This window comes from Haemorhous mexicanus, chromosome 5 (assembly GCF_027477595.1).
Source record: "Haemorhous mexicanus isolate bHaeMex1 chromosome 5, bHaeMex1.pri, whole genome shotgun sequence".
Taxonomy (NCBI): Eukaryota; Metazoa; Chordata; class Aves; order Passeriformes; family Fringillidae; genus Haemorhous; species Haemorhous mexicanus.
The window spans coordinates 13,015,623-13,087,711 of NC_082345.1; the positions used below are offsets into that span (position 1 = coordinate 13,015,623).

At 40.9% G+C, this 72,089-nt stretch overlaps 1 long non-coding RNA gene across 1 annotated transcript; it reads left to right on the forward strand.

Annotated features, from left to right (window-relative positions):
* The first annotated feature begins 17,827 nt into the window (after positions 1 to 17,827).
* LOC132328076 (uncharacterized) lies at positions 17,828 to 31,290 on the forward strand. The gene is made up of 3 exons (XR_009486677.1): positions 17,828 to 17,988; positions 28,069 to 28,272; positions 31,015 to 31,290. It is a non-coding gene; the product is annotated as an uncharacterized LOC132328076 (long non-coding RNA).
* The last annotated feature ends 40,799 nt before the right edge of the window (positions 31,291 to 72,089 follow it).

The following is a 72,089-nucleotide window of genomic DNA, read 5'->3' on the forward strand; positions in this document are numbered from 1 at the left end:
TTATTTAGGTATCCCATGTAATTTTAGCCACAAACTGAAGCTAATATTCCCTCAAAGAAAAAATGCTTCCCAATTTGAAGGCTCCTTGTTATCTAAGAGGAACAGAAACTTTCCTCAGAACACCAATAAAGATGGAAATACCACTCTACCCATCTATATTTCCTCTTTCTCTTTTTTTTCCCCAGTATGGGCTGTGCACTAAATGTTCACATTTCTGTGCATGGGTGACCAGGGTATTCACTACAGTGGTTCTCTGAGAATTAATATTGAGTCTGGCAGTATGGAGAACAAGGCAGACTGACTAAAAGCACCAACACACAGGCAATTCTGAGTTCAGAAATACACTTTACCTCCTTCTGTTTCCAGCTCCCTGGTTTTTTGTGAGAGAATTTCTCCTGCATAGTGCACACTGTGTTCTTCTTTCCTGTCTCCTCCCTGTGGAGTCAGGTCACCATTATCATTTCAGTCTCCCTGAAGCTTTTTATGACTTCTGTTATCACTAAATGAAATATTTGCTCTCTGCACTCTTGTCACGTCTTGCAAGGAAGCACTGAGGCTGGAATTTAGCAGCCCTGTAGAGGAAGTGTAATTCCCAGACAATGTTCTACAAATTGACAAATTCCCTGTGCTTTTATAGTGTGTTACCCTCAGTAGTTGTTGTCTTTCCCCACTTTATTTGTTTCTTACCTGAGTGCATATAGGGTTACCTCCATGGGCTGCCTGGGGCAGACAACTTTAAAAGATTTTTTTTTATGTTTGCGCCATCAAATATTTCCATCCCTTTTGCCCAGCAAACACTAGGAGACTTGCATTGATTACATTTTTGTGTCTTTGAGAACAATCAAGGTGCTTCATGCTGATTGACCCCATATGTTCTAGATGTTGCAGTCTCCTGTCTACATTGCAGATAAATTATGCAAACAGCAAAAGGATATGAACTAAGGCCTACTTAAAAGAGTAGGAAATAAATGAGGAAGTTGATGATTTTCATGAAATCTGTGTAGATCGCAACCTATTTTAAGACTGAAGAATCCTGCCTTTGAAAGGGTCCTCTTCATGAAGGGAGGAGTTTTACTTAAGATCCTAAAAATAAAACAATATAAAGAAAAGATCCTTGTGTAATTACCAGAATCATTACCAAATCATTTCATTACCAAAATGAAATTATCACATCCTTTTAGGTGTGCTCCTTTCAGGTGTGCTGTAAAACAATTTAGTGTCTGAAGGCTTAGCTATAGTATCTTCCTCTTCCCTGTGCAAAGACGGCAATTTTGTGTTAGAGACATTAACAGCTCTCCCAAAGCCTTCATTTCTATCAACAGTAGACAGGGAGTGATTATGAAATGCTTCACATGAGTTTTTCTTTTTATGCTGAGACACTCATGAGGCCTGTAGACATTCTGAAGTATTAAAATAAAGCATCTCTCTCTATTGGAATACAATCCCAATATTGCCGGGCGGAACGTGCCTGGGCTCGTCCTGCCCTGCTCTGGACCAAAGGCGGTGGCTGTGGTGTTTCACCTCAGAGACACCTTTGGCTGGCTGGAAGTTGCAGTTAGGCACTTGGAATAAGTCCAGGCATGCTAGAAACTCAGTTTACCTCTAGTGGAAAAGGTTCAGGGGACGGTGAAAAGGAAAGGGAGCAGATTCCACCAGAGGGTTAAGTCCAGAGTTTTATTTCCAGGGTCACAGAGCTCTGAATCTTGGTAACAGCTCCAACAGAATCCCGACCGCATGGTCTCCATGACTTTTAAGCCCACAGGGAGGGGGGAGGGAGAGGATAGGTGAGCCACCAACCAGGTGGGAGGGGGAGGGTCTCAGGGGACAAAGACACCTGGACAGGCCAGTGACCCCAGGTCTGAGAAGCATCTTTTGAACTTCTGCCAATCACACGACGCCCTTGCTGTACGTGGAGCTTGACGAACATCACTTCGGAAAGGGGGCAAGGGGGAGAGGAAGGAAGAGGTTGGCACACCTGAAAGGAACTGGGACTGGATATGGCTTCACACCGCAACATATCTCCATTAAGGGATTAACAACAATCTGCTCTCTGTTTTATAAACATTTTATTTTCTACAAGAGAGACAAATATCCATGCATTGAAGCTACAGGAGTACAGTGCTGTGGAAAGAAATTGCTGCAATGGAATGAGATTCTTCATTAATTGAAACTGATTAGTAGATGGTTATCATTTTGCCAACCCATGCCAGCAGTCTCCCTACAGAGATGTGGACAGTTAAAACACAACTTCTCCCTCTGCTTCTCTACTTTGTTAGGGATAAGCTCTATGCTTGTTTCCCTCACTTCTCACTCATCCTCCTTTCTCTTTTTGTCCCCTGCTCATTTCCTATCCCATGCTCATTTCTCTCACCTCATGCCCTTTCTTTCTTATTTTGTGTTTTGCATAAAGTATGCATTTCACCTTGTTCTTCTGAGATTAATTTTTGTTCATAGTTTCCAAGGATCTCTGTGGTGTCCTAGACCATCTCACCACCATCAAACTGAATGCCTTTGTGATTATAAAATTATAAAAATAAAAAAAATGATAAAAAAATAAGGATCTCTGAAGACTATAAAAGGAGCTAGTGAATGTGGACAGGTTTTTTTTCCTAGTTAGTTATCCCATGTTTGTATTTTTCCTCGTCAAACAGGTGATTACTCTGGAAATGTCTAATTCGATTGCTGTATGAGAACAAAGTACAAAAAAAATTGTTTTCTGACAGGATAAAACATTTGAAATAAAAAAAAAGTTTGGTAAAAAAGGGAAAACACAAACCCAAAGAGCAATAAAATGAAAAGGGATGTCCTGCTGGAGTTATGTTCTACTTGCTTAGGTCAGGGGTTATTTAAGCACAAGTAGCTTTGTGTTTCTTTTACAAATTACAAAGGATTTGGATCATGGTTGGTATTTCCAGCAGCAGGTGCTGACAATTTTGGACACAAATCACAACATCCAAGTATGCTTCATGTCACAGGCAAAGGAAGGAAAAACTAAACTAAGCTACAGATTTGAAAAAAATTAGTGAATTATTTTCTCAAATTTCGTATTCTCAGTCTTTTTCACAAAATGACTGTTGATCAACAGGTTCATGGCAAGCTTTTGAAAAATACATTATTCTGCAGCTCTCAAATATAGTACATTTGTGAACTGAAGAGTGGTAATGTTCACTAAATGTAACCAATATAAACTTTATTCATTTAAATTTATTAATGGATTCTAGACCCTTAAGGGACTGTCCAAAATTGCTTTATCTTTTATTCCCTGTATTTCTTGACATTTACTTTGCAATGGGAGTGAAAAAAATAATTTCTTTTTAATGCACAACCAATGTTCTGGTTTTTTCTAATCCTTTCAATTTTTCCCTGTAGTCTAAACCAAGTTACTTTCTGGCCCTTCACTTCAGCACCTTGTTTTTAAAGGGTGGTAAGGAGACTTCTTTTAGTCATCTTTTTTCCTGTCTTGTCTATTTCAGTTTAAAGTAATTGAAGGCCATAATTCTCTTTTTCTTTCCAAAATGTTGCTTAGTCCAGGGATGCCTGATCCTAGCTGGTGTCACAAAAAGGTGTTGCAGGACAAACAACCCACAATCTCACAACTTTTGTTAATAATTCCGTATAATTTATAATGTGCCTATCTTGGATGCTTTTTTTTTTCCTGATGGAATTCAGAGTTCTTAAATGTTCAGAAAGCAATTTCTCTGGAGAAAGCTGTGGAAGGTTCTGTTGGGAAAGGCAGTGTTAATCTATTTTTGTTAGCTCAGTTTTCTGCCTTTAGGACTCAGCATATGCAAAAGCACCTATTGAATCCTCTATAGTGGATATCTACTAATCAATAGGCAATTTTGCTCTTGCTGAGTCCAAATGGAAAATGATGCAGCAGAAAAAATTGCTAGGCTAAAACTTGAAGTCCTTAGTTGTTCTCACTTTTATTTAATCACATCTCTAAATAAGCCAGAGGAACTGCAGGATTTGTTGTAAATGTTTAAAATGTTGACAACCACATTTCACCAACAATCTGCATATTTGGCCTTTAGTATGAGACTTCAACAGACATTAAAAAAAAAAAAAAACCTTTTCCTTGGTGCAGCCTGAATATTTCTGAAGTAGATAATTCTCATTATATTACAAAAAAAATAAGGAGTAAAGAACATGCAGAGGGATGATGCAGGTCAAAGTAATTCTCCTCTGAGCAGCCAAGGATTTAGAAGAAAAGGGTTAAGCATTGCTGCTCATCTTTCTACCCACTTCATAAAATCTCAGACTAAAAAGTTGTAAATCCTTACTTTTCATGAGCTTCCTTTAGTTCCTCTGGGACTTAGAAAGGCTTTTTCAAACAGGAAGATTTTGAAAACCTTTTTGTTGGAGACTGAGTAGACAATATGAAATTTTATTTGTGTTCCTTTGCAGAGAAGCTTTATGAGGAAAACAATTCTTCAGTGCTTAGAAGTTCTATATCCCACTGTTTCTTCATGTGTTTCAGAAAACTTCTGTTCTAACTCTTCAATTAGGGAAGTCCTGATCTTCCTTCAGAGAGGAATAAAGAGGATTTCAAATATTTCTTCTTTTTTATGGTCCCACTACCATCTGCCATCTTGTCCCTCCAAATGTGAGACATACAGGATTAGTGAAGCTTTATTGTACCAGGCAAAATATGAGAGGATAAGAGGAAAGAAAGTTTGAGTGAGACATGAAGATGATGAGTTTCTACCAAGCCTGAGACATCTCTGACTCCAGTGGCAGACAATGACTTAAGGCCATTAAAATGAGTTGGCTAAAAGCATTATCACAGCAGCTTGATTCCCAACAGATGTGAACAATTTCTGCACAGTTCCTGAGATCCAGACAGAGAACATGTGCATTCCCTCATTTCTGTTTGCTCCTTACCGAATGAGTGCATTTTGAATAGAGTAGGAGTGGGCATTTTGAGCTGGTCCATTCCAGTCCTGAGGAGAATGGAAAACCAGCAGCTCTCCAGTGTGTATCTCCACTGGATACAGATCATCTTCCATATCTCCAGTGACTCTTTCCAGAGCAATATATCTTTTGAGCACCTTCCCAGTCCCTGCCTCAGGTACCAGTCCATGGTACCTTTCAAGAATATGTGACCTTATGAAAAGCCTGCTTTTCAAACATGAGGACATAATTAAAGCCTCTGAATTTTGTATTTGTATGTTCAAACCTGGCACCAAAGCCGTTAGCAGCTGCACATGTAAATAAAAAGAACAGTTGGGATTTTAGCACAACACCTGTCTCTGGCAAAGGTATCTTTGGATAGGAGAATTATTACAGATAAGCAGAGAGTGTGTTTGTGATTTGGTTCTGGCTCATCTCTTTCCATCTGTCTCTAATACAAAAGTAAAAATCTCTTCTGTAATTTTTGAGTGTGGAAGTTGCTGTTGTTTATGTGTTAAAAGTCATAATGACCCTGGCAACTACACTCAGAAACTCAACTCCATGGGCTGAATTTAAAATGTTTTTTTTCAGTTTAGGATTCATCATATTAGGGAAATACCTTGTTTAAGGAAAGTCTGCCAGCATTGAAAGTCTCTATCCCATCAGCAGTTAACTTTCCTATTTGATGACTTTTTACACTATATACAGTCCAACCAGGGCAAGACAATGAAGCCTTAAAAAATCTAAATTATTCCTCCAAGCACGTGTTGTTCATCACTGTTTATGTCTGGGGTATTTAGAGCTGAAATCTCTCTTCCTCCTCTGTCAGTCTTCCCCTTTCAAGTTTTCCTCCATTCTAAGCTTAAGCCATGTTTCCAGTCACCACATCAGACCAGGCTGTGGTATGGATTTGGTCTGCATCAGAACACACAGTCAGGCTTGTACCCAAACACTGACAAAAGCAGAACCTGACTTTCTGCTCCTATGTCAGCTGTGGGAAGAAAGACAAGGCTTAACTGGGCACAGTCTGTTCATATAGGGTAGACCTGTTCTTTACAAACAGGAAAACAGGAGTCTTTATGGGATATACATATATATCTCTTTGGGCTGTTTTGTTTGGGGTTTTTTGGGTGTTATTTTAAATACAAATCCATTCAATGACCTGGTTTTCATATAAACACACAACTGTGTTGGTACAACTGTGACATGAAGGCAAGGACAGCTGGGAATGCCCAGTGCTGGGATACCTTCTCATGTCTCTGGAGTATGGGTTTATGACCTCGGTTTTTGTCACTTTTAAAAATGACAAAGAAGGAGCTTTCTCTGGCTAGATTCCCTCCCCACTTTAATTTTTTCCTTCTTCTTCCACAGCTGTTTGTCTGTCTGTATTTCAGGACACTGACAAACTCCTTAGTTTCTGCTGTTGAGTGGGGTAATTAACACAGGTGTGTTAAATGTGCAGGTGGAACCTTACAGACCACAGTAATTACATTTACATGATAAATGTATTACTTATGCTTTTATATTCCCATACAACATGAGCATTTTTGTATCAACTTCTGTTTCAGGGTAACAATACACAGTGCAGTCAAGGTGGAAATTAATGCATAGCAATTTATAAGTTTGTGCCTGCAATTTCCATGAGGATTGGTGGGTAAGGGAGAGAAATCTGAAATTGGTACAGGCAGTATTAGTAACTAAAGCTAAAGCATGTCCTGAATAATTGTCTCATTGCATTTCTCCAAGTTCATAGGCTAGACTATATGACTATAGCTGACTGAATATATCTGGTAAAGTGAGGAAATACAGAAAATAATTTCCAGGCTTAGCCTAAAAAATCTTATAATTTTTGACACACCAGAAAAGTTATGTGTCAGAGGTAATTTTCTGATGATTTGGCTGCTAATGGGTTCATTATGGCTTAACTTAGAGCTGAAGTGACCTGCTTCTCTGAGTAAAATAAAAAAGGAAAAAAAGGGGGAAAAAAAGCCATATACAAAGAAATGTGATAAAGTTGATAAAGGAAGGGATTTAGAGAAGAGTGAAGTGGCCTTTAAACAGAACCCAAGTATTTTAAATCATCTGTGAGTCAGGATGACACACTATCTTTATATAAATAGCAATTTTTTTCTCTCTTGCTCATTACTGTCTGCCATTACCCCCATGGTATGAAATCTCATGCATCCCTGCAGTTCCCAGAGAAGGAAAAACCTGCTTTCAGCTGCACACTGCCATTTCCAAAGGTCTTGAGGAAAAGATACTGCTGGTAGGAGATGAACTGGAAGTTTGCTGACCACTGTCCAGGCCTGTCTGGATCTCAATTTGTCCATGAGCCACTAAGTAAATGGCTGTTTCCCTGTTTCTCTGAAGTATCAATGCATTAGTGCAGTCTGCTCAGGATCCAAGCCAGTAAAATAACAGAGTTAGGAGTACCCACACACTCATCATTTTAAGGGAATTCTGCCTCCTGCCTTGCTCTTCTCATTAGAAAGAAGACAAATCATATTTTCTTCTTTTTTTTTTAATTCCTTTTGGTTTTTTCCCTCCTATTTATATTCCCTCATCCTTCCTTCTGGAAACCTTCCCAGAGCAGCATTCCCCCCCTTACCTGCTTTTCTCTGGGAAGCACCTTGCTGCCAGCTGGCTTCCCAGGGGAATTGAGGCAGCCAGATTGATTGCAACAAGGCAACTCAAGCCCTTCTCTTGTCTGGGCTGGGAGTGAACAGGAGCAATAAACCCTTTCTCATCAGCTCATTATGTCACCAACACATCTGAAACTTTCTGTAAAAAATGTATAATTTAGTCAGTGCAAGCATCTTGCTTGTCAAAAGACCAGAAAATTATATTTGGCAATTAAGACACCAATTAATAGAACGGTGTCTGTGGCAGGTACTTAGGGGTCCTGTGTGACTATGTCCCCAACCTACAAGCTTTCATTCACCTATCCTCAAACAATGCCTCACAGTGCACTAAAAAAAGACTCCAAAATTGGTTATAATTTATTTATTGTCTTTTTTTTTTGCTATTGGGATGGAAAAGCTGAATATGTGAGGAAAATCTGAGTAGACAGGTAATTTTACTAACTTGCCTCAATGGAGCATGCAAGTTTTGCCCTTACCCTCTTCTATCCTGTGTGTTGCACACCTCCTGCTTTGCCTCTGGGGTGATGAACTTTGCCTGTTCAGGCTTTGCCTACAGCTTGCCTCATGCTCAGATTGCAAATAACTTCTGTAGTTCTCTTCCTGGACAGGAAAAGGTGCATAAATAGGAATGAATATCTATGTATTGGCTTCCTAATGCAGTATAACCCAAGGGAAAACGTCTGCTCTTCACTTGCTAAATTGGCTTCTCTTTGACTCCTTTATTCCTTCCATAAAATGAGAGGTGCTTGCCTTCTTTTTCTGAGACAAATTCCTTCTTTACGTGGTCTTAGATAGTTTGATGTTTTCCTGGATCATTTTTCCATGCTGCTTTTAAAAATATCTGTATTGTGCAGTCATGCTCAAAACAGCATTGAGGAATTATAGTTCCAATGCTTCTGAACCTTCAGTCAAGCTGCTTCTTGCTTCCATTGATGAAAACTCTAATCTGAAACTTGTGCAAACTCTGTCATAATTCCTGCCAGCCCCCCCCCCAGGCAAGTGCTGCTTCATACTACATGTAAACCTATTTGGATAGGCTGTCCTAAACCTATTTACTTCAAGTCTAACTCAAGAAATCTCATGTCTTGATCATTACAGGTTTCTTCACTGTGGGAGGGGTCAGTGAGCAGTTCATGGTGCTTAATTTCAAGTTAGGCTCAAACAATGGCAGTTGTTTTTCAGATACCCCAAGACTGCCACAATGTCTTTTAGCCTTCCCCCAAGCCTTGGGTTTTGGGTATGAGCTGTCAGATAACTACCTGGGCAGTGAAGAAACCACAGATTTGGATTATGCATTGGTAGCAGGTAGGTGTAAAGTAGTCACTTGTAGCTGTGCAAAAATTGAAAAAAATGAACACTTCTAAAAGCAAAAGTTTTGCTTTAAAATAAAAACAACCTTATCATCAATAAGCAGGGACTCATCAGTAATGATGAAAAGAGGGATGTTGTACAGTGCCATTGGCCTCCAGTCCTGCATCCCTTCAATGTCTCTCCCTGGGTACTTTAAGTAAAGTTTGGGCTTTGGCTCTGCTTCAGTAGCTGGCTTCCTCTCACTGACTACTTGAAATCAATTCAGATACCTGAAACACTGGCTGTGGCAAGTACAAATAACCAATATTTATTAGACGCCTGAAAATGACTTAGCAAACACAGCAGGGTTGCTACTTGATATTTATTTCATTTTGAGTGTAGAGAGCCAAAGTCTATGATGTTATCTTAAAGAGGAAATGCCTGGGTGTGTCAGAACTGAAAGACTGATGGCCGAATAAATGTGGGTGTCAGCACATTGACAGTGGGGCTGCTGCTTGCTGTTTCCATAGAATGAAAAGGTCTTCTCATGGGATCTCTACAGCTGTATTCTGTCTAGGGATGATGGAACTGGGGCTTCCCTTCAAAGCCAGTCCAATTCAAACTCTGTACTCACACCAGAATAACTGCTAAATAATCTCTGAAGGCAGTGGAAATGTTCCACCATGAATGAAGAGTAAGCAGAAGAGGATTTGGTTCAAGCAGGGCCATTTGTAGCTTAGTGGTGTTTGGTGAATTTGGTGCTAACCTTTGAGATTCCTATGATGCCTGGTTGTTTACTTCCAAATATATTTGCTACAGTACTAGAAGTCCTCAGAAGTCTCCATGCAGAATTTTCCAAATGGTGCTAATGCAAGAAAACTTCCTATTCCTGCTTCAGAACCTCTGACAACCGTCAACTGCAAATTCCTGAAATTCTGCTTTTAAAAATTTGATTTCTGTAAATTCATACAGCCTATTGTTATACCTCATTAGTGCCTTTAAAGCATGTCATATCCATTTTAAGATTCTAATTTTGTTTTTGTTTATAGCTGAAATGTGGATTAGAACTTTGATCTGTTCTTTTGGGTTACTTGAGTGTTAATTTTAGAATTATTCCATTGGAAAGGAGGAATGCAGATTATTAGCAGAGTTCCTCTTTTAGAGTAGCTGACTTTCCTTCTGGAACAGCGTCTAAAGACAGTTTTATATTTTTTCTTATCAAATAAACCCCTTTCTTCACTCTGTAAACTGATATTATCACTAGTGGAAATGGTACCTTATAACTGTGAATAGTAAATGTGCTGATTATCTCTAAAGTCCCATGAAACATTGTCAGCAATCACTCCATAAGCTTTTCATCTATGTCTAAGGTTACAGTCATCCATGTGGGAAGGTCAGACCACACCTGGGAGTGCTTTGGAAATTCTGCTTCTCTAAAGACATTGTTTCCATTAATTGTTTTATCAGAACTCACCTTCTGTAGCTGTTTCAGATGTTCTTTTCACTCTGCCTCTCTGGATGCTCAAGTGAGTAGCTCTCTGAAAAGCAGACATTGTTAGACTGTCAGAGGCTCTGTCTAAGGATGGACACTGCAAACCACACTGAAAAAAATAGAAGGGCCCAACTGATTTTAGTGGGATGTGAGTCAGATCAGATTGAAATCAGTAATTCCTTTGTGGCTTGAAGAAGATTTTTTTTTTTTTTTTGTATATATATTTGCTTTAATCTCCTTCAACTAAAACCAAAATCCTGGAAGAAATAACTGGTTTCTATTGGCAGGTTATACTCTCACAAGAGAACATGAAATGATGCCAAAACATTGCAGTGAGGTTTTATTTGAAGTGGACACCTGCACCCTGGGAGCTGGCTTGCAACCAATGATTCATTCATTCCTCAATTCAGTTCAATTCAAAATCATTTAATTGCCATGATAAGCTATAGAATCAAGGATCAAAGAGGAAGATTTTTCAGATATGCTTTACAGGATGGGTCTAATCTACTCATCTGTGTTTAGAAGAGTTTGGTCTTCAGAACACATTTAGCTACTATTTAGTCCACCCCTCATCTGATATGAAGTTTATGTATGTTTTTTCTGTACAGACTAGGCAGATTTTACTTTGGTTTGTGTGCATACATGTGAATAATTGTGTTGTCATGAGTGTGATGGTTCTTCCTAACTACCAACAGTAGAAAATTTCCTTGCAGGTCATTGTGTTTTGGACATTACAATGGAAGCTACATCTTTGTCTTCCCACTGTCACTTTGTTTGCAAGGACAGTAATGGATGTGTTCATCCTGTGGATTTCTCTAACTGAAGAAGCCATAGTCCAAATGCATATATTATGAAGAAAGCATTTCTTATGAAAAGCTTTTTGAGACAGGTAATCTTTTTCAAAAATATAGGACTATATAAATTCTAAAAAAATTCTTCCCAAAGAAGATTCAGGTCTGAAACACAAAACTTACAAAATTTACAATTTTTTTTAAAAGTGTTTTTGCTGATGTAAACATCAATTGTGATGGCATACTAGACTCTTTTTTGACAAGGTAAAAATGCTGAAGCAGCTTGTGAAATTAGCAGCTGAAATGTAACTTCATTTTTCTCTTGGCACCAACAATAATCTTGGAAGACTGTCCAGTAAACAAAAAAAATGAGTGTATCAGAAAAAAACATTTACATCTAGGTGCACAGAATAGTTTCCCTTGGCAGCTAATTCTTTTCCCTTCTTCACCTTTCCTATGATTCCGACGTCTTCAGTAAAACTTCTTCAAACGTGGTCAAGCATTTGTACTGTGCTACCTGCCAAGAGAGCACCTCTTAATGCCCAACCTCAACCTTTTCATGGTTTTTGAAAACACCATCTCTGAAATATTCATCCCAGACACCTTAACTCACATGGCAATGCACATGGACAGGATAAGAAAGAATCCTTTGGAAATAAGAAAAAGTGAAATGTAGAAATTGCACTGGAACTAAATGCTGGAAATGTTGCTGCACAATTGACTATTTGACATTAGGGCCAATCATGATGAGCTCCCAGAGATGCACTCTGGCAGTTTCTGAGAATCTCTTGTGCATTGCCTCCTGTGGGTCCAACACATGAAGCAGTGGCAGAAGTCTGAGCTGCCAAGCTGCAAAACTCAGGCTTTAGCACAGGGCAGGAGGTTAGGGGAGAGGAGAGGAAGAAGGGGAATCCTTGTTCTCTTCCCAGGAGAATAGCTCTACATACCTATTCCTTCTCACTCCCATGATTGTCTTCTGTAGCCTTATTTTGTGAAATTTTCAAGGTAGGATTTTGGTTGCTAAATCTCATAAGGAAAGCCATGGTCCATATCTTTATATTTGCATCTATGTAATAGCTACACCAGGATACTTTATTTTTGGTTGAAACATCTCCTTTGTTTCATTTAATTTTTTTTTGTGTCTGTCGTACCCATAAGCTTCAGTTCTGCTCTACTCTGTGTACATAAATAAAAGGTAAATCCTACAGATTTAAAATTTATATGTTTGCAGCCCTCAAAACAGCTTCTGACTTATAAGCACAGCTGATAAACTGCAAAAAGAGGAAACTGTCCTTCAATCTGAGGTCATCTAAGTGACCACTGATACTACCCAAAACTAAATAGGAAATGAATTTTCACTAACACATCTTTTCGTCTTTCCTAGGAAAAACTAAGAATGTGAAGGCTTGTTTGGTCATTATTTTTTTCTTGAAAGGGTAAGAAAACAACTAAGCAGGCTGAGAAAAAGGCACCCTAAAAGAGCCCTGCTCTGCAAGAGAGAGAAGACTGGAGCTAGCATCTCTGCAACCTTTAGGTGAGCATATTGAGCATCCTTCCCTCAGGCATTCATTGCTCTCAGGTGTCTGCCACAGTGCAATACCCAGCCCAAGCATTCTCCTGAGATAAGGCTGGGAAATGCTCCACAGCTTGCTGAACCAGCCCTTGGACCTGAGCTTGGACTGATCTGCAATGTGCCCTAGATCTGCAAAAGCTTTATGAGAAAAGTTTTAGGTTCTACCAGAACAAGTAGTTCCTTCCCCCCAGAAAAGTTCTGTTTCAATACACAAGGCTTTTTTTTCAGCAAGAAAAAGAAAGATTAATTAAAAAGACTGAATTAGTTTTACCCATTATTTCTTTTGCAGAACTGGCACTAGCTAATGGCACTAGCCGTTTCTTGTGTTTTCTGCACGGTGAAGTATCTTACCTGTGGAGCCAGACCTCTTCATCCTCTGACCAAGAGGTAATCTGTTCAAGTGAGCTGAAAAGGTAAAAGCCTAAGTAGTGTTAGGCAGAGAGGGACTGGTTAACATGAATGCAAGCATATAAATGTCACATCAAACAAAGCAAAATGCACAGCTACAGTAGGGCACAGTTATGTTAATTTGGAAACATTGAGGCTTGAAAGAGACACCATAGGCTTGAAAGTTACCTCTCAGTCTGCTACAAGTGGAGACTCTGCTCTGACAGCATTCTGGTGGTAACAACTCCTGCATCCACCCTGGGCAATACTGCAGAGACAGGCCAGCTCTGAGATAGATCCTAGTGCATGCTGCTAAAGGAAATGCCTCATGAGGCTCCTGAAGCAGCCTTCCTCATTCCAACTGGGAATGTTAAAAAGAAAAAAAAAAGAAAAAAAAACCAAACCTATTCTGTAAATAAGGAAAAAAAAACCAAAACCAAACAGACAAACAAAACCAAACACATATGGGGTCAGCTGTCTGTCTCTGCCCCCACACACGCTCAGGATGGTTCTTGCACGCTGGGCTTCAAAGGATGAGACTGGACGCTAGGTTTTTTCGGTCTTCAGTTTGTTTATTATTTCTTATCTATAAAGTCCTTTCTCTGCCCGAAGGATCTGACCAGCACGGCAGCCAAAGGCACACTCTGCCCACCCCCAAGGCGGCCGCATCTTTTATAACAAAAACTACTTATATGATATTTACCTTTTGTCCCCAATACCTATCATCTTCGTCACTAACTACACTCTCATCCCAGACCAATCCCCAAATGCCAACACCACTCCAGAAGATGGAAGACAGGAAGAAGAAGGAAGAGCCTGGTGGCACACCCTGATTCCTCCATCTTGTCTCTACAACCCCCCTGTACCAAAACCCTAAAATTTGTGATTCACCCTATAATGATATTTTCCCTTCACCATTTACACTCGAGTGATTCTCGCAGGTTCCATTTCCTCATACATCGGTGGCACATCTCTAGATGGATCAAAATCAAGCCACCAAGTGCTTTTGGCAACATTCCAGGACTCCCGAGCCCCCCAAGGGTTCTCTCGGTAGCTCTGGACATCAGGAGTGATGTGCTGAGCTCCCACAAACACACACACAAAAAAAAAAAAAAAAAAAAACAAAAAAAAAAAAACGCAGAAAAAATCAAACACAGGACTAACTTAACAACCTCCTATGATGAATTGTCAAAATACAGTTTCTCAAGGGGTCTACTTCATCTGATATCTGATTCAGCTTTCTAAGTACTGGTATTACTGTAAGAATCAATCTATGTGGTTGGTGGAAGAAAAAAACCAACAAAACAACACTGTTATTACCAATTTTTGATAACCAATTGCTGGAAATTTCCTTGTTGCAGTAAGCTGTATTTAGTCTTATTCAAAAAGAAGCTAAGATTTAGATGCCACAGAGCATCACTTAAGAGTACCATGTGCTGGTCTTGTTTATGATTCCACAGACACAGGTGTAATTTTCTGACTCTTCTTTGAAAATCTTCCCCCACCTCCACATACATTACAGCAATGTCTGTCTACCTGCAGAGATCCTAAAATACAGTTTTAAAGGGAATTGCTTGATCCTGTCACCTCAAAGGCTGTTCAGCCCCGAGGCTATTCCTCATCCCTCATCACCAGCAGAGAGCTCAATGTGAGGCAGCACTGAGAAAGGATAACCAGCTCCCCAGTCAGCATTTCTGGGATTTCCCTTCCTGACCGTGTGCTTCCCTAAGAAGAGAAAAAATAGAAAGGTCTCCAGCTACCTCGTGGAAAATCACAAAATCATTTAGGTTGAAAAAAACCTTTAAGATCCTGAAGTCCACCTGTAGTGCTGCAGGGGTTGTTGTGGTCACAGTGCAGGACCCTGAACCTCCTCTGTCCTAGGAGTTGATCCTAATATGGCCAGATTCCATGCACCTCCAACACAGTAGAACTGGCCAAACTTATGATAAGACACAGTTTCAGGAGTAAACAGCTTTCTGAGAATGCAGCTGCTGAACAAGGACTGGAGAAGCCAAAGGGAAGGCAAAATAACATCCTGCAGGTGTGTTCATCATCCTGCTTGCCTCCCTCAAGATCCCCTTCTGAGCACATGTGCTCATGCACTCAGGCAAACTAATTTTGCGTTGGTCATAGACCTAGTGCTTTAATAAAAGATAATATTCATTATGTGAGTGTTATTAACTTGGAGGATGCTTCATTTTATGCTCACCTTCAAAACTACTGGGAATCAGCCTGTCTCAGATGGCTCTGTGCCAGGCCCAGCAGGTTGTTGGATTTATTGCCCACAATCACCACTTTTGTCCAGATTTATCACACCTCACTGTGACCATTAGCACCCTTGATTACCTCTTCATCTTGACTGTTTTGAATCAGGACTTTGATGTATAATATCTCCTCAAGCAAGGACATTTCCCCTTCAACAGCAACTCTGAATGGTATACAAACTACTGGGAATACGCCATCAGCTTTTTCAGGTACAGAGAATTTGTGACAAGGCTTTTATTTGTAAGAATATCAAGGATCTTTTTTTCTGATGATTATTCCATTCCAGCCAGTAGTCATCATGGTATGCCTGTGTAATCCAGATCCAGGACAACCATCCTAAGTAACAAACACTGAAGGGAGCAGAAATTTATCTAAAAAACACAGGACCTCCTAACTGATTCTTCAAATCTCCTTCCTTGTGATCACCTGTCCGGAAATACCTGCAAAATTCCCTACAATTGTCTATGAGCTTTACACTGAGCAACAGCAAACAACAAACTGACTCTGGCATATTGGTCAGTTTTTCTCACTGACACGAGGCTGTTGCAGTTTTCCCTTCTTTGTCTTCCTGAATTCCCCTTTTGTCTTTTGGCTACAAAATTGCTCACAGCAGAGATTAGATTGCCCTCTATTTGGAAAACTTCCAATTCATGCTAGACCACAGTTACGAATGTAATGATAGTAGTACAATGAAATTTTCTCTAATTTCTACTTCAGAAGAAAAGGAATTATTTTACTGAGCTTGTTTTCTCCTCCAAGTGAAGTATATTGTTGCAGTAGGTAGCAAACTTCATGGGAAAGACTCTGAGGGATGGAGTGCTCCTGCTTCTGTCTGCATTGATGACAAGTAAGGTGTTTCATAAGATTCCTGCAGGACTTGTGTTTGAACATTTTTCACCTTGAGAGATGTGATTCATGGCAATGTTGCCCAGGAAAAAGCAGGTGGACAATTATGAATGTTTTTGTTCCTTGGGCCCAGAGCACAGGGGCAGCAGGTGAGCTCAATCCTATTTCCTCAAACAGCTCATCCTCCTGCCTGGCACAGCAAAAAATCCCCAGACCTGTGCTTGCTGACCTAGCTGTGAGCCCAGCCACATGCAGGCACAGTGCTCACAGCTGGGAGGCTCTGCAGACATCCCATTTCCCACCACAGGATGCAGGGATTACTCAGTGGGTACCAGCCCAGCAAGTTCACCTCTGGCAAGAAGCAAAACCCTAAGAAATATCACAGGATGACATCTAATGAACTTTACTGCCTTCCTTCTGCTAACCTTAGCTGCCTACTCTTTTTGAGCTGTAGAATTGCCTGCCTCTCTGCTGCATCAGTGAGGCTCACAGGTAAAAATTGCTAAAAGATTCCAGCATCTCAAATCATTTTATAGTCATTCTAAACACCTCTTCTGCTTCCATTCCATTCCTTCTTTCCCAGCCTGGCAAATTCTTATGTGCCTTCTCTATAATTAAAAACAGCCCCACAGAGGAAGTCTGTAATGGCAACTGCCCTGACAGGTGGAATAAAGATTAAAACTGATGGATAAGGAAGAGGTTCCAACAAAAATTGCAGTAATGAGTCCATTCAGGAGCCTGCATTTTCTTAGTTTGCTTGCTATTAGGATCCCCACAGCCACCAGAACACCTGTTTTCTGTCACTGCAGCTCAGCTGTTGTTCACAAATTTCAAATATTTGTGCCAGTAATTAAATTGTGCCAGCAAACCACTATTAAATTTAGTTATTGCAGAAAGGAGCTAAAATAATTTATCAGATCTGAGTGGATCATCAATGTGTTTTTGAATTTAATGAAAATGAGAATTGGGTCAGCAGGAGGAAGAGGAGACATCAATTAAAAAATATATCTATACTGGAGTCTCAAAAGCTATTAACATTGATTTCAATCCAAGACCCAGGGCCTGGCTGGAAAAAAGCATTGAAGAATAATTAAAGAGCCTTTTTTTTTTTTTTTTTCCCTATGGCTAGAATACAGTAACAGAGCTTCAAGAAGTGGAAGTAAATAGGATGTAATCACTCCAGAGAGCTATAAAGGGCTATGAGAATCTGTTAATGCTACTGCTTTTGTTTGGTCTCCTTTCATGTCTTTATTTGCATTTTTAAAGTTGAATATTTGCTTTTAATGGACAGGAATGTGGGACTGGAGCTGGAATTCCTTCTGCCCCTTCAAGCTGTTCTTCTCCCAGGCTTGTCCCTGCACTGAAGCCTGGTGAGAGCTGCTGCTGCTGAAGATGATAGCCAGACAGGTTCCTCACAGCTGAATCCTGTTCAGGTAGGGCTGGTAACTCAGACTGGCTTGGTTTAACTGTGTTTTGATGTTTGTAATACCCCCACCATAAATAATGTAACTATTCCATTCTTGAGTCAAAAATGTGTCACTTCTGAGTCAGCCCAATTGTGTGGAGACTGTAGATGACATAGATTAACTTCTCTCATCCTCCTGCTCTTTATTTTCAGGTCAATATGCTCTGCTCTGAATGACCCAAACAGGATTGACTTTTCACTAAAAAATAAATCACAGATTCAGTATATGGCCATACAAACCTTGTTGCAGACTGGATCCAAGAAGATCTTTGGGTCTGCTAGAAGCAACTCTTCTGCTTCTGTCCTTGAAGGATTTTCTTAACTGCAGCTGCACAACTACCAAGGTCAGTGTTTTTTCAGCGTGGTTTGTGAATGAGAGAAATTACATGATAAAGAACTAAACTAAAATTCAACCTCCATATAAATGTCTTCCTCCCTCACCTGTTCTTGAATAAAAGTCTATAATTCTGCTTTTGCATCTTTGGTAGACTTTTTCTCATCTAATTCAACCCACTCACACAGCAGTCCAATAAGTGCCAAGCTTCCTGAAAGTGGGAAATGGGGGAGAGAGGCAGAACAATCCAGGGGCTTGAGTAATCCCTAAGAAATTGCAGATACACCACCTGTTTGTTTCTACCCTACTTTGAAAGCCATTCCTTGATTTTTGCTGGACTGTCACTCACAAGAAAGGTAGGTTTGTATTCTTCTTAAATTTAATGCACTCAGGCTAGAAAAATAAGAAAAAAATGATTCTGTATGGACTTGGTTGGCACATATTAGCCCTAATTCCACTAATTAGTGGAAAACAGCGTTTCGAAGGTTGAGTACTCTGTTCTCTGCACCAGACAATACTTCAAAACCTTCTAGTGCTATACCAGGCACACAGGCTAGCTAGTTAATGTGTGCCAATCAAGTTACCCATCATAACCTTCATAGCTTTCTTTTCTGAAAAAGGCAATTTACTTCATTTTGGCACAAATGTATTTTAATTAATGTATGTTTATGTTGGAAACAGTTATCAGAAAACTGACAACAACCTGGTCAGAAGTCTTGTTGGTCTAAGACTTGAGAGCTGGTAGTCAAACATCTTCTGGGGATCACTTTACTTTCTTCAATTTTCTTTTTTCCCATTGGCTTTGACACACCAAGCCACATGTGTTTTGCGGAGAAAATCAAAAACTCCACAACTTTGTAAAAGTTGTAAAGCCGGTATGTTTATTGCAGCGCTGGAGGCATGCGGGGATTACTCCCCTTAAAAGGCATGCGTACCTCTGGGATCTTCAGGTCCCCTTTTATCTTTCTCCCCAAATACATATGCATACAATTTCACAGTAGGTTCATACATATTCATTTTACAGACTTCGAGTGACATTTAGCTCTAGTTCTTTTGTTATCAGAAAGAATTCCTAGGCCAAGTTGACCTGTCTCCCCCCCCCCGTTATCTCTGCCCTTCACTGAATCAATTTTTCTGAGTTCAGACTAAACAGCTAAGATTCCAAGGCTTAACTAAAAGATGTACATTTAACCTAAATCAAAATGGATTTCTACCCTGGAACCTGGAAAATTTCTACTTTGTCTCACAGGGTATTTAAGGAACCTTGCAAAACTCATAGCTCTTGCCAGGTTCCTGTCTGTAGGTATGAAAATTTGAGCTTGCTGTTATTTGGAGTCACTGTCCCTGGAGGTGTTCAAGTAAAGTCTGGATGTGGCACTCAGTGCCATTGTCTGGTTGACAAGGTGGTGTTAGGTCATAGGTTGGGCTCCATAATCTCAAAGGTATTTCCCAACCTAGTTAATTCTGTGATTTTTTTTTTGTCTATTTACTTCATATGAGCAGTGAAGCAGAAAAATATGTATATCCTGAGATGAACATTCAGGTCATTAAAAAATAAAAACAAACCAAAAAACAGCAATTGAAAGGCAGTTGAAATTTTGCAATGCAAACATTCTCTGACATCTGCCTGGTGGATACATTTGCACCTTTATAGTAACTAAAACATTTCCCTCTACATGCAGGAATTCTGCATCAGATATGCCCTCTATCAAAGTTGGCTTTAAAAAATTGAAAAAAAAATCATCTAAGCTATTAGGTAATTTTTCTGATACTTTTCTTTCTTAGATAAAATCAACTGATATCACTACTGTCTTTATTAAATTGTAGCTCAGTCAGTGATATACTGCATGTAACTTTTAGATATTGTTGAGAAACAAAATTAATTGCCCAAAATATGGACAATTGCAGCACGAAGAGGGGAAGGCAGAAAGTAGGGCTACAGATCCTGAAAATAGCGCACTTTGGCCAGCATTTTCAAAATTAATTTTAGTGGAGTACAACTACAATTGTAGGCAAAATTACTTGACAAATAGAAGGCCCAGCAATTACTGTTTTATGATTTTTGCTAAAATCTCATTAAAATTAATTTCTCTTACAAAATAGAGAAGTATTTTGGTGCAGATTATCTCTACCTTATATCATGGGGGCTTTTGGAATTCAGCTCCTTTGGTTTACTTGCATCTGTTTTCAGCACATTTTGGCACAATTCCTTATCTTGCATTTACATTGGTCTGAGAAGGACACATGAGTGATCTCTGAAATCCCTGGAGAAAAAAAAAATATGTTGATTAGTTAGTCTTGTTTTGTTTTGCTGCCTGAAATTTTGGGAAGATCAAGGGAGAATTTTATCAATAATTTCTTGAAAAGTCTGTAATATATTTTTTTCTCTTTTGAGCAAAATCAGAGGCTTAATTTAAAGCCAGTTGGTTTAATATTAATGACTTTTATAGAGCATCAAATTGTCCCACAAATCAGCTCTTGGAGAAGTCATTCTATTTCTGAAAATATTTGGTTAGATAAATAAATTTGCTTTTAAATTCTTCTCAAGCAGTTCTTTTGCACAGAAATGACTTCTTATAGAATTTGGGAGTCTGAAATGAAGGAAGTGACATAGAAATATTTGACCTTCACTACTTCTGGGAAAAAAAAAAATCTCTTAAGGCTTCAGGCCCCAACATAGACCCTTTGATCACAGGACTAAAATATCCTTCCATTTTCAGATATAACTCCATCATGACCTTTAAAACCAAGGTGACATCAAATCTTCAACTGACAGTGTTAAAAGACAAAAAATAGTTTTTAGGGATTTTGAGAATTCAGGGTGGAAAACGAAACTGCAAAACTTCTGATATTCCTTGACTTGACACAGGCAGAACCTAGCATTGAACAAAATCGGTTTGAGGATCCCAATCATATTTTTGAGCACGAGTCTCAAGTGCATGGCTAAATTTGTACTTTCAACATGTTTGCACTTAAAAATGCGGATGCTAAAATGGAGCCATTTCTAAAATGTTTCCAGATTATCAATTTACTGTTGGCTAGAGAGGATGTTCTCATAGAGGAACCACTGGCAGGGGTTGGTCAGGGGCACAGCCAATGCAGCAAGGGAATTTGAAAAGCCACATCAGATGGGTGGGCTCCAAGATCTGAGGGGAATTTATTATCATCTGAACCTATCCCTAGGTAAACTGCACCTGGACTTAATAAATAAGTTATATCTGAAGATGGACCATTTTAATTTATTCTTCCTCTCCTGTAAAATTCCAAGTTTCTTTGCCTTGATGACACAGCTTGTCCCAGGCTTTTCTACATCTTAGCAGAAAGCAAAATACTGTCCACGATCTTGCACTTGTCATACCAAATCCACCAGTTCACAACCTCTCATTTCCAGGGAAATTCCTGAGCATCCCATTCATCTCTGACTGAAAAATGCCTGCCCTGTTAGTGCACACTTCCAGGCCTTGCATTTGTCAATCCTTCTCCTTCCTCCACTGGTTTAATTCCAGCTTCCTCTGACCCTCTGCACAGTCTCTTGCTATCTGCAACATCCTTACAGTACTCCTCTGCCTCATTAACTCTCCATCCCTTATCAGATCTCATCTGCAAACCTCTCCTCATTCCTCTGCCTGCGCCTCTTAATTTCTTCCACTCTCTTTTCTTTTTTATTGGCCTTTGTCTCTCTTTAATATGTTCTGCAGGCAGTATCTTTCTGCCTCTGTTGGGCTGTAATTTATACAGTATAATATCTATGGTCTTGTATTATTTATTTTGTAAAGCATTTTAGGAGAAGTGTTTACATGAAAGGAGTGATGAAAAATAAACTTGCATTGAATTATTGATAGTCTGTTAAGATGAGCTTGTACTATTGTCATCTCTTCTCTTTTACTTTTCTGTCTTTTCACTTCCCTTCCCAAAACATCCCAGAAATTTGATCTAAGTCTGAAGTATGCACTCCTGCTAACTGAGCAGTGATAACTTCATGGAGTTAAATGTGGGTGATTGACAGGCTCTGAAAGCAATGCTGTCCAGGACACCTGAAAGAAAGAATGAAACTTTGAAACAGAGCTCATCAAAAGAAAATGGAAAAGATTATTTAATGTCATTCTCAGGGGCTTATGGCCTTGGATAATCAAAGTTCATAGTCACACTCCTGGGGACAGAGAAAGAAGAGAGCGGCAGGAGGCTCTGCAGGGAGGTCTGTCACCTTGCAGATACAGCAGCATCACTGAGGAAATGTGAGGAGTGCAAATCTCTTCCTTCTTCCTAAGGCCATGTTTGAGGAGCAGGGTGGAGGTGCCAAGTCTCCAGAGTACAAAAGCCACCTGGCAGATTTTATGTCCAGAGTATCAGCTAAAACTGGGGAGTCACTTTACTGGCCAGAGCAGCATCAGGCCTTTAATACCTTGGCAAAGGGTTTTGCAGAAAGGAAGGAGATGCCAAGTGGGAATGAAATTTGGGAATGAATCTTGTCATTCTGGTCAACTGAACAACCCAGCTGGATAATTACAAAGCAATAGCAAAGGTAGTCAGGCAGAATAACTTTTATATATATATTAATTTTTTTCTTTTAATTTCCTTTCCAATTCTTTTTTCATGAATTGCATAGATATGAATATCAGTCATCAGTTAAAATAGGTCTTGGAACTCTTTCATAAAATCATTTCTCTAAGTCTCCTTTTTTATTTTGCCTTTCTGTTTCTCTCTCTCTCGTACTTTCTTTATTTTTTTTTATTTCTTTTCATTTTGCTTGCAATTACCTGCCTGGAGCTTATTTATATGTTTAATTTACCTTATGATTACAGGTACATTGTCACACTCTGGTAATTATCTCTGGAGTAGGATATGATTGGCATAGTAATGATAGCTAGCTTCAACAGAAGAGTCTGCAGTTCTCTCCTTTCCCTGAGAAATGACATATTTTTATTCAAATATTTACAATAAAAGGAGGAAGGTCATCTCAGTCTGTGGCCCAGTTGTTGTTGTAGGTTATGGATTAAGTCCTTAGCTGAGGCAAGTCATTGCAACTTTGGGTTACTGGAAGTGAATTACAAGGTCTAGAGCTCTGCTCCCTATTTCTTATGTACTGCCTTTCCTGCACTGTTAACATTGCAGAATACTTTATGGCCACTTTATGTTCTGCAGGCAAATGAGATGTTATGAGATGATCAGGGAAACAATAACAACAACAAAAATATTAAAAATTCCCTCATCAAAGCAACTTTTCTAGAAATTAGAGTGTAGGAGTAAAATGTGAAAAGATTAAATTGCAGCCAAAGAGAATATCTGGGTAAAACACACTCTGAGATTTATTGTATTATAGTAAAGGTGTTAAAAGTTATCCCACTGTGAAATTTGTGTCTGCAGCCACGGGTGGAGAAAACAGCCCCATTGGCTGTATCTGGTGCTGCTGGGGAGGCAACAAGTAGGGAAATAGAAGGGAAAGAAAGACTGATGTTAAGGAATATAAGACTTTTAGGTCAAACACAAACTCAGCCAAAGTGAGAGACATACCAGCCCTGATTCTGATGTGGCTGAGCTGGCCCATTTATTACAAGTGACAGGTCTCCTCACTCCACTCAGTGCTGGACTGCTGCTAAGGAGGACCCAAACTGAATTTCAGTTTAGAACTGCCTTCAGTAAAATCAGGTGGGTTTTCTTTCCTCGGTGGGTTAACACATGTAACTAATAAAAGAGCAGTAAGGGCACTGATCTGATATTTGTATTCAGTGTTGCATGGAATAAATCAAGAAATTTCCTTGCTTATATCTCCAGACAAAACACAGCCTAATCAGCACTACATCTTCTGAATTTGCAGTTGAGGACAAAAATGAAAGATTTTCTTAACAGTCATGTAGCAGAAGTTGTGATGCAACAGATTAGAAACAGGGCTTCACAACGGCTTGTTACAGATGAACTGCTGTGAGGACAAATTATTAGATGACATTTAACCTATGCTGGCATTTTTGTTTGCCCTTAGAACACCACCTAATTAAATGTGGATTTATTCTGACAAGCCAGATGGTCCTTTGGTTACTGCAAGAAGTCATGACATGCCAGATCTATTCCTGGCTCTGCCACTTATCTGTCCTGTGACCTTTGCAAATCACTTAACCTCTTTACACCTCCAAATTCCATTTATGATACCAGAAGAACAATGTGATTTTTTACTATGCAAAGGCTTTGCACAGTCCAGTGCATTAAGATCACTGGCTGCACCACTGTTAATGAGAGGACAACAGACTGAAGTTTGTGGAGCTACATGGTCAGCTGGCATTAACTGCTCCATCTCCCTGAATTAAATGGACTCTGACTAATTTCTGCTCTCTGAAGACTTGCCTCATTTTGTGTTCTCATTTAATTTGCAATCTGAATATTTCATTTGCTGTATTTTACCATTAAGGTCCCATTCTCTTATATTGTTTTTAATAAGCTATTAACAAATTTATTCAAGGGTAATAAATCCTTATGAAGCCATAGAAATCAATTACTTGCTCTTATTGTTGCTAATAGATACCTTGCCTTTCAGCCATGTGTGCTTCCAAGATGTTTTATTAAAAGTAGTTATAGCTATGTCAATTTAAATCTTTAAATTGCAAGTAATTTTAATCACTTATCAGAATTCAGATTTTTTGGGAAAATTTCTATACCTTTGAAACTTAAGAGGTTCTTTTCCCTTCAAATTGAGACATTTATCAAAACCAAGAAAACATCAAAACCTACTCTTACACTGTTCTCAGACTTTCCAAGAAATATCAAAGTTATTAAAAAAATATGACTGATTTTTCAGAAAGGAAGTCTAGAAAAAAAAGGTGTAGCTGTCACAAAATGCCAGCAGAGCATTTGATTAAAAAATTCTCTCTACTCATTTATGCTGGGCTCAGGGATGCTCTTTCTTATCAGAGTAAATAAACAAACATGTCAGAAGGAGCTCCCACAGTCATGTCCTTCCTCACCCTTGTCTTCACCTCCTAATTTTCTAAATTTTTTACATACTTTAACATTTTCATGTACATCTGCAGAAGATTTTTTTGATCCACAGCATCACTCAGCAATAAATGGGTCTTTCAAAGTATTTTGTGTTAATTTCTTTGCAGGCCATCCAATAAAGTTGCCTAGACTTCAAAGCAGAGGCAACTACTTTTTTTCCCCATGTTTTGCTGATGTTGGAACTTTGATTTTTCAATTATAGACGTAATAATTTGCCTATATCATTATTTGCTTCTATAAATTCAATGCCATTGTGCCTACATTTGGAATCTGAGGTCTCTGAAGCATGTGATTAATTGCTAAGTTTTCTTAAACACTTTTTCTGTTGACTTATTTACATGTCAGAAGATGAAGGTGATATGGATGTGTCTTTTGTATCCCAAATAGCAATAGCAAAGTTGACTGTTTCTGCAAATGCTTTCTGCCTTCCTGATGCCATGGATCCTTGCTTCAACCTCTTCAATAACAGAGGCAATTTTCAATAAGAAATGTAAAATGTGAGAAAAGCTTATTATGGCAACACTGACATGTCTGAGATACCCGCTCAGTTTATAACATTTTGAATTGTAATTGGTTTCTGGAACTTAAAACAGATAGAATTTGCCAGGATCATTACCAGATGAGATGTTACTATCAGAAATCTCAGTACTTCATCAAGTAGACATATGGCTACATTTCTTCACGAGCCCAAGATGGAGTTTTAATAATATCCCCAGGAATCCAGTTTTAACAACTTGTTTTAAAGGTCTTGGTAGGGAGTATTTCCATTGGCACTGCTGGGCCTTTAGTCAATATGCTCATACCTCCAGAAAGCCTTCATTTGCCCTGGACATGCTTCTCATGAGTCACCACCACATCTCTGGCGCTGAGGCCAGGCAGAAGCACTTGGCTCTAGACCCAGATTTGCCTCAGGATGATGGACATGTTGATCTGGGGTTTTGACTCGGACTCATACAAGAAATATTGTTCCTTCTTAGCTCTCAACTGAGCTTTAGAATTAATAAAAGCTGGAAATCCCATGGCCTTCATTAACTATGGAATAGCACACAATTCCAACAACCCTGAGGTCTCCTCCTTGCATGTGACTTCTCTAACCTGACCCTCACAAGGGCTCTCCCATCAATTCAGCAGTATCAGTGTTATTCAACCTTAAGCTTTTCCACAGCATTTTCCTGGCCTCTCAAAAACATTTCTCAAAGGATTGCCTGCTACTTCCTTAAAATGACCACGTGTTTCTGTTCCCCTCAACAGTGGCAACGAACCCACTTTTCCCATGGAAAGCTCTGACACTTGTGAAGAAGCTGTGCTATAAGTGACCCCTGTTTCTACAAGCACAAGATGGGGGCTCTTTCTAGGGAGGCTCTTTCTAGGGCTCTCAGTTTGGTTTTGCTGTTCTGTGCAGCTCTGTGTTGGAACTAGCTGTAGGCTGTCTAAACACCATCCCAATTATTTAAACCATGTATTAGAAATAGAGAGTTCAGTCATGTTTGCTCTTCTTGTCCTTGGTGCACTTCATATCCATCCAAACAGGAGAGCTGGGATCTTTCTGTGCAAACAAAAGCATACACTCTCTGATTTCTGATATACTTCCCATCCTTTGCTGGTCGTAAAATGTTCACTAATTCAACTGGGGAGCAGAAACCTTGTCATGTGATGTAGCTATTCACCCCCTGCAAGAACAAACAACATGTATGTAAATAAAGGCAACTGTGTGGAGCTGCCATATGCTGATGTTTACTGCTAGAAACTATGTGATGAGAGCTGTGACTAGCAGACACTTGTACATCTTTACAATGAATATTTTTGACCAGCTTTTCTCAGCATATGCATGAATGTAAAATAATATTTTTTATGGAAAGTCTCTCTAGAAATCTCAAGTATGACTTAAAGTAAAAAACTGGTTTTCTGGGTAGGCTTATTGCTCTGAAAATGTGAGTCAAATTCCATGAAAAGTTTGCAATGTTTTTCTGAACAAAGACTGAACACAGTGAATCTTGCTGAAAAGTTTGCATGAATTTTAAGTTTTCCTGTATGAGCAACACTGTGGGATTAAAAATAAAAAGGCTGGGTTTACAAAGTTCCAATCTATATCTATGTGAAACAAGGGAATAAGAAGGTAAGTGAACTGAAAGTAATCTTTTGCTGCAAACCTTCCAGAAACTCAAGCATCTTTTCCAGGAGTCTCATTGAGAACACCACCCTGTATAAATCAATCATACTTTTGCAAGTCACATTGACAGAGCCAGGACTTGGCCCTCTGACCACAGAGTCATGAAAGGTTATTGCAAGTTTGTCATATTATTGCTGTATGGTAAATTTCCTGCTCACCTGCAAAACACACACACAAAGGAAGCAAGGAATGGAAAATATAATATTCTTTCAAATTACTTTTTACCAAAGCATGCTCTCTTTTTTTTGCCTCTTTTTCTCTGAATTGAATACACCATTTCTTCAGGTTTATTTTTTGGGTATGTTTTGAAGTGGGCAGGAATCACCTCTTTTGCAAATGACTTTCAGCATTGTGGAACCTGTTCTCCTCTCCATAAACAAAGTAAGGATATGGTAGCAAGTACAAGAAGAATTTGTCCCCTGTTCCCTGGCACCATGCAAATATCTCTGATAATATTTGAAGATGATACCAGAATGATATCTTCAGCAGTATATGCATATTCTTTTTTTAATAAATCTTTAAACATCTGTTCTTCAGAGTTTTCTTTACTTCAATCACTCAGTCTGCATGACAGTTATTATTTTCATGAGCCTTCATAAAGGTGTTTGGGTTTGCAAAAAACCTTCTTGCAAATTGAACTAACCAGGAAGAGTTAAGAAGCTAAAATGGAACCAGATGTATCTCAGGAATTTCTTTGAATCTGCAAAAATATTGTATATGGCAGGTATCCAGAATTTATTACAATCTTCTCTTCTTAGAGCACAGGCCATGGTTCTCTTTTCACTAAATGAGAATAATTACCCTGAAATACGTGGACCTGCCCTAGTGCAAAACCAGTGTAATTGGCAGAGAAATCATGCTCCATAGATTTATGTTCATTCCCTTATAATAAAATTGCTTGATCTTATTTTAATTCTGACTCTGTTTTTAAAGGTAGAAGAAAATGAACCAACATGTTTCCTCAGACCCACAGCTACAAGCTCCTTAAATTGATCTTCACTTCAGCACAAGCTGCAGAAGCTTCACACTCAGCAGAGAATTCCCAATGAGGCCTTGGGAACATTCAGTATCTGTCTCCTACAAATTAATCCCTCTGGAGATAAGTATCCAACATCTTAGAAGGAATGAAAACCTTTTGTAAGTGAATGCTTTTATTGTCTATTACAGCACTCATCTGAGTTTACTTAACAGAGAGTTGCCAAGAGACCACTGACACTTTGCATTTTCTGCAGGTCCTTATGTATTTTCTGGAATACACAGGAAGCTGCTGTGAATTTATAGAACAGTTTGTTCTGGTGCATCCTAGTCACAGCTGTGTGTGTTCATGTCATGAGTAATTAGGCAGGCAGAAGAGGTGTGTATAACATCTTTACTCATTTTAACCAACAGCCTCTTTCAAATTCCCTCCTGTTGTTTCCTCAAGAGGTGGCATGGAAATTTCTACTAGCACATTTAATTAAGTAAAGCAGAGATTAGTTAAGACCCCTCTAGCTCCATGAAATTAAAACACATTCCTCCTAGGGAAGAGACCATAATAAGTTTCTTTACACCTGGTCATGATTGCAATTCCTGAGTCCTAAAAAGCTCCTGAAAGCCTCTGGTTTGTGTGCAAGGCAGAGAGTGCTGGACTGGTGTGGGATGTATGGTCAGGGTCAAACACTCAAATTGTGCCTCTTGTTACAATATTCTCAAGCACTGCCAGAGAAGGGTTTAGCACCATGGGTTTCAGGTGTATCTGAGCTGGAGCCCTCAGTTTCCAAGCTGAGTCTGTTGTGCCTGCTCCATATCCTAGAGCTGCTCAGGGGGTGTGGGCTGGAGCATTCTTCCCTTGGCAGATTTGAACCCACTCCCCCTTGCCAGTGGCAGTCCTTCCACCCTGGAGATGCAGATGGGAGCTGCAGTCCTCCAGAACTTGTAGCAGACTAAAAGACCAGGTCTCTGGACCTCAGAAATCAGTGTTCATAATTCAGCATTTTTAGAGCCCCTGCTAAAACAGAAGGCAGTAGATCAAGCTGCCCTGTTGAATGGCACACTTCCAGCTTTGGCAGGGGAAGAGAAACGAAAGCAAGGAAAATACCTGATGTTGTGGTGTCGTGGGTCCCTAGGACAAGGTGAGAGATGAGAATTTAACTCCAAGTTCTCAGAAGGCTGATTTATTATTTTATGATATGATATGATATGATATGATATGATATGATATGATATGATATTATAATATATTACAAATGCTATACTAAAACTGTAGTAGTACTAATAAGAATAGAGAAAAGATACATCAGAAGGCTAGCAAAGAGTGAATAAGAAAAACCCGTGACAGACTCAGAGTCTGACACAGCTGGCTGTGATTGGCCATCAATTTAAAACAATTCACATGTTTGAATAAACAATATCCAGGCCACATTCCAGAGAAGCAAAACCTGGAGAAGCTGAGGCTTCTCGTCTTCCCAGGAGAAGAAATCCTGGCAAAGGGGCTTTTCAGAAAATACCACGGTGACAAACTGAGATGTGGAAACCACTTTCTTCTTCAGTCACCCAATGCTTGACACTGATTTTTGGCTCAGAGACCAAAACCTTTGGTTTTTAGCTAAAAGCAAGAATAGAGTTAGTGCTTATTAAATACAAGTAAGGACTCTTTTAGTCTAGACACTCAAGAATGAGTGTTCTATAGAATATTATTTTTTCCTGTTTTTTTATTTCCTTCTCTTCTGTGCAGTCTATGAGAGATAAGCAATAGGTAATCCAAATCAATCCAAATCCATAACCATTACAGTGAGTGAAGTCTTTCTACCAGATAAAGATGGGCTTTCCCTGGGTTTTCTGAGCTGCCTAGTAACATCAGTGGGGAGGACCCTGCTGGCAGATGAAGGAACAATGTTGTTAGGAATATTTTTTAATCTATCATTTTAATCTATGTATTTTAATCTTCATTCACCCAAGTTGCTACAGTAGCTAAGGTGTAAAGCAGTAGTTTTTCAGCATATTTGATTATAACTCAAAGAAAATAAATCTGTCTAGCACACCTGGAGTGACAGTTACAGACAGGGAGAGCAACTGGTTTATGAGTCAGAAAAAACTATAGAAAACCTTAGGCCATAAAATTCATTTGTTATTGCAACTCAAAATAATCTATCCTTTCTCATACAGGCACCTAAACATAAATATGTGTATTCATTTATAGAGATCCCACAAGGATTTCATCCAAGGATCCCTAATGCATACATTTTCCTCTCTAAAGACATTATTAAAAAGGCCTAAAATTATTTATCTAAATTTTATTACCAGTATAAACAAAAATCGAGTCTGTCCAAAAATCTAATTTTAAATTTCTGCTGAGTTGTAGACATACTAAATCTTAAAGTCTGAACTCTCTCTGAAAAAAAAATATTATTTATATTCAGACATATGCTGAAATAGGAACAATAAACACTGTCTTTTCCATAAATCTATTCCACTGTGTCAAAAAGCCATTTTCTATGAGTGGCATAATCATTGAATTATTTCTCAGCTACCATTGTCACTGATATTCTACTGAGTAATGTAAATTTGAAATATATAAATGAAAACACTATTATATGCTATACTGATCAACAAGTGCTGATCTTAAAACCATTTAAAACTCTGTACACTTATTTGTGCAACTTCCACTGCATTTTTTGAACAAATAATAATAAAAAAAGATATAGTTTTGCTAAAAGAGCTGAGTCCCAAAGGTACCCTGTGCTCTTCAAATAAAGAATAATTGTTGTATATTGTTATTGTGTAACAATTGTATATTGTTATTGTGTATTGTCTACCTTGACATCTACTCCTGTCAGATTAAAAAAGACCTGTTATAGTCCTTAGTCTAAAAATACTGTTTCTCTCTCTGTTGCATGTCAGACTCCATCAACTCTCTCCCACAAGGTGCATCTTGCTACCACATCCCTACATCCATGCTGCAGAGGAGCTCTCTCAAGACCTAAAACTCTACGGAGAACACCTGAAATTTTGCTTGACTCTAACCTCAAGGTACAGGAAACTCACCTTTTATATCTCTGTTTTCCAGTGGTTTGTCTACAACCCCCTGGAGGTCCTTTGGCTATTTCTAGGGAAGGCATATAGGAAATATACCTAACAAAAATAAATCTGTACTCACTAGCCTTATATTTGCAGCTCCATTAGGATTTTTTTTTTTTCAGGGTATACAAAACTCAAAATTTTGAAAACTTTTGCTCTAGGATCTTCCAGTCTAGATGTTAGGAACCTGGAAGTATATGGAAGAAAGACAGGTAACAAGGAAACCTGGAGAAAAGGATGCAACAGAAATTTACTGAAAGTGCAGATGCTGACGGGGTAGAAATATTATTATTAATATTATTATTGTTTTGTTGTTGTTGTTTTGTAGCTATTATTGCTCTTGTTGTTGTTATTAATAACCTGAAAAGCAAAGTGTACCCCTTGAGCAGAAAAGTGTCAGTGCAGGGAAAATGTTCCATATGCCTGTGTATAAATAGATCTGGTAGAGAGCATAACAATAGCTCTGCTGCTGCTGTATCAGAGCTGGGCTGAACCTGATAAAAACAAGGGGTGATTGTTCTTGCTGCTTTCACTGAAGATGAGAGGGAGCCATTGTAATGGGACTGCCTGTTAACAAGGATGTAACTCAGTGAGGCAAACAGTAATTGTACAACAGGAAGAGCAGACTGGGTAGGTTTGACATGTCCTCAAATTGGTTGTCTCAGTTGGAAAGCAGTGGCAAGCTCTGCCTCTGCCCCCTAAATACTTAAAGGAAAGAACAGAATGCTTAATCACTGCAAGTGCTCATTGCCCTGTACTGTGGGTTAATCCCAGAATAATCAGTTTCTGTGAGTCATGTCTGTAGGAATCATATAGAATCACAGAAACGCTGTGCTGGAAGGGATCTGAAAGGTCATCTAAATCCAATTCCCCTGTCATGGGCAGGGATGCCTTCCACTAGCCCAAGATGCTCAAAGCCCCATCCAACCTGGCCTGGGACATTTACAGAGATGAAACATCTGCAGGTTTCTCTGGGAAACCTGTACCAGAGTCTCACTATGCTCACAGTGAAGAATTTCTGATATCTAATCTAAACCTCTGTTGGTTTGAAGCCATCACTCCCTGTCCTATCACTAGGGGACTTTTTGACATGTACCTCTCCAGCTTTCCTGTAGGGCCCCTTTGGGTGCTGTAAGGTACCCTAAGGTCTCCTTGGAGCTCTCCCTTCTCCAGGTTGAACAATCCCAATTCTCTCAGCCTGTCAGCATAGGAGAGGTGCTCCAGCTTTCTCACCATCCTCATGGCTCTTGTCTGGACCCCAGCAGGTCCACATCCTTCTGATGTTGGGGGCATCCCACCTCCTTGCTCAGTACACAGTGTAAGAGGAGCTGAACCTGCTCTGTGGTGTCAGAACCAAAGTAACTCAAAAGGCGCCAATGAGCTGATCACTGTAAAATAAAGAAGGCAACTGTGATTGACATTTAGTTTGGGTAGTGGGTGTTTTCTTTAAGAAACAAATTACATCAAAATAGAAACTGTTCTTTGGCTTCTTGTTTGTATTTTTCCTTCTCCTTCGTGTGTGTGTGTGTGTGTGTGTCTGTGTTTTGGGCATTCATTTCCTATACCCCAGGAAGCATTAACAAAGGTATATATTTTCATTTTGTGGTAGTGAGTCAGATTACACCATTCAAGGGAACATGCAATGGGCAGTATTTGTATGATTTTGCGAAGACAAATATTTGTCTTTCACAGGGATGTTGTGGCTAAGCAATTCATACTTCATTACATAAGTCACATCTGAGAACACCCTCTTGATTTATTGTCTGTGGCAGAATTGGACTGCCAGCTCTGAGCTATACTTTCTTACATGTCAAATTCTGAAGTACTAATACATCTAATTCTTTTATATATATATATGTCTGAGGGTAGTAAATGATAAGAATTATTAAAGCTCTTCAGTTCTTCAATCCTTATTTTCAATCTTCTTAATTGCCAGAGTCTACCACTTAGATCTAATGGAAAGGTTGTAGGAAGGATATTTTTTCTATTTTATTGAAGCATTTTATTGAATTTTTTTTTTTTTTTAAGGCAGATTGTTTTGGCAACAGAAATCTCCCTGGTGTCTACTGGTTATGGAGAAAAAACCTTTCCCCTGCCCTCATCCTCTAAGGCCGACTTCATAGAATCACAAGTTGATGTTCTGACACTTCTCTCAGAAATAAAAAACTTTTTTCAGAGTTCTCCTCTTCACAGGGAACAACAACTTGTGAATCATTAATAGGTGCCACAAAATGAATTGGCCTTCTCCAGCTGGTTCTAATTTCCACAGCAGGGGCACACACAACCTCCTTAGTCCTTTGTGAATTCGTCTACTGGAGACTCCCTGTGTAGCCATTATTCCATGAGCTGCCACACACAGGGCAACCTCAAGTGGCATCTGTTGTATTTACATTCAAAGGAATTGATAACCTGTAGTTCACATTAGTTTTTTAATCAGAAATCCTGGACAAGCACCTTTTTTTCATAATAACTAGTTTTGCCAGATTTCAAACATTGGAAAAGAAGCTCCTTTGTTTAAAAAAAAAAAAAAAAAGAAGGAAAAGCAAGAAAGAAAGTAAACAAATGGGAATTTGTGAATTCAGCAAATTTCCTCTTGATTATCCCTTTTACTGAAAAAGAAAAAAAAAAACCAACTCAGATATCCTACCCAAAGTTTGGACAACCTGAGCCCAATGGTCTAAAGTGCATTAGCAGATATCTAGAGCTTGGGATTTCTGCATCACATTGGCTTGCCAAAAAACTATGGCTGGCCAGTGTTGTGGTTTTATCCCAGCAGTTAGTTTAGCACCACAGAGCCACTATCTCACTCTTCCCACCTACCAAACCAAACCAAAGCAAAAAAAAAAAAAAAAAGAAAACCAACAACCCAAAAAGCCAAAACCTAACAATATAAGCAAGTGGTGCAAAAAAAATCCAATCACTCACAATGAGCCAACAGATTCTCAGTCTGCCCCCAAGCAATGTCAATCCTGGCAAACTTACTCTGCCACTGTTTTTATTACTGAGCACAACACAGCATCATTTGGGATACTGGAATATTCCTTTGAGTAGTTGTGGTCAATGGTCCAGGCCATGTTCTCTCCCAAATTGTTGCCAAGAATAAAGAGTGGAAGAGCCCTGGATTCTGTGTCAGCACCGCTCAGCAGTAACTAAAACATCCATGTGTTACCAACACTGCTGCCATCACCCATCCAGAACACAGCACTATACAAGCTGCTCTAAGGAAAACCAACTTTATCACAGACAAAGCCATTATTATTATTATTATTATTATTATTATTATTATTATTATGGCAGAAACTAGTCAGCAAGAAGTCCCAAATCTTCTTGCCTACAGTCACACACACAGAGAGGATGAAACTTAATCTAGTGGTGTATAAAGATCCAGAAATATTGAGCACCAAGAGCAATTCTTTGCCTGGACTCTTGTAAGTCAGTTGCTGTCCTTACCTCTGGCCTGCTGACTGAACTATCTTTTATTCATCCAATATCTATAACTTCTACAAGAAGACTCAAGGGCCTAGGTCCAAGCTCTGGAATCTGCAAGTTAATGTTGCACAAACTAGTTCATTTTTCAGGGCTAGATCTAGTTGCTTATCCTTCAGAGACCCAGAGAATGTCTTGGGATGATGAAAGAGAGTTTTTGTTCTGTTACTGTTTCCCTGTATAGTATTATTGCCTGGAATTGAAAAGATTTTGGTCCTTGTTCTCCAGCATGTTTTGTTTGGGCTCAGCTCAGGTAACAACTTGTACAAAAATCCTGGGATTGAGATAAGGAAGTTTTCTCTGGTATTGCCATTTTCTTTCTATAAAATCAAGCTCAGTGTAGATCAGAGGCAGAAATCTCTGACAGAAAGGACCATTAGATAAGAATGGGAATTCTGAAAAATGTGCTTTAAAAAAAGAGGAATAAACATAAAAAAAAAAAAATCTCACACTAGCATAGCTAACAGATAAGAAAAAAAGACATTTTCTGATGCATTTTTCTTTCGTTTTAAAGAACTGTATAAACAACATGATCCATTTCTGCTTACTGGTACAGTGAAAGGATCCTAAATCAATGAAACAGCTGTACAGAGATGTAATATTAATTGTGAACATGAATCTAATGTTAATTTATGAGTATTTGGCTCTGTAAATTTTAACTTTGTTGAACCAGAGACATGAGTAGGAGGAATGAATAGCCCACCCATTACATGAAATAGATACATGCCTCTCTGCTTCTCTCTTACTAATTTGTGCTATGGAATCTTTTCCACAAGAAAACTTCGGTTAGTAATGCCTCACAACACTCCTTTCAAAGGGATAATCACTGGAGTGAGTTCTCAAATGAGAAAAGGAAGCCAAGAGAGATTGTAGCCTATATTTTTACTAAGTTCTTCAGGTTTTAAACAACTAACTTGACAAAGCAAAGCCCAGATTCTCAGTAGCAGCTGCTCTGCTCAACAGCCACACAGAGTAGATCTTCAGCAGTTCTGTTTGGAGCACAAGAGCTGTATAACCTGCACTTGAAGGAACTGTTCTGAAATCTGGCATCAAGTGAGTATCAGAGCAATAACTCTGACTCCTGAGCTCATTCTTTACTCCCTGAGGTCCAGGTGAGAACATAACATCCACATGCAGGTCCTTTAAACCAACACTTTCGTGCAGGACACTGAGCACTCACTTAGGCATTCTCATGAACTATTTTCATGAACTATCAGAATATTAATTCTGAAGACGCCATTTCACAATAGGTATCAATATCAGGGTTTATCTTGCATATGGAAATAGGCATGAAAAGGTCTTCTGTAATGGTTTACAGAGGTATCCTTTTTGCTTGGGCCAGTTTCTGTGCACAAATTCAGCTGCAATGCTGAGCATAGTCTTTAAAAATACACTATCCTAGGTTTGACAGGTCAGGTACTCAGGAATATCTTTTCTTGAGGAGACAAATCAGGAACAGAATATTAACAGTCTCAGCAGCTTATTAAGTTTGCACCAGAGAGGGACTTCTAAAGGTTCTAAAAAACATTGACATGCTAATATTTCAAGTGGCATAACTGAATGCAACTAACTTTACTCACCATGTTTGTCATTAATGTCAAAAAGGGTCTCTCTATTCACTCTGGAAGAAAACACATACTTTGTTCTTCTTGAAAGGCATATACAGGGTTTCACCACATCATCTGTTGTCTCTGCAAGTGATGCAGAAGGAACTTGTCTTAATAAATGCTATTCAGGTGTTGAAATGTGTGGTACAGTGAGGAAGAGTAAAAATTAAAATAATTCGGTATTTCTGGTAGAAAACATGGTTTTATGAAAGTACTGTTTGATTAAATAGTGTTTGACCTAGCAGAAGTTCACACTGATAACTTGAAATGTGAAAAAAATGCAGGAAAAGAAGGGGATTTTCAGCTAGTTCTCATTCTGAGGATTCAAAGAGAATCAGACAGCCGTGGATACAAATCTCTGTTCCTGTGTAAGATTGCCACATGCTGTGATCTACAGTCTTGCTGGATCACCAAACAGTATTAAGTGTTAAAAATCTGACTGCAAGACACATTCTAAAAGTGCTCCAAAACTAATTTAGTTTTCTGGCTGAGATTGACCCCACATGATTCATTGCTCTTAATAATCACTGCAGCAATGTAGAACTTCATCTGAGAGCTTTCTCCTTCTAATTTAAAAGCTTATTAGGAAGGCTGCTTATACTTGATTTAATACCAGCTTGAGCTACAGAAGTATTGTCATGTCTTTCCTCAGGAGAATCTGTTCCTTCCAATGCAAATCAATTCAACCAAAAACTTAATGCAGAGGAATGTGAAAACAGGTAATTTTAAGCAGTTCAATATAGAAATACTGACAGAGGATCTATAAATGTTGTCTTTGTTGAGTCAAACTGAATCAGAAAATTTTGTTACTGTTTATATTAGTATTGTCATAATTGAATACATCCTATTGACAAGAAAGAACCTAAAACCATAGAAAGAGGCAAAGAATGGCTTCTTATTGCCATGTTTCATAGAGACATTTCACTCTTTCTAGGCGGGAGTAGTCTTCACCAAAATAAATTCTCCAGGATGCTTAGGAATACATTGAAGTTCTTTTTGTGTTGATAATGAAGGTGAGGAGATAAAAAACATGGCAGGATTTTTAACTTTAATGGAACGGCAATACTGGCTACAGTTCAAAGGTGCACAAGAGAAAATAAGTATTTAATAATAAAAAATTGAGTTAGGGGCTATGTGAAGGTAACTGTTACTAATCTCATCTTGATTTACAAGCTGAAGGTTGAGAAGCTGTAGGTACACAGGTGATGTGAGTCGGTACAACTCCAGTGCAACTGCTACAAGTAGAAAGGAGGGGAAGTCTAAGCAACTCCATTTGGTTGGAGTTTTATTCTCTTTCAAAGAATAAGCAGATGAGATAGGAATGATGTAATGAAGGAAGAGTGGGAACTGAGCACTCAAACATTAGTAATAAATGAGTTTGCAAATTGGTTCTGACAAAGAGACCCTAGTAGCAGTTCAGAAGAGTGCAGTGAATTGAGAATGGGTTTTGTGTTGGGCTGGAAGCAATAAAAAAAGTGAAGAAAATTGAAAGCATTAAAAAAATTTCGTGGCTGAACAACAACACAGTTAACAAAGCTCAGTGTTGAAAAATAAAAAGCTGTAGATGCTGAAGAAGAAAAAATATAAGCTGTTGTATTTTTTTAAGTTTTTTGGTTAAACGTAACAGTGACACAAGTATGAAACAAAACGGATTAGCAAATATGTGTTCAGAGCTTAGCTAAGTAAATAAGGCAGAAGGATGTTAAGCAACAAGGTCTAGGCTGATTTATGAAATAATATTGAGCAATCATATTAGAATATTATACAGATGTTATACAGACCATTTATCTAAGTGGTGTGGTTTCATCCAGAATAATATCTTCAACAAAATGAACTTGTCTCCAGAAAGATGCTGTAAAAGTGGAGCAGAAAGGGAGAAAAACAATTGCCATGAAGAAAGAAAAAGCAGAGACACTTGGCTGAACAGAGGGTGAAGAAAAAACTGGAATTCTAACCCTTTTAGAGTAAGGACATAAGAAAAAATACAGAAAAAGTAAAGATACTATGAATCATTCCAGGCTGGGAATTCACTTTACCAAGATGGAAAATCACTGGTTTTGTCACTTCAGACAAAAAACCAAAACATTATGAGGCTATCAGTTGAGGTACTAGGTATCAACTTCAAAACCCATATAAGAAAATACTTTTTTTCACAGACCTTTGAAGTGTAGAACGTGTACTTATGCTGTAGTTCTCAAAGCCAAGGATGGTCTTGGGTCTGGATACTTCCCAAGGTTCAAAAATCAGGGTGTTTCTAGATGTATTAGTTATACTCTAAGTTACAGAATTTAATGCTAAGATAAATAGGAGAAGAGAAAACAAAAAACATGCAGGAGAATTTATGCAACCATAATTCTCTGTGATTAGGAGGAGCCTTCTAGGAGGAGGCAGATTTTGTCATGTCTAAGTGTTAAACTGCTTGGCTCTTTCTACAGAAATACCTGAATCTGGCCATCACAGGAGAAAGTTTGGCTAAATTTGCCAGCCTACAGATTGGAAATTCTTTCCTTTCCTCATGCTGTGAGCCTGAGACAAAGGTAAAAAACTTCAAGAGAAATTCAAGCTGTGAAGGAGAAGAAGCAAAGAATGTAGAAAAAAAAGAACATGGAACTCAGGTTAAAGAGTAAGGTAAACAAATGGGAGGTGTGTTTTTAAGGCCATATCTGCAGAGGACACCGGAGTGCAATGGCTCAGGGGTTGAAAACAGAGCAGGCACAACAATGTGGAGCTTTATCTGAGCCCATAAGGCCTGATCCATAGAAGAGATACTTTAAAAATATTGTGCCTCATTGCAGAAACACCTCTGACACCTCAGGACTCCTGGCACTGTGTGGTGCAAACCCTTGGTGAGGGTGTCACTCCCACCACCACCGGCGGGAGAAGGGAAAAGACTAAAATAATGTAATAATGTCATATTATTCCTGAGCATAAGGAGTGATGTCTACCCCACAACACAGAACAAATAGAGCTACTTTCACTCTGATTCAAATCAGCAGCTCACTGGACACTGAGGAGAAGGTGCTATCCAGTACTGTTAATGCTTGGTTTTAAATGAAATGGCTGGAAGGCTTTTGTTATTATTGCTTGAATTCTAATCCCAGCTGACTGTGACCAACATGAAGTTAAGCCATTTAATCAGGCAATGTCTTTCTTCTTCAAGCATCAGTGCTCCAGTAAGTGACAAAAGGCACAAAACACAACATTTTCAAGAGGAGAAAACAAGAATCTCATAGAAAAATGTTCACAAGGAACCTAGGAGGTAAAGTTTCCAATACCCTGAAACTGAATTAGTTTTCCTCTTTGTATTTTTTTTAAATTTTTAGGATGGATCTTAACTGGTTGCTCAAGTAGATTACTAAAAATTTCTCAGGATCTCCTATTTTAGGAATCCTGTTTCTGGATTTCACATGCTTCTGTGCTTCACATGAGCTTCAGATAATTTCATTCCTTGTGTGTGCTTGGGTGAGCAGTTATCAGTATCAGATCTTGCATAAGCTCTGGAAGAATCCAAAGTTCAAAGGGGAAGTTGCTACAGAGTTACCCTGCAGGAGAGCTTCCTATGTGGGCTTGAGTGCTTAAAGAGCAGACAGAACCCTTGACTTCACGCCCAGGGAAGATGAACTACTGAGTCTGTTCGTGAAGTAATATTGGGGGAAAAATTTCCCCCTGAACTGTGACCCTCTTAAACCTCTTCATCAAACAGTCCTTGGTGCCTCTTTGGAGTCACTGGAGTGCACATAAAGCTGCCAAGAGTCTGGCTGCTCTGAGAAGAAATTGTGCTTGAAATACTTGGTCTTTTTCCCAGCTAATTAAAATTAAAAGAAGTGCATGGCCTGCCTGACACCTGCTTTCCTGTGTCCACACATCATCCTTGTGTACAACATGAGTGAAGTGGGCAGGTTTCCAGTAACTGAGTCTCTCTGCAGAAAAAATCCTCTTTTGCAATAACACAACTATTTACTTTAGTCCATGCTTAGGAACTAGGAACACACTAGGAAAGGAGTTTTCCTAGTGCTGAGCTTCAGGTTACTGTGTTCTTCTGTGTGTTTAAACTTCTCCTGAAATATTCAGGAACCATCTGAATGCAGTCCTGACTAATGTGCTCAGGGGGACACTGGGAGGTTGGACTAGGTGTGCTCTGGTTCTTGCTTCCAACTCTCCTCGTTCTGGGATTCTTGGACACTCTCAAAGGCACAACGAACTCTTCCTTATTTCCAGCACTGGCTCCAGCTCATGGGTACGTAAAAGGCACAGAAACACCTTTCTCCAGCCTGCTGCTGGGAGTCATCCTCCAGCTAATGTGGGGTTCATAGCTGGGGATGTGACCTCAAGGGACGTGCAGCTGGTCCTTGGCTTGTGCTTGCCTGAACAGCAGCAAGCACAAATAGGAGCAAAGGGTGTTTGTGCAAAGGGGATCTGGGGGGGAAACGTTCATGAGTGTGGACTTAAGTGTGTGTCTGTGTGTGTGTCCGTCTGTATGTGTGCACAGACCCACGGACACGGGGACACACGGACCCCGGGATCCGGGACACGCCGGTGCCGCTCTCCAGGGTGCTGCAAGCGGAGGCTCCGAGCTCCTCCGGCGGCTCGGTCCTTTTCAGGGTTTTCCCATTTTCTCTCCATTAGAGACACCTCAGGATATGAACTCCTGAGGTACAGGTCAAGGAGGGTCTGGTTTTCTATGGTCAACGTCAAGTAAAGCTTTTATGAGGCAGAGAACACACTCCACACATCTGTACACACTTTAGAGATAATTTTATTTAACTCTTTGCCTTTTAAGAGGTTTATGTCACATTTATAAAACTTAACATGTTAAAAAGAAAATCATATCTGTGCTTGTCTCCTCTTAAATGTTTTTAAACTCCTATATTACATAAATTGAGGCAAAATACTTCTTTCTTATTTTCTTTTTCCTGAAACAAACATTTCTGTCTATAATCTGAAGTATGTCTGACAACCTTGAATGTATGCTATATCATGATTATCAGTCACTGTCTTCCCAAATCTGGACAAAGTCGACAATGATTCTCAGCAGACACATTTTGCAGCTTGTTCTTCAACTGGTTTCAGATCTGCCCACCTGGCTCACTGCAGAATTTGCAAGGAATAATTATTCCTACACAAAACAAACAAACAAAAAACCGAACAAAAAACAAAACAAACCAACAAAAATTGCAGTGAAGACCTGCAGTAGATAGGGGTTTATTGCTAGGATGATAACTACGTGCATGCTTATACTAAAAAGTGCTCCATCAGTTTTGCTGTGCCTAGCAGAATGCTCTCCACATACTGTGCTTGTCCTTAATAAAAACTGTAGATTTGATTTTCCAGTTCGCCACCTAGCTGCTCCACAAGAGAGAGGATCAGTTTGGCTCTTAGAATTAGACCCTGAGCCCCACCTAAGCCTGTTGGGAATTTCCACTGCATCCATTTTCATCTGATTTGAATAATTCCCAGTATGCTGGGCTTTGAGACTCATAGGGGACGCAAAACAAAAGGAGTATCATCATTCAGGGGAAATAGAAAAGAAAAGCTTGATGATTTTGTATTGACCAGGCAGTTTATTGTAGCTGGTAGGTGAAAGCAACACCCCTCCTTGCCAGCTGTTCTGGAGGACTTTAAAGTTTGAACTGAGAAGAAACCAAGATGTTCTTAGTTCCCTGGCACTAGTGAGATCCAAGCTACCACGTGTCAATGCTTCACTGCTTACTGGCAGATCTAACTGTGCTTTACAACACTCCAAGAAATGCTCTGCCCCAAACATAGCTGAGGGATTACACATCACTTTCTGTTAAAGGTTTGGCCATCAGTTTATTTAACTCATTGAATTTCCTCATATTTGCATCTATTAGGAATTTATTTTCACATAGTCTGGCTTGCTTTTGTCTTAGATTGGATTTGTTCCTTTCTTTCCTCTATCTCTCTGTGTTCCACACTGTCAGGATGATTTGCAGTTCCATGTCCCACTCTCACCAGCATTTTCCCATCATCTTTCAGGCACCTGCCTCCCCCTCGCATTAAACCCAGCTATCCACTGCAAGGCTGGGAGTAAATAATTGTAGAAGTCCAAGGGCCTTTCACTATTTGCACTAAGAATCTGTTTGCCTGGTGTTTTCTTGCACAAAGAAATTAGGGCTTTGTCCTGCTCTTCTCAATCCTTTTTCCAGCCTAGAACTTCTGGTAAAACCTCACAGGAAAGATATGTTCTCAATACACATGGCTCTCAGACCAACTTCTTTCCCCTGAGAGGTGACATGTCCACCTCCAGCAGAGGCTGGGGAGAGGACCACACCTCCAAAGAAAAATCAAGCATTTTGGTTAGCAGAGCTGGCTGCTCCCTGGCCTTGTTCTCTCAGTCCCCCAAGAAAGCTGTGTGCTGGCTGGGAAGCCAGTCACCTAAGCCATGGAGAACATATTGGGAGGGAGCTGAACTTTCAGATCCCCATCCATTGGGCATTGGCACATCTGAGCGTGCACCTCCCTGTTCCCCTCCTCTTAGGAAATTTAGCAAGCAGGAAAGAGCCCTGGCTCTAGGTGAACATGGAAGCCTCTGGGAGTGAGAGGGAAGTCATAGTCTGCCCTTTTCTCATACCCTCTCTAACACCAACTTTGTGGCAATGGGATGAAGCAGCATTCCCCCCACTGAGAAAGCAGAAAACAGGAGCTGTGGGAGCATGGGGACACCTGCCCAGCTCCTTGTAGCCTCTCTCTCTCTCTCGGGAACCTTGAGTTTCTGCAGTTATCTCTGTGACCCCCAGGTGCAGATGAGAGCTGAATTTGAGCTCACCCTACAAATACAATAGAAAAGAAGGTCCCTTTGGAAGCGGCTGCCGGGGACACCACTCCTCCCTCTCCACCCAAGCTATGTATCCATGGAGCAAACCCCAAGGAGGCAGCTCCACGCCGGGAGAAGGAGCCATTTGGGACACGTGTAGCCAAAAGCAAGGAGAGCCCCAGCAAAGTCTCGCTAGAGATCACTGGGCATCTCTGGATACGGATGCGGTTTCCTTTGGAAATAGCCTCGCTGAAAGTTGCTGTCTTCCCCTATGCTCCTCGGCAGCGACTCCCGGTCCCTCTGCGGGGCGGGGGGGGGGGGGGGGGGGGGAGAAGTTCAGCATGAGCAAATTCCCCCTTTCCCCCTTCCTCACGAGCTTTCTTCTTTTTTCCTCCCAGCGAAGGGCTGAATGCTTTGTTCTGTGGTTCTAGGAAGAATTTAACCCCACTGCGGTTTAACGCGCTGTAAATGACTCGGCTCCCTCGCCCCCATCTCTCCTTGCAGGAGCCGCGGCCGAGGGGCGTTTGGAGCGGCTGGGGAGTGGGGGGGATCGGGGTGGAGGGATGTGTTTTAAACGTTTTAAGCTCAGAAGCGGCATTTTTTTTTCCACTCAGGAGGCGTGTCTAGCACGTAGATCTATAAAGAGGAGAGCCGGTAATGACGGATGTTCTGTCAAACTTAAAAGGTGTCAATTACCACGGAGTCACCGGGTGCCACCAAGATGTACCTGCCGAGGTTGACTGAGAGCCGGGCTCGGCGGGCTCGGGAAGGCAGCGCTGCTCTCACGCGTGTCGGTGGCTGGGGGGAATCTCCGCTCTCCCCGGGCAGGCGGCAGGCAGGGCACGGAGGAGGTGAGGGTCACACGCCAGGGGTTTTCAGGACCGTTTTCTTTTTTTTTTTTTTTTTCCTTGGGAGATCACGGCTTGCGAGGAAGTGAGATGCTGGCCGCTCGGGCGAGGCTGGCAGGGCGGAGGATGTCCCTCCAGCGGTCCGTGACGGCCACACGGCGCTGAGCAGCGTGGCACTGGGGAGCCCCCTGCAGCTGGGCAGAGCCACCTCCTGCCTTCACTCCAGCCGTGCTGCTGGAAGCCATCCCCGGACCTCTGCCCTTTTCTGCAATGCAGGGAAGCAGCCCCGGGAGTCCCCAAGACTGCCGGGGTCATCCCAGGGCAGGGACGCCACCCGCTCCCTGCTCGCCGCTGTGGGAAGGGCTGAGTCGTGCTCGCAGCCGCTGAACTCTAATTAAATCTCAAGAAATCAAGGTGCACAATCAAACACTCGCTGGGAGGGAAAGAATAACAAGAATGATAATAATAAGGGGAAGAAGAAGCAGGCGTTGTGACTTTTGAGGCTGCTGATCATCCTGATTAGTGAATGTTTAAGTGTGTTAAGTGCCAAGGGCTGAGAGACAAGCCGTGGGAGGTGCAGGGGCGGCCAGGGCTGAGGCTCTGTCTGGCAAAGGAAGGGACACCCAGACTGTGGAGGTGGCTGTCCCCTGCGCTGGCACTTGAAGTGAAGGGAGCAATCAATCCCATGGGGCTGCGGCGTGCTTATGGCACGCTTCCAGCTCCCGATACCAAATACCGTCCAAGTGCCTGGATAGGTGTCTGCCAACTCTGCTGTGAAGTCCAGGCAAAATTTTCTGTGAAAGCTGAGAAACCAAGGGGCAGAAGTCAGGTCCCAGGTGCCTTGATTTTCCTGAAGAGCTACAAGTAATCGAGCCCTTAAATCAATTGAAAGTGCTTTCAGGTAGAGAAACACAGCCTTGTTTACTCTACCTACACTGTACTTGTATAACACAAGTTCCTCCAAAATTCAGAGCTCCCCATCTCCAAATTAAGCTGGTAGTAAGGAACAAAAAAGATCGTTTAGTTCCAACCCCACTGCCATGGGCAGGGACATCTTCCACTAGATCAGATTGCTCAAAGCCCCATCCAGCCTGGCTTTGAACCCTTCCAGGCAGTAGCCCTACCCTGAAGGCACATCACCCTCGTTGGGGTAAATCCACCCCTAAGACCCTTCCAGGAGCAACAGCTACATGTTTGTGAGTCGTGTAGACAGCTCCCTTCCTGCAGCAATCTCAGGCCAAGAAATATTTGGAGTAGAGGTTGGAGTGGAGAGGAGGGGAGTGGTTGGGCTGTAGCTCCTTCAGCCTTTCAAGACAAGAGATGGGGCAGGGAGACAGCAGCCAAAAGCCTGGATTGCCTTCATAAAGTCCACTTCTCTTTTCTGCACTTAGCACTTCCCCCCCGCTATTCTTTGGACAATAGATGAGATGGGTTCTGCTCTCCTGCCTCCCACTCCGACAGCCCTATCCCAAGGGAAAAAGCAAACTTCAGACCACAAATCAGTTCTGGTCCAGGAGAGAGGCAAATAAAAACAAAGAAAACCTAAAGATTTTTATATCTAGATTACATCCAGAGAAGTGGCAAGTTTTCTTAAACAAAATGAATGCTTCTTAGCCTAGTGACTATTAGTTGAGGAATTCTTTACACCCTGTGAGAATTAACTCTTGTTCTCAGAATGTATCTGTTTACCCTAATTTATTTATCATTGTGCAAAGGAAGCCTCTCCCTGTGAAAATTTCAGAACAATAATCAGTTTAAGAAACTGAACTGGATTTAGTGTAACAACATTTTTCCACAATGTGTGGAGCCTCTGATGACTGCAATAATGTGAAAGCAAGATCTCTGTCTCTCTTTCTCCTCCTCCTATACATTGCTTTTACACTTACAGCTATCAAGGAGTTGAGAAAAAAAAAAAAAGAAAAAAAGAAAAAATAACCAGAAATAAAGAGGACAGTATCGCAGCAAAAGATGGGGAGAAGGTAATTGAAAAAACAAAAAAAGTGGTTCTGATGTGCAAATTGTAGATAAAGACTTGTGATGAGACAGAGGGGAGTGCCTGATGAGGAAGACGGGAGAGTGTGTTGAGAGATAACAAGAACCAGTAATTTCTATTCAGCAAAGCCACCAAATCAGAGAGCAGGGCGATCTTATTGGAGGAGAGCCTTCAACAGCGACTAATCCTGTCATATTGAAAGAAAATTGTAAATGTTCTCTGCAGAAATTGCCTTCCCATTGCAGCTAATCGAGCCCACTTGGCGCTCGCACACATCACACACCCCCGCACACCCCTCCGGGCGGTCAGCGAGCGGACCCACAGCCACAGCACCGGCAAGGACATTCACCCGAGATGCTCACCTAGGCACCCGCTTCCCTCGCTCGCCACCAGCCCAGCGAGGCCGGCAGCTTACCCTCACTGCCCCACGAGCTCTGGGGAAGTATAAATTATTACCGGCTCACTCACGAGTCCCGGCTTCACCTGTTTTTAATTACTTTCGTTTTTTCTAAACCTTTAAGTCAGGTTCGATACCACTATTGCTATTTTTTTTTTATTTTATTATTTTTTTTTAAAGCTCAGCTTGGCTGAACTGAAGCAGCGACTCCCGAGGGTGTGTGTGTGTATGTGTGTGCCTGTGGCTGTGGGAGGGCGAGAGAGAGCGAGAGACAAAAACTCCATCAGCCCGGACGATGCCACCTCTTGTTTAAAGCTCCCAACCTGTCATTCTTTCCCCCCACTATCACGGTACCGAGTGATCTGTATTTCCCCCAGCCCAACCCCCCTCCCTCCTCGTGGAAGATATGGAAGAGGAAGATAAAGCTGCTGGCTGCGGGCGCTGACGGCGCGCAGCCCGCATGCCTCTGCCGCCACCGCCGGCGCCGCTCCGCAGCCGCCGCTCCAGCGAGCCGCTTGCAGCGGGATGAGATGCAACTTCTGCTAATTGGATCACAGGTAGGAAAGCTTTGCTTTTACTGACGTTTCCTCTCTCTCTCTTTTTTCTTTCCATCTTTTTTTTTTTTTTTTTTTTTTTTTGTCTTTTATTTCTCTTGGCTTTTCTTTCACGTCCTCTACCCTCCGCCCCTTCTTCGCCGCACCTAGGATTTCATCCGCTGCTGTCGTAGGAAAGCTCCCGCCAAGGAAATAATGCCTAAGAAACGAGCTTTTGCTTCCTGGCAGAAAAAGCAGAACAGACCATAGGGAAACTTTTGCTGAATGGGTCACAGCTGAGCGGGCCACCGGTGAAAAGCACCGAGAGGAGATTAGGCAAAGCGATTGTCCCCAGCACAGAGCCCTTCTCTGTGGAGTTTCACTTGCGGTATTAATCCCAGAACCGAATCTATCACGGTATAGCGGGAGAGACACAGTAGCCTGATTTAGAGAAACCTTCACATTTTTCAAGCGCTGTACACAGGGGGTTTTATTACAAAAGCTACATTCCGATACAGGTTCATCAGCCGGGCTACTGTTCCCACATCCCGCTGTGACATGTTTGTTGGCGACTCCTGCACAATGTCACCGGGAGCGGGAGCGGAGCCGGCCCCGGGGAGCGGAGCCTGCCCGCGGTGCGCGCTCGCTGTCGGGCGGGCAGGAAGGGACGGGACGGGGCGGGCGGGATCCCTGCCCTGAGGGACCAGGAGGGATGCGGGGTGCCGGGGAGGGAGCTGCCGCTGTGCCGGCGCGTCCCTCGCCCCCAGGATCCCCGCTGTGCCCGGCAGCAGCTCCCGCTGCCGCTGCCTCATCTCTCATGTCCTGCTCGGGGAGCGGAGCGGGCTCGGGGTGCCGCCGGAGGTGGGAAGGGTCTGGGCTTCCTCCGGCTCATTTCCGGCCCCGCTTCCCCGCATCCTTGCCCTGGGCTTCGCTCCCCGGAGCAGGAAGCAGGGTGCTGCGGGAGAGGATGCTCCGGGGCCGGCTCGCCCCTCTGCCCCGGTCCGGCTGAGTCGGTCCCTGCCGTGCCTCCGGGCTCCCTTTCCTTTAGCCCGTGCCGACACTATGGGGTTGGCAGCTTAGGGCCAGAAAGAGCGAGCTGACACTTTGAGAGGGAGAAAAATTTCCTCCCAGAAACAGCCCTGGGACATCGAGGTCCCGGTGCAGCCCCACAATAAGGCTGTATCGGGGGCTCTGAAGGGACTAAGTGCTTTCTGCTTCTTCTCGGGCAAAGGCCGATTCTGGCCATCCCTCCAGCTAGGGCACTTCTGGCTTTGCACCTTCCCACCAGTCTGCCCCGTGGCAGGGTGATGGGCAAAGGCAGGCTGGGAGCTCCTCTGCTCTCCCCTGAAGGGCAGCCCAGCCGGAGGGCCCTGATGCCAGGCGCCCTGGAGAATGGCTGCCAGCTTCGGGGGCTTGTAACTCATCCCCACCGGCCCATGGGTGAGTCCTTACTCCTTTGTGGAGTGAGGAATGAGGGACGATTCCTCCCACCCCTGTAAGACTGTTTATTCTTACTGTTTTGATTTGCTGAAGTTCCTCCCAGGGCAAGGAGATGGCTTTATTTCCAGCTGGAAATTCTTGTTGCAAATCTAGCCAGAATGACATCTATTCCCATTTCTATGTGTCAACCAGTGTGTTGATACATAAAAATGGGACACACTGGCTTGTCCTTGTCCCTTTAAAGAAGATATTCTCTTTGCAGAAAGAAAAAGGCAAGGACAAAAAAAAAGAAGGTCTAACCTCTTCTTGACAGTCTGTTCTTGCAGCTATTTGGGGGATAAAGCAAATCCACAAACTATAAAAAAGGATAAGGAAGGTTAATACTGGAGAGCAGAAGTATGCATGCTGTCTGCCTTTATGGTATTTCATCACTTGCAATCACAACCCCTGTCTGAATACACACCAGCTTTGATTGTGTGGTTTATGACACCAGCTGCTCTCAGTGATTCATCTATTAACCTCTCTAAGCTACACAGAATACAGTTCCTCTTTCCTTTAGGAACTCTTGAAGTGTAAGTTTGGTTGAACTTCCCCTCTGCAGGAGCCTGGACAGCTTGGTTTTGCACCAGGAGAGTGAGAAGTGCAGTAATCTCACTGGTTTGTTGTGTCCCACTGAGCTGCCCCCTCCATTCCCTCCCTCAGCACTCTGATTTCTGCATTGTAATCCACTTGGGAACAAGGCACAGTATATGGGGAGGAGGGTCCAGGATGTCCCAAACTTGTCTTGGATGGAGGGCAAAATGATAAAAAGGAGAGGTCATGCTTTTCTCCCACCCAAATGCAGGATTTTGCGTAGTATCCTCTACCCAAATGGTTGTAACTCTGCACTTGGGCAGAGCTCAGGGAGACCTGGACCATGTGTGATCAAAAGTGTCCTGAGGAGATGGAAGGTACAGCACTCTGGCTATGCTCTGTCACCATCCAGGATGGATACACGGACAGTGAAAGGAGGAAACTGAGGCCATCAGTTAAAAACAGAATCTAAAACCAAAACTTTCTTTTTTTTTTCCTCCTGGGTGTTCAGCCCAGTACCCACTGCCACTTTGGTTGTCACCTCTGGGCTGAATCCCTCTCTGTGTGTGTCATTGTTCTCAGCTACTCAACATGCTTGGCTCTTTCAGCCCGTTTGGTGTCTCATTCAAAAGTCTTTTGAGGACACCTAGTATGAAATCCCTCGCTGTTGGTAATATAATCCCAAGAGGTTGCTCTGTCCCACTTCACTCCTGTAACCCACTCACCCATTCACCCAGCTTTCCCTTCTCCACTAATATCATGACCTACATGCAAAAGATGTATTTTCTGGTCCTGTTTCCATAGCAATGCACCATGGGGAACTCAGACAAGCCAGTAATAATGAAGCCAATTCCCTTTCTGTGAAATCAAGACCTCTTTGAAAGTTGGGTTCAGTTTAAGGTGAAGTAGGAAGCCGCGGACAGTTTTATTTCCATCCCGGAGCCCAGATCTCCGCGCCCTCTAGTGCCAGAGGCAGGTGAGGAAGAGCATCCCCGGGACCAAGGAATGTGAGGCTTCATAGCCAACTACAGCACAGGGAGACAAGCAAGTGGTGTGAGAAAAAGATGCTCTTCCATCCTTCCTAGTGTCCGTTTCCAGTCAGGTCTTCTAAATCCCAAGCTGAGAAAAGGGCAGCTAGTGTTCAGTTGGTTCAACCGATCCTGGTTTAGTCACTTGGCGATTATGGCTTGGGTGGGTTAAACTGTGCAGTAAAAAGTGGGAAGAAATTGAAGCTGGGAAGCTCAGACTATGTCTGACCATTTTCGGGAAATTTTGGATCTCTCTGGCTTTGAGCTTCGCAGCTTGAAGCAACTCTCAGCTAATTCTGAGAGATTTGAAGGCACAGAAGAGGATTACTCACTTGTGAAACTGCTGCCCTGACCTTCTACTGGCTGTTGAGGTGGGTGGAAGGGATAGGCAACAATATAATCAGGCTAAGGAAAGCTGAAGGGGTTTAGATGCAGCTCATATGATTGACAGGGATAACTTCTCCACAAATGCTTGTAGCCTTAACTCTTAAAAAGCTTAAATTGTATGCTGGTATTTAATGTGTGGTAGCATTTCAAGCCCTGTTAGATCCATCTTAGAGATTCCCATCTCTAAGAACCAGGCTGCAGAAAGAGCCAAGCACTGAGAACTCCTGTAGCTAAATGAGACTCCACGCACACCACCTACCCATCTCTTCCAGTTCCTATATTTTGGCAAAGGTAGCTTTCAGTTTTGCCAGGGTCTCCACAACTTTTCCTGTGTCAGAGCTGCCCAAGAAATACAGTTCCCTATTGCTTGTCCACATCCCACCAGCTGACTGCCAAACACCTGTGCCTAGCAGATTGCATTCCCTAGCTCTCCACATTAAATCAAGGAGGGATCCCTTGCTGACTTATCCCACCACCTTCCTACACTTCCCTGATTGAAGTGGGCAGAATTAAAAGTTGAGACCACTCCTGAAGTTGCATTAAAGGGCTTCCTCCTTTTCCCATGTACCCTGAGCTTGCTGCAATGTAAAAATGCTTTAGGCTGTGGAGCTGCCTATCGTTTTGGACTGCCTGTCCCACCTCATAATCTATATTATTACCTATGTCTAACACCATCTATTCCTCATAGAAAGGGTTATATATCAGCAGATCTTCCAAATAATATCTCTCATATAGCACAATATGAAGTTCCAGGAGGACAGGATAGGGTGAAGTGAGTTTCATTTCATTTCCATCAAGCACTTCCTAGAGAATGCTTGCCAATGCCATTAAAATGTGCAATGGGATTTCAGTAGTCCATGTGCCTCATGTATTTGTTTTTAAGGCTATGATACAGATTAAATGAAAGCACATTTAGGGCCAGCTGCTTTGCTCAGAGTCTTCTGCATATTTTCTCTTTGACAAGATGATTCTTTGATTCCCGTCATTCCAGTGTTTCTTGAGACTCCATGGGCTAGATTTTGATCTTAATTACATTCTTTCAAATCAGGGGTGCCTCCAGTGATTTTAATTGCATCTGGTTTATTCTGGTGCAATTGAGCTCAGAATTTGACTTTCACAGAAACATAGCATGTATTGTAATTAGAATATGCCAGTGTTTTGACAACTGTTCATGGAAGGGCTCTGTTTCATCAGCCTCTGCTGAAAGAGAAATGCAATGTGATAATGGGCATTGGGAATAGCACGGGGCACCTCTTGCAGCAATGGCAATAAAGATCTCTGTGAGAAGCCACAACATAAATAGGCGAGAAATTCTGTAAATCAGCATTTCCCAGGGTTTCCCTCAAGCTCTTAAAAAAGCTCTGAGTAAACTGTGGTCATGTGTGGGTTTTTAGATTTTTGTTTGCTTGTGTTTTACAGTTTGGTGTTTGGTTTTGTTTGGGGTTTTTTGGCTTTTTTTTGAGAGAGGTATGATGAGACAAAAATATCTCCATAGATATTTCTTCTGAATCATTGTCAAAATTAGTGTTGGAAACCAAGGTGATAAAATAAACCTAGTAATTTAAAAGAATTTTCTTGCTTAGTGATTTCTCTGGCTCAGGATTTTCAGGTAGCCTGAATATATTAAGATCTCTTTATTTCTGTGCAGATAAGATGATCTTCAATTATGAAGATTAGGTCCTTCTCTTTTGTAATCCATTCCACCTTGTGAGAAACAAAAATTAGCAAAAACTATACATGGGGGGGAAAAAAAGTTTTTTATATTGATATATATTTTCATGGGTTCCTGAGAAATTTTCTCTCAGCTTGGCAATGAATTACTGATGTCTGTTTTAAATTCATCCGTCTCATGCTCAGTCAATTAGAAGACAGAGCGGTCATATATTGAAAATTATTCATAACTTTGTTCATGAGTAATGGCAACAAGCTTATTCCGCTATTATTTCTGAAATCCTTTAAAGCAAGCCAGTGACCAATGATTTATTCATGAAAATATTCACACATTTCAAAAGTTTCATGAATGTTAGCATGAATAATTAAGAGAATTTGTGTTATTTGTTCTCATTGCTCATTATTTTCCTACCCAAAAAGGCATAAGTCATCCACTTACAGAGCATTAGAACATAATGATTACAGCATTGGATCAGACAGGTGTTTTGTCTCATCCTGGAGAGTGTTTTGATCAATGTTGGTTACCAAAAAGGCAGTGAATGCTGCCCTAGATATCTGCACTGCCCTCAGGTAAAAGGTTTTTATACCCATCAGCTTGGGTTTGCTCTCTGCCCAGAGAGCTTTTCCAAATGACAAAAAGATCTACTCACCTCCCTCCCCAGATGGAAACCTCCAGAGATTTTAGACAAGCTGCAGATGTACTCACTGGCCAGATAAGCAACTAATCCAGTTTTGCCTCCCAGTGAGTTCAGTACCTTAGTGACAGCATGTAGCAGGGAATTCAGTAGGTTAAATAAATATTTTCTTTGGAAAATCATATTCCAGACAACTTTTGATCTATTTAAATTAGTTGTCTCTCAGTGTTATTGATACCTCTCTGTTATATTAAATGAAGAGACCAACTGGAACAGCCAGTTCGTTGTATAGGTGCCACTCATTTAATCCACCATGAGAGAAGAAAACAACAATAAAGTAATTTCCATTTTAACACCTCTTATTCCTCCCATGCTAATGAAAGTTTTGGTTTGTCTGTTTGATTTGGGCTTTTTTTTTTTTTTTTCTGACTGCTGTAATAGAGCAGAATAGGTTTGTTCACTGAAATGCCTTAATGAGTGGCCTCACCTGGCTTAGAATCCAGAAAGGCTTCCAGATATCTCGCTCTACCTGTGACTGTTCTGCTTCAGCCAATATTAATTTCCATTAGCTACCCAAATGTTAGGTTCTCCCAATTTAATTAACATACTATGAAATACTTTTATTCTCTTTTTTTAGGAGCAATATTTTCAGTAAAGAAGTTCTAAGTTCTTGGACAACCTGACTGTTTATATTTTGCTGTGAAAAGGGATCATTCATGTGTAGCTTTTGTTTTCTCTTTCTTAACCAGCTTCCAGCTTGTAATAATAATTTACCTGTTCTATCACAATTTTAATTTGTCAAAGAATTTAATACAATATATAAATACCTATATATGTAGATTTGTCACATTGGTTTTCTTGGTCTTTTAGCTTGATGCTTCAAAGAACATGTATCATACAACTTAATTTTTTTAAAAAATGCTATGATTCTTTTTTATCCTCTCCTATATGTAAATATAGTTTTTGTTGGTTTCAATCAATTAAGGTGGAAGTGGAATGAGGCTTTTCAATATATAATGCCTAAGAATAATCCTGTGCCTGTCCTAAAGATAGGAATGCTTGTTGCTACCCTCCTGTCCTTCTGCAGCGTATCTGACTCCAGCAACAACTTGCATATTTTTGCTATCAGCACAGCCACTTCAATTGCAAATGCTTTCCAAATCCTTGCATACATAGCCATGAGGTCCTTTTGACATGCTGCTGTTTAGTTTATCAATTTGTTCCAATGTTTCCCCTTTCAGAGTTTCACATTCTGACAGCTCATGTGTTTTCTTGCCTTGAAAAAAATTAGGTCTAACGTGGATTTCAGCACAGCATCATTTGCAGAGAAGATTTAACCAAAAAAATAATTCAATATAATTCAGAACCTGTGCAAAGTCCTTTTCCTCATGAATTATTCCAAACAGTCCCTTGATGTGCAGCAGATCCCACTGGTTCTCTCCTGAACTGGGTGAATTTAAGACCTTTGAGAAATGTCCTGCAGTTCCCCTCTCTGCACACACCCCACAAGCTCTTGTCAGTTTGTGCATCCTCAGCCCTCTTAATTTCCAACTGAAGTTTTGTTTGTGCTTTATTTTAACTCCTTCCCTTAGCCAAGGGCTTCACCAGAGATGAAGTGTCATTTCCACAAACGTGGTTGCTTGGCTCAAAACAATTTCTTGGACCTTGAAATTTCGCAATAATTTTTTCCTGTCTTACCTTCCAGTTTGCTTTGCAATGACCTCACTAAATCAGAAACTCTGTTGTTTTGAATCCATGGATTTTACTTTCTCTTTCATTCTTTGGGTTTTTTATTTTTAATTTCATTTATTTCTGCCTTCAGTAGTTTTTAAGCAGTTCACTAATTAGAAGCAGTTTGTCGTGCACTCTTAGTGCAGTAGTAAGTTTATTATTTTTCAGTGTTTTCACTGTACCATATCTTCAGCTATTTAGTTAAGAGCACCTGCTCTTTTGTTCTCCACTTATTCTAGAAATCACTTAGGAATTGATGGGGTTTTTAATCTGTTTGTACCAGTTGATTTACCAACACACAGGTGCATGAACTCACTGATGGTTACCATTTTATTAGGCTTTCATACCTCTTTGATCTCTCTCCATAACAACCCTTTGAATACCCCAGACATTTCCTGGAATAAGGGTGCTAGTGCTTTGTGCGAGCATCAGGCTTGAAGTGGAGAAGATATTTTTTCACTTAGCACACTGGACTGAGACCAAGTTGATCACAGATAAGCTCCTGAGCATGCCACCCACCTGCTGCATGGTGTTTGACACATTCCTCTGGCCTGACACAAAGCCTACTGAGGTCAGAGACCAACTCTTGTTACCTTGGGTAGGCTTTGGCTTGGCATCCTGAGGCAGGGACAATAATTCTTCCTGGTCCCATGACAATGTTGTAGGGATTTGCTTCCCACAGATTGTCAGATAGTGAAGTTCAGCTGTGGTGCTGCCAAATGAAAAAAAGGAACAGACTCCACACACAGGGTTTTAATTTGCACTGGAGTGTTGGAAAATTGAACCTTTAGGAGATGCTTACTGGGAAAGTTTCTGTTCAGGAAAGGAGGAGAAGCTAAAATGTTTGGTATCCCTCAAACAAAAGGATACTGAAGCTGCAACTGCTCCAGATCTTGGTGAGAAGTAAAACAGAGATGTTTTCTCTGCTTGTGCTTTTCCATGCTCAAACTGATCCCCTGATCCATTACTGGCCTCTTTCACCCGCACTAATTTCACTTTTCTAGCAGTGAATATTCAGCTGATGAAAGCTGTCAGAGCATGAGTGACATGCAAGGAGAGGCCACCACCAAAGAAAGTGCTGTATTTACCCTGGCAATGTCATGCCTTCTCAGTGTGACCTTGAGCCCTAGCACTGAGAATTTAAACAGGGATTCTTGGTTGTGAAGCTCCTTCCTTTAGTCAAACATAGAAGGTTCTTAAATATGAGGAAGAGCAGGGAAGAAGGAAGGTGAAATAAGTTACCCTTGAGCTTTTGACACTTGGGATAGCCAGCACACTTAACTGCCACTAGAAGGAAAGCATACATGAAGGGCTCACTGTTAAATTCTCATTAAAAATGTCTGTTTGATGTCTGCTAGTCATTTCCACAATCTGATCCACTGAGAGTAAATGTAGGGATTTTTACTGAAAGGTTTTGACATCAGAAGCAGTTTCCTGCAAGAAATATCCTACTGTTATTAATTATTTTGCTATGTGCTTCAGTAAAGGGGAAAAATCCCAAAAGTACACAAATGGGAAAAAAAAGTAAGGAAAGAAAAAAGAAAGAAGATGAACAAAAGCTTTTGTTGTGTTTTGTCTGAAGAAAGCCTGTAACTATCTCTGTCTCTTTCTTTAGCAAAGAGTGAGACTGTTTATCTCCTACTTTGAAGCACAGGGGAATATAAAATATCAGGTTTAAAAAAGCCCAGGTAAGTCAGGCTCTGCCATCCTTTCTGAGTGACAGATTTGACAATTAATATTTCCACATTATTGTCTTCAATTCCTCTTAAAAATCAAAGTGAGGTGTGGAAATTACACATAGTTAAAAAGATGAAGAGTCATTTTCTTTTTAGTACTTTCAGAAAGTAGTGACAAAGGTGCCTGGTTTCACCACAGGTTTCTGACATGGCCTTGGACAAACTCAGTAACCTCCTGTACCTCAGCTTCTAACATGGAAATAGTATAAAATGACATTTTCATTCTCACAAACTTTGTCTGCTCTTCCTGTTTAGATTTTTAAAGTGTTTGGCAGCATTTCGGCAACAGTCAGCACTGATCTTGCCCTTAAACATACCTAAATTTGGGCATCCATAGAAAGAAATGAATGATATACTATCTTTCAAATATTCAGTTGCTTTTTATTCCATCTGAAAATTATCTAATAGCATGGGCCTTTGGAGAGTAAGAGCCTTTCCCCTGACCCCTGGTGCTGCTGGCACAGGCAGATACACGTGGTATGGTACCCCAATCTATGCTGGGGTGGTGGTACCACTGTGTGCCTGTTCCCTTTGCTGCCACACACTTCTGAGAGAGAGAAGTGGAACTCAGACAGAGTTGCTTTTGCAGCCAGAGTCACCAGGTGAGCCCCCTTCTTTGGCCATTGCTCAGCCTGCTTTACTTTTTCTACTCACCAGAAATTTTTTGTCCTTCTTGGCTAGGTTCTTACTAAAACTAAAACTACTACGAGACACTTTGGAAAGTTGCCCTGAGGGAAAGGCAGGTGCAAAGCTGCAGAGAGAAAGCACTTAGCCCCACAAAGCAGCAGCAGCAGTATTTACCCAGTCTGGGGGTACAGTGGCAGCCCAGATATCGAATGTGCTGCTCACAGGGAGAGTCACTGGCTCTGGCTGCTGTGGACAAAAAGTGCAGTTTCTAAAGACTCAGTCCCACTGGAGAGTGTCTGAATCACCTTTTCCTGGGGCACAGGCAGGCTGGGCCTTCTCTCTCAAGGGGGATCTTCTGGCCATCAGCACCTTCTATGATGCTATGACTTGAATGAGAATGAGCCCCTTGCCCTCCCAGCACCTTTATTTTCTCTGCTGTTTAAGAGTGGGAACAGCAGGTTTCCTCAGTGCAGGTCAATGGACAGGACCAGCTGAAGGTGCCTGGATTTTGTCCTAAGGATGACAGCATAACAAATGCCTACAGCACAACAGCAAAGGAAAAATGCATCCTCTGCATTTTCTGATATTCTTTCGATATGTTCAGGTTGAGTCAGCCGGGAGGCTCAGAGACTTCTGATTGCACACCTTAGCAGGTGAAAAGGTCTCAATTTCACTTTTACTCCATTTTGAGCAGATGGAACAAACAAAATGGTCTTCAGCCCTTTCCTTCTAGGCATGAGGAAGCTGTGGTTAAACCTATTTCCTAACCCTCTGGCAGTGGTGTTAATGCAACACAACAAAAAGAACAAGGAAAAAAGCCCAGGAGAGCTCTCACTCTTTTTTCTTTAATAATTTATTTATTTCACATGTATAGCTCCAGATCAACATTTTATTCATTGCACATATTGTGCATTATTGCTTTTTAAACAAAGGAACAAAATTAAAAGCACAACAACCAGAAAAGAAGAAATTTTTTGCAGCTGAACACATGGACAAGAGATGATAACTGAATAGAGAGGAATCAATTGCTTTTTTTGAATGTATACTAAGTCCTCATTGTTAGGGATCACAGCAGCATATTTTTGTTGTGCTAACACCCTCATCTCTTCAACCTCCTGTGCTCTGCCGTGAAGCCAGTTCCTGCACTGCAGCATTAAGGAGGAATTCTCACCCTTTCCTGTGTAATGATTAGTTCTTGTAGAGGCCACCTAGAAGCCTCCTGTGGTGGTCATGCCAACTCTCTCCCCCAGTCTTCTTCAACCTGCTCTTCTCTGCTGCAACGGTCAGCCAGGTGGGCTTGGGGGGGGATTCAGGCTGTGCACAGCCCAGCCTGCTTTCACAGCATCCTGGCCACTGAAAGGGCACACAGCATCACCGAGTGAGTACAGACACAGGGATTTAAAGGCTGCTGTCTCTTGCTCAGCCTGTGTTCCCTGCCATGATGTGAGAGGATTAGTATGTGTGCTGAGTGCCAGAGCTCTTGCTGCTCTGCAGTGAGCCACCCTGGGTGCTCAGAGGGCAGCCTCAGAAGGAGCCTAATGCAGCCCTGTCAGCTGGCAGCACGTTCTCTCTGTTCTCTCTGACACCAGGGCCTGGCAAGCTGGGGCTTGGTGGGGGTTTATGAGGCAGGCATGAAAGCAGGAGGAGAGGTGCTAAAAGAAGACAGCACCTCAGAGTACTCAGCTGCACTTTGCTCTGGTAGGAGCCAAGGTGTGTTTCCAGCTACCCCTCAGTGCTGCTAAGATGTCAGTCCTTTTAGAGGTGGAATCGATTAGCTAGGAAGTGAGAACATCGCTGTCTTTGCTTTAAAGTGGTGGGCACGTCTTACCAGGGAAAAGGGAGGAGGACTGAGTGTTGTCTGGTCTCCCACCATTCCTGAAACTCTGAATTGAATTGCACAGTGAGGAAAATGAGAGTTGATCTTTGCTTAGATAAGCATTCTCAAGTAAATTAACAAAACAATGACATAGCTATTTGTGTTCCTGTAGGAAATTGTCATTTGGGCTAGGGTGCAGTCCTGCAGGCTGAATGGTGCAGGAGCAGAACCAGCTCCCTCAGCTCAGGAATACTTGGAATTTGGTACAATACATCATTTTTTTCTCTTCCTTCTACCTACAGTCCCTCAAGGGCAAAAGAAAAAAATTCTGTAAGAACCCCTCCATATTCTCCACAACGGAGTACACACAGTTGCTCTTATAATGCTATGTATTTATACATAGATGATTATGCTTTCTTCCACACAGTGAGGAATGAAAGGATTCGGGAATTAATCTGAAAATCAAATACTTATTTCCTTTATGTTTTTTAAAATTATAGATTTTGCAAAAGATGTCCCACGTTTATTTTTAATAATCTACTATTACTCTAATTAAACATCTAACTGAAGAGAGCAACATTTTTACAAAAACAACCTAAAGATTTATTGTTATATGGAAAGCAGTGCTCTGTTTTGGACTGGGAGAAGAGAGATGAAACTTTCTCTCTTTGGTCAACATCCAGCAGGTTGAAAAGAGAGAACTCTTCAGTTCAGTTTCCTTTTTACTCCTCCACCCTCCATATCTCCCTTCCTTCCAACATGCACTTCTCATCACTCTTTTCAAAGACACAGCCTTGTCAGTCACAAAATGACTTTGTCTGCTGCTTGAGTCTTTGAGTCAATGAGTTATGATCACCTCTCCAGCCCCATTCACACACAGAGCTCTGATTTTCTTGGTTTTGCACATTCACTGCAGGAGCACCTCACTGGTTTGAGCAGTTTGCAGTCTGTCCCTTCTGTGGGGTTGTCTGGCTGTTATCTCTGCCCTCTCAGCCTAAGGAAGAGTGGGCAGGACACGAAAAGTTGTTAGGCTTGTGAGAGACATTGTGTCTTCCCAATAGCCTCCAAGAGGGCTGTGTGAAGATGGGCTTTTCTGAGCACAGACAGCCCCTCAGTCTGGGTCTCATCAGTCACTGGTCTCATCAGACAGCTGATGCTTTCTTTGGCTTTCAGATCACTGAAAATAAAATGACCTATGCTGAACAATCTGTTAATTGTCATTAATTTGTCCACTGGGATATTTCCCCCCTATATTTTAAATTGTACATCTGCAAGTGTGCTGGCTAAGCTTCACAGTCTGATTAATAGTTTCAATTATTATGTCAAGGCCAAGAGATTCTTTAAAGCTTTTCACATTCAGTATTGAGAACCTGGTACTTTTTGTGTGTGACTGCTCACTGAACACATGTGAACCAACTTCCTACCTCTAAATTAATGGCCTGATGTCTGTAGGCAGAAGCTGAAGGTGCTCTAGACAGGCTGGACAAGAGCTGCTCCCTTTTGCTCTAGGAAGGGCTCCAGAGCAGCACAGCTGAAGGGAGAGATTGCAAACCAGAAATATCTCAGAGAAAGGAAAAATCCAAAGGCATGGGCTGTTAAACAGGGATTGTATTTATTGTTGCTTTCCCCACATCAGACAATTATTGCAAATCACTGGTGGCTGACTCCACACCTCAGCCTGTTCTTGATCACATCTTGCAGGAGGATCTTTTGGTTCAATGCCTGTGAACATAACACTGGTCTGTTATGGTTTAGCTTGATTCTGCATCATCCACTTGTCTTTTTAAAGGCAAGTGCCTTTAAAGATATATTAAACTGCAGGTCTACACTGTGGGTAGTAGTAGAAACTCCCTTTGGGTAGGTTTTCCTTGAGTACACCAGGACTGCTTCCACACAAGACAGAATCTCTGCTGCATCTCCTCCATCCTGGAAGTGGCACAGAGTTCAGTCCCCTCCAAAAGTGCAAAGCTGGTTGGCCATGTGTGTCCCAGGGAAAATGTGTGATCTTAAAATAGGCTTGGCTTCCCTGGGGAGTTAATTTTTTGTCTCAGGGGCTCCTTCACTTCAGCATTAGCTGATCCATCGCCCCTTTCTTGAAAACTTAGCAAAAACTTGCACAGCAAGCAAAGGGATTCCTGTCTTACAACATTTCTGCTGCTTTAACATTGCCTTTTTTTATACTACCTGCTGTCTCTTCAGCTCACTTTAGGATTGAGGCAACTGCTCTTTTTTTTGCTTTGGGTAGTATTTCACCAGTGAACAAACACCCCAGAAATGTTTGTCACATCAACTGCTCCATACTGTGAGTGATAGTCCCTGGATCTGGCACAAAATACTAAAGGAATGAAATAGTATCAAGTCTGAGCAGAGACTGCAAAATCTTTCAATAGCTTTTCACCCACATTTGTTAGAATCTCCTCTTTTACACATAAAACCTGTTGACACATGCTGAAAATACAGGGCAGCACACTTGAAAATATTTGCAAAGTATCTTTTCCTCAGTGACTTTCTCACAGGCAGCAGAATATAGACAGTTGCTGAACTAAGAAATGTAATGCATTTTTAAGAAGTATTGGTCAATCATGTGGAAATAGACATCACTGTCAAGTATGATTAAAATTACTAGTGGTATCAGACCTCATGTGCCTGATTTACATTGATTACTGAGGTCAGAGAGGTATCCTTCCACTTAATAAAAGGCTGTTGATTATTGAGGAAATTGATTTTCAAAGAATTAAGTATAACTATTTTATTACAGTATTATTTATTTACTACATAATTTATTATAATTTATATATATATAAAAGTCAACTTGTGATTGCTGTACTCTTGAATAGGGGCATTAGTGATGTCTGCCTACTTGGAGGTTCTTATGTTTCAAAAATGTCTCAGAGCCATTAAAAAAATGACCAAAAAGAGCATGGAAGCCTCACAGGGCCCCAGGGACCTGTAAATAGACAGGCAAGTGTGATAACTGGCAGGGTTAGATAAATTCTATTTGAGACGTCACTTCTAAAGAGTCTGTTCTTCATTTGTTGCACTTTGTTAGCAAAGCAGAGCTTCTAGAAATCTATTTCAATGCATCAGAGTAAACAAAGGCAGCAGGAAGAATAAATGTGTTCTGTCTAGTCTCATACTGGTGCCAAGGGGCCAGAACCCAGATGTCCTGACCCTGAGTTCGGCACCAGGCTCTTGTTATTGGACTATAATTTTACATGGAGCTTTCTTTCTTTTTTTCCTTTATTTTTTTCCCCCCAGGGTGTTGGGGGGTGGTGGTACATTGTATTTGTTCACATCAGCCAAGACTGAAGCAAAAATATTATGTATAATTAGAGAGCAAGGCAGGCTCATACGTCACCCATCAGCATTGTCTAATGGCTGGTATTATTCTCTGTTCTCACTCACCCTCTTGTCACTGCTGCCTCTCTCCCCACCTCGAAGGCTGAACTCCTCCTTCCTCTGACAGGATGTACAATAGCCAGAGCAGTACAAATCAAAGCCTAGAATCAGGAGAATTAGAACAGATTGGAAGTGCCAGTTCCTCAAGAAGGAAAAGAAGGAAACAAGGCAGCAGGAGATCAGAAGAGTGATTGCAGCTTCATTACAAGGGCTGCTCTACCATCACTACAGGTTATTGCCTGTCACAAACTGTTTTTATTTCCCAGCTCCTGACTGGTGAAGATCTTGATCTGAAATAAATACCAGCCATCCACTTATTTTATAAATCTCCTTGCTGTGATCACATTTAATATGTACTTGCCATCAGTTTTTTCAAGTAAAATCTGATTTTATACTTTTGGTATCTTTATTGTAAAGCAGCAGCAGAGAGGTTGAGAATTACAGAGGAGCTTTTGCAGGTCCATGCTGCAGTGGCACTGAGAGGGAATGAGCTCAGGCAGATCAAAAGGCAGGATAAGCTGTGATGGGGCTTCCATGCAGTGTGCTCTGCATAAACTGCTTCCTTAATCAGGTCGGGACATTAATCATACAAGTGGTCAAAATACTTCAATACTGAATTTTTAAAGCTTTCTTTCATTAATTTACTTACTAGTTAAAAGAAAAAAAAAAACAACCAAACAACAAACAACCAAGGAACCATCCCAGAAAAAAACAAATTTCCCGCAATTCTGTAACATCAGGTTGAAACCTAAGGGTTTCAACAGCATGTCATTGGGACTTTCAGATTTCAAGAGAGCAGTAAAAAAATGCATGGAGCAGAAAGAGGTAAAGACAGTTTCCTGCCTGAATGCTGATCTTTTTTTGCTAAGTGTTTGTGTTGAGAGCAGATTTCCATACTGACATTTCCATGGGGGGCAAAGTCATCTCTTTAGGATAAATTTTTTTTATTTTATTTTGAGATTAATGTGTAAAACAATAACTGATTTTTTTAGCAACATCTATAATTATTAGACCTCCTATTTACACAGCCAGCACAGTATGCCCAGGTTTGTTTTGTAGAAGTTGTGTTTGGAGATGACTTGAGCACCATTTGCAGCTTTGCTCACAAACTCATGGGCTGGCTTATCCTCCCCATGCTCTGCAAACAGGGTTTGGGGTTATACTTTTTGAGGGGCTGCCTCTCTAAATCAGCCTCTGTGTTTTAGCTTGAGGTTGAGTGAGTGTTCTTCTCCTGCTGACACTTTGAACTCTGTCGCTCTCACAGGTGGTCCCTCAGAAGAAGTTAGGAGATCTGGATGAGTAACAGGCATTTGTTTGGGATAGAACTGTGGGATTTGAGTCCTGAGTGGGAAGGAGGAGCTCTCCTTGACTGTCTCCAGAGAATGAGGGAGAGACCCAGCTCTGGTTTCCCACCTGTGTGCTGTAAATCTGCAGAGGAAGGCTGCCAGTGGCACAGCACAGGAACTGTTCTTCCTGAAACATGCAGGATGTAAGGGTGTACAGGTGTACAAGCATGGGAAAATCTGCAGGGATTCGGGGTGTGCTCACTGTAAGGGCTGGCAGTGAGCAGTCTGGTTGGGTTGGTAGTTATGCATTGGCACTGCACTTTACTGCTGGAGTTTTGTGCCCCAGTCCCATTAGTCAGGATTTTAATGCGCAGCCAGTGGAAGACAAAATGTCCACTCCATATTTTACAATAAGTTGTTTGAGACCAAAATTATCTGATTTTGATACTTAAATGAAGTGTCCCAGTGCTGCTTCAGGTTAACATGTCATCAGCTGAATAATTGTCCTGAACAGACCAGGCTGAGTTGAAGTCTCATTGCAATGACAGGAACAGAGAAAATCATCAGGTTTGCTTCATGGACCTGGTTCTCACCTGAGATGTATTTCCATGTCTACATGGAATTCAAGAGTGAGATTTCAGCTATGCTTGTGTCCATTGAAAGTCCAGGTTTAGAATGAAGTATTGCCATTTTAGTGATTTTTTTTTACCCTTTCTCTTAACATTCCTTAATTAATTTTTAAGACTCTGAGCTGACACCATATTTGCAAGGAGCTTTCCATTTCTAACTGAGTCTTCTTCCTAAAGAGTCTTACTCTTTCATTTTCACTCTTTATAGTATTTCTTTGTGTATTGAACTTCCTTATTAGTATGTATATTATAGAATTACTGCTGTCTCTAATGGAAAACAGTATTTTAGAGCAGAGAGGGTTTATTTCTTTTCAGATTCAGTAATTTTCCATGCTTAAGAACAAGAAAAGACCTATTCGGAGAGGAAGATAAAGGAAAAGAACTCCAATGGTCAGTACCTGCCATTTATTTTTATTAAAAAGCAATGACTGCCAAAAATTACAGAAGCACAAGAAAGTTATTGCTTTAATAAATTTATTAAAGAAGTTTTCTCAGTAAAATATTTGATTTTCTATTAGCTAAAAATTCTAGTGGAAACATCTGCCAAGATTAAAAAGAAACAAAACAACAAAAACTACTAATTGCTTCATTAGAAATGCAAAAAAAGAAATGCAAATCCATATTCTCAGGTTTCAACAGCTTGTTGAAACCCTTTGCCTTTCATTTCTTTCATTTTTAAACAAAGTTTTAAGAACTTGCTGAACTTTTTTGCTTAGTATTGTTTTGAGGGATCAAAGTACCAGCTCAGCAATGTGCAAGGTATATGTAAAGAAACCAAATACAATGATAAATCTAGTTAGTGGAGAAAAGGAGAATGAGGAGATATAAGCCTTAGGAGAAGATGGTAATTTTATAAAAATACACTTTTTACTACAATGATGTAGCCCACTATATGATAAGTCTGTGACCTAAACATTTGGTTTTTTTCTACAGAATAGAATATGTATCTGGTTGGATTGGATCCATTTAAATTTGGATTTTTTTTTTGGTTGGTTGGTTTTAGTTTGTTTGGTTTTGTTTTTCTTTTTTGTGACTAGGCCACTATGAGAATTTCTTAGAACAGACTTCACTTGCTACTTTGAACATAAATACATTTTTGTGCCTGCTGTGGGCTCTTCATGTGTTTGGGCAAAGTAGGCAAAGAGCAAGTTAGGTATGAGTTTGGAAGTAACCTTTGCTCCATATTTTCCTGTCAAAAGTCCTGCAGGATAATTGCCTTTCTACCAATATCACCATAAAACACCTGTGCTTGTTTGGGATGAAATGTGATCACAGTTTGTGACTGACTGTGGCAGGGCTTTGATTACCAAGCAATTCCTTCAAATTGTCACCTGGTTCAGTTTCTTTTACCACATGGAGTCTTGGAGGAGCCTGGGAAGTTCATGGACAGGACAGATCATAGCACTGGAGAGAATAACACTGGGGCAACCTTCTTTTGATAGATATTAAAAAAAAAAAATCCACCTCAGTAAAATTATCTAGCTTACACAGCTTTTTAAATATGATTCCAAACCAATTAATTATGCCTCTCTTTCCTGGGCTAAAGTGAGCACTAATGTCTGTCTTATCTTTATTGTATGGAAAATGTACAGGAAAATAAAAAGCACCACAATAGTTCCCAATATCTGCCCCATGGAGAATGCAGCTTAAAGATGAAGGAATGGATTTAGAAGACAATTTGAGATAACCACTGTACCCTTGCAGCAAAGCACAGACAGATCAGTTGACTGAGAAATGAACAATGTTAGCAAGTAAAGAAAGTTGTTTTAGATAAATAGATTGGGGATGGATACATCCCACTGCTCTAAGCCAAACTCTTGTTTGTCTCTTCAACTCTGTTTAGCTGTCAGTCATTTCTTCTCCTGCTGTCTTCCTCCTTACCCATTTTTTTTTTTTAAACTAGATTACATTTTTGGTTGAGGTTCACAAAGAGTTTGATTATGTTACCTAATTCACTCATTTTAGGGATTTTCTTGCTTTTTATTTTCTGGGAGGTTTTGTTTTGTTTTGTTTTTGTTTTTCTGTTATATTTCTGGTGTATGATCCTTTCCCATTCTTCCTTTTCATGTTTCAGGAGCTGGTTTTAATACTCATACACAGGGATTTTCCTGTTTTTTTTTCCTGCCTCTGCTTTCTCTTTTCCACCTCCCCACCTGATATCTAATTCCCTGTATGTTCATCTGTAGAGACATTTGCAGAGTAAATGAGATGGCACAATCTCATCCTCCCATCCTTTGCAGGCTTTGAGTGTCACAGAGGGAATTCTAAAACCAAGTAAAGTAGCTACAATTTGGTTCACAAATGTGGGGCTTGATTTTTTTTTTACTTTTAATGCATTCTCAGGAAGGTACAGTACCAACTTAATTTTCATTTTCTGCCTCACTTTTATTCTTCCAGTGTGGAGGGGTTTGGGATTCCAGCTCCTGTCACACAGGGTGATTGAAAGAGACCTATCTCAGGATAATTTATAACTTGCTTGCCAGCTTGGTGCATTTTACTCTGGCCTTCCATCACATCCACAGGTAGATGCTGGCAAAAAAGAGTCCAGCCTCAAACCCACTGGTAATTCTCACCTCCACAGTGCTTGGAGCAGGCTCACCCCAGCCATGCCGCAGTGTCAGAGCCCTTGCATTTGTATTGCTTTTAAAAATATCTGGATACAAGAAGAGGGTAAGAGCAGTGTCTCCTTCATGCTGTCAGCTACCAGTAACAGCAATTATTTCAGAGGCAGCAGATAAAGAGCAGACAAACAGCCTTGGTCTGCCTGCCCCCAGCACCCTCACACCTGCACTGTTACCTACCAGCAGTGTCCCCAAATACAGCAATACCAGGAACACTAAATTAAGAGAGACTGGCAATTGCAGAGAGACTTCAAAGGCCTCTTACATGAAGCACTCAATAAAGAGCCCTGAAGGGCAGCCTGTGCCTGGAGCAGACCTGAGAGCCCACACGTGTCTGCTTCCCTCCTGCCGTGCTGCCTTAGCAGAGCTTTGGAGCCCAGGGTGCTTCCAGGCTCCTGGATATAAAACACACACCTGATGCTGCCTCTCTGAGCATCTCTGTGACCTGACTGCTCACAGTGTGCCCCAGCAGAGATGGCAGAGCGTGGGTTTTGTCCCAGTCACAGTCCCCTGAGATTAAAAAAGCATCTTTCAGCTGTATTCTCAAAACCCAGGCTGCTTTGGAAATAATAAAAAAAGACATTTCTATTTTTTATAATTTTAACAATTGTAGTTTTCTTTTTTTTTTTTCTACACTGGAGGATAATTTATAGGCAGATTTATAAGCAAAACCAGCAAAAAAAAAAAAGCACAAAGAAACCATCTTATTCTTTTTTCTTTCTCCTTATTACTATTATTGTTATTCTCTTCTTATTTTCATTCTACATATCTGGGTGGATTTCCTTGAAGTGTTACTGAAAAAGCTCCTGAAAGGCTTAGAAGAAGTAAAATCTTTAATTGGAAAGCCCTGCTTGCTGATCCAATTCAGTAGCATTCTTCAGAAGGAGACTTTCCCTTGTTAATGCTGATTTTTGAATAGAAATCTTTTTGTCATCTCTGGCTGCTTGCAGCTGGCATCCTTTTATCCAGGAGCAATGGGAGCAAGTCTTACACTTTACCCTGAAACTGTTTAGGAAGTAGTTCTGTCTTTTAATTGGAAAAGGAAAAGAGCTCACAAGACAACTGGAGTTTGTGGGCAATATGAAAAGCCACACAGAATTCGAGGAAACCTTCTGCTGAGGAGAACAGCTTTGAGTTGTGTTGGGAAATTACCTGACAGCTGGTAAATATCACTTCTATATGACACATTATCCTGCTTTTATTAAAGCAAGAAGTCTGGAAAATTACTTAAAGCCTGGGATAGCAAAAAGCCCCACAAAAGTAAGGATGACCAAAATACCTTTCAAGAGTCTCTTTCTCCAGGGTATTACCATGAGGATGCCTACTGTCAATTACCACCTGCTTTCTGACAAGATGCAAAGTATTTCTTGGTATTACTTGACTGGTTCTGTGCAGTTCTTCAATGAATTAACATGAAATAGCAGAAGAAAATGATATTTGCTCTGATTTTTATGTTGGTGCACACTGACCTGAGTTGAATTCAAAATTTTTTTCTGATTTTGTGTACTTTACTGGGCTGTTCTATCCAGTTACCTCTGATATGCACAGCAGCCTGTTCCAAAAATACCATATTTCTTGTGAGCTTCAGTAGTAAGAGAGAAAATCAAATTTCATTCCATTTACCTGGGAAAAATCAGTTCTTCTGAAACAATGTTTCAAGTGGTCTAAAAAGCAATCATCATTTTCTGAAAGCAAAAAGTAATAAACCCCTCATCTTCCAGGGTTTTGTTCTGCTGGTGGTGGTTTTTTCTTTTTGTCCTGCAACACATCACAGCCCTTTAATGTAATTTTGCTTTCTTCATTTTAATCAGTTTATCCTTTAACTACAAGATTTCTCTGCCTGCCTGTCTTTTCCCTTTAGCTTTTAGACAAAATTATTACAACATAGGGAAACCAAAAGAACAACAGACCAAACCAAAAAGCTGGATTTCCAGGTAAATCTCTAAGCAAGACCATCTCAAAATGAGAACATCCTGCTGGAGATATTTCTGTTTTGAAAGAGCAACTTTCCTCTAAGATAAATGTCTAGTTTTTTGTTTTGTTTGGTCAGTATCATTGACAGGAGAAGAGATCATACACTCTATATCCATTTTTCATGTAATGCATGGTGTAGTAAGCAGCATTTGAGCTTTTTTGGGTGGTACTGCTGCTGCCCCTTAGATTGTTCTTTCTCTTTGGTCAGTGTTCTTTCTCTTTGTGACCTGTCACGAGTGATGTGTAGCAGACTTACAGAATTTAGGAGCTTTCAGATGCTGGCAAAGCAGAGTGTCTCCCTGAAAATCAATCTAATTTCCTGAGTTTGGCATTGCAGCAGAAACACAAGGCTGGGACACAAGAGAATGAGAAGTGCTCTCTTGCCTTTCACTCTCATCAGTTTCTTTCTGGCATCATTAGTTTTGCACAAACACACAAGCCTGCACAAACCCATTACAGCAACAAGCAAGCAAACAAATACAAACCAAAAGTAACATTATAAATAAAACACCAAAGCCTTCTTAAAGCCACTCTTCAGGCCAGATGTAGCTTTCTATTAAACCTTGTGCTCAGTTCTTCATAAAACACAACCCTTGTGAAAATACTGGGTTTTCTGACACCAGATTTACACTCCTGTGAAAAATTATCCTCTGCTTGCGAGGATTGATGCCCTACCTAAAGCCCAGTGATAAAACAGCAGCATGAAAAAGGACTACTTTTGCCAGGCTAATTTTATTTAATAGTGTAAGAGACAGAGTGCAATTTGTGTAAACACCAAGACTATCTTGAATGGAAGTTCAGCCCTTTAGTGCCAGAAATGGCTTGTGATGTGCTTGAGATTTTTCAGTGCTTAGATAGCTCATCCTTGGCATTAAGCAAATGACTAGCACACTGAGGAGTGAGCTGGCAAGGAGTTAAAAATCCGAATGTGAAAGATAATCTCTTTTGAAAATGCCAGGGACATCAAGGTGTTCCTTGGCCCATTTGATCAAGATTAAAACATCCCATGTTCCTCACAGCAGAAGCTAAACTCATCAAAGAGGGAAGGTTTTGTAGGCAAAGCTCAGCAGGCTATTTGTTTTCAATGTATAATGGTACAGCCAGTAGGAGTCTTTTTCAAAGAAATGTCTGATTTAAATTAATGATGGGAATGACCTCCCATGGACTGGGGTAAGATTGTCTCAGGTGAAAAAAATGGTGGTCTCTTAGTTTTCAAGCAATTTTCTCTAATGACTGAAGCCTCTGATATTCCTGTAGATGATTTTGGTAATGTTTTAGCATACTGTCCTGTGCAACACTCTTCAGGACTCAAATTCTCCTCTCCCTTGTTATGGACACATCTCATGAGTAAGGGGTTCAAAATGATGATCTCTTTATTGCATACCTTGGAGTAGGTGAAACTTTTTCAGACTTGTGTGTTTTCTCTTGGCTTCTGCCACAGTGTTATCATAGACTCATGGAATATCCTTGAGTTGGAAGGACCCACAAGGATCATCAAAGCCCAGCTCCTGGCCTCTCAGGTTTGTTGTTGCTGAAATGGCTCCCAAGGTATTAAAGAGTCTTTTTTCCCAGCCCTGCCACCTTGGCTCTGGAGGTTGTTTATTTTCTCTTATCTAATACATTGTTTTTCTGACCCACTGAGGTCTGTCTGGCAGGTCAGTTCATGGCACACTGATAGACCTCAGGGCAGTGTTAGTTTTTTATACTAAAAACTAAGTGTACTTTATTTACAATAATTTCCCAATATCTGTCACCTGTGTTAGACAGTCTGTCTTTACTCTAAACCAATCCAAAAGTGCCACAATCACAGCAGAAGATGGAGGACAAGAAGAAGGACAGGACACTCCCAGATTCCTCCATCTTGCCTCTTGAACTCCCATTCTAAATCTCCATATTCTACATTTTCACCCGGTGACAAATTCACTATCCTTCTATTCAAACTCTTGTGGCTTGTAATTCTTCACACAGAGTTGGTAATTGTTTCCATGGGTTAAAATGGAAGGCACAGGTGTCTTTGACTCCATGCCAAGGTCTCTGAGACCCCTGCTAGGGTCTCAAGTCCTCCAGGGCAGTCAGAGGAATGTCCTGGGTTCCGACACTGGCCCTGCACAGGACACCCCAAGAATCACCTCATGTGCCTGAGAGCATTGTCCAAATGCTTCTTGAACTCTTGCTGTGATCACTTCTCTGGGGAGCCTGTTCCGGTACCCAGCCACCCTCTGGGTGAAGAATCTTTTTCTAGAATCCAACTTAAGCCTTCCCTGACACAACTTCAGGCCATTCCCTCGGGTTCTGTCACTGGGCACCACAGAAAAGAGGTCAGTGCCTGCCCCTCCTTTTTCCCCTCTTGAGGAAGCTGTAACTGCAGTGAGTTTCCTCTCAGTCTTCTCTCCAGGCTGAACAGACCAAGAGACCTCAGCTGCTCCCTGTATGCCTTCCCCTCAATGCCCTTCATCACCTTTGGTGCTCTCCTTTGGATGCTCTCTAACAGCTTTGTGTCTTTCTTTTATTGTGGCACCCAAAACTGCACACAGGACTCGAGGTGAGGCTGCCCAGTTGGAGTAAAGCAGGACAATCACCTCCTGTACTTATCACAGAGCTGCTGGGTTTTATAAGGCAATTAAAGCAATTATAGCAAACTGTTCATCATTTCAGTATTGGTTATAACTCTTGGATGGAAGAGGGCATGTGGCAGTATTTGGGGACAGGCAGTTTGCATAGTCAGTTGCTAAGACATTGGCTAATGTCAAAATCGTGTCTGAAATGATGGATTGTTCTGTCCCTTAAAAAGATTTTAGCTGCATGTTGGTCTTTATTTGTCTTCAGAAAAATGCTGGCCCTTAGAAGAATCATTTCATTTTTGACATCCTGCAAAAACTATGTGACTCAGCAGAGTGAAATGCCCTGCAGATACCATATCCATCAGCAACTATTCATTAGTTCAATAGTACACAACACACAGTTCACATCAAATTAATTCTGCCCATTAGGTAAAAATCTAGAAATCTCAGCTCACAAACAGTTGGATTGGGAGAAATCTTGTTTCCACAGGGGTCAAAATAGATCTTCTTTCTCTCCTAGTTGTTGTAAAATTTCATCTTACACCTTTGTGGCCAGGTAGTATTAGACAGCATCTTATTCCAAATTAAAATGAAGCAGCACAGACACACTTCCCCAGAGATGCTAAGAGATATGAATTTTTTTTATTCTTGAGAGAAGCCTGCAACTTCAGAAAACAGGTATCTGTCTTGATCAAGTCCTCCAAATTAGTGGAAATTTTTTACTCAAATTCACCTTGAGAAGATTCTGCCACGACATAAATTTTATACAAATGCAAATAAATTTCTTTGGCACTTCCCTTGGACTAGTAACTTTACACAGGCAGAAAAAGCCTTGACTTAGCAGGACTTTCATCTTATAACTTCTAGCCAGGAACTTCCACTTGATAATTATAAAAATTACTGTCCAGGGCTTTCATCTTGTCTCTGCTGCATTCCCTCATGTTTCTAGCAGTAATTACAGGAAAGTCTTCTGTAGCATTTCAGGGAAGCCCATGAGGCTGATTCACTGAGATTTTGGGAATCTCTTTGCTTTCATAGCCTTCCACTGGAGGTGTTAGAGCTCAGCACTACCAAAAATCATGCTAGCTTCCCCATAAGCAAGTGCTACTGGAAATGGTTTGAATTTTCATGTTATCTATCACCCT